The sequence below is a fragment of the Paralichthys olivaceus genome, chromosome 15 (genome assembly GCF_024713975.1).
Source record: "Paralichthys olivaceus isolate ysfri-2021 chromosome 15, ASM2471397v2, whole genome shotgun sequence".
Lineage (NCBI taxonomy): Eukaryota > Metazoa > Chordata > Actinopteri > Pleuronectiformes > Paralichthyidae > Paralichthys > Paralichthys olivaceus.
In genome coordinates this window covers 20692114-20751296 of record NC_091107.1, presented here as the reverse complement: position 1 = coordinate 20751296, position 59183 = coordinate 20692114, and the positions used below count along the sequence as shown (strand labels likewise).

At 40.9% G+C, this 59183-nt stretch overlaps 2 protein-coding genes across 5 annotated transcripts; one reads left to right on the top strand and one right to left on the bottom strand.

Annotated features, from left to right (window-relative positions):
- The first annotated feature begins 14868 nt into the window (after positions 1-14868).
- Positions 14869-44022, top strand: mark4a (MAP/microtubule affinity-regulating kinase 4a). Of its 4 annotated transcripts, none has more exons than XM_069510439.1 (18): positions 14869-15630; positions 18831-19028; positions 20190-20243; positions 25578-25626; positions 26010-26075; positions 28400-28470; positions 28564-28620; positions 29121-29357; positions 32789-32908; positions 33004-33103; positions 33210-33319; positions 34218-34404; positions 34596-34807; positions 35339-35442; positions 36762-37046; positions 39323-39405; positions 40051-40095; positions 40171-44022. In XM_069510439.1, the coding sequence occupies exons 1-18, from the start codon at positions 15577-15579 to the stop codon at positions 40548-40550; spliced, it is 2412 nt and encodes an 803-aa protein (XP_069366540.1). In that variant the 5' UTR covers positions 14869-15576; the 3' UTR covers positions 40551-44022. The 4 variants fall into 4 exon arrangements, with proteins under 4 accessions (XP_069366540.1, XP_069366539.1, XP_069366537.1 ...); XM_069510438.1 differs by having other exon boundaries at positions 14872-15630; positions 40214-40412; XM_069510436.1 differs by lacking the exon at positions 39323-39405 and having other exon boundaries at positions 14872-15630; positions 40214-44022.
- A 225-nt stretch (positions 44023-44247) lies between these two features.
- On the bottom strand, positions 44248-47678 carry ckma (creatine kinase, muscle a). Its single transcript, XM_020085701.2, has 8 exons — positions 47521-47678; positions 46478-46685; positions 46102-46256; positions 45828-45960; positions 45484-45655; positions 45275-45398; positions 44993-45182; positions 44248-44871 (listed from the first exon to the last, which is right to left on the bottom strand). The coding sequence occupies exons 2-8, from the start codon at positions 46668-46670 to the stop codon at positions 44693-44695; spliced, it is 1146 nt and encodes a 381-aa protein (XP_019941260.1). The 5' UTR covers positions 46671-46685; positions 47521-47678; the 3' UTR covers positions 44248-44692.
- Between the last annotated feature and the right edge of the window lie 11505 nt (positions 47679-59183).

Genomic DNA, 59183 nt, shown 5'->3' with positions numbered 1-59183 from the left:
ATGCCTTTGTTTATCTTAAGGATACGGCAGCTTTGTTCAGTAAAGTTGAGATCCTGAAATATCGGGCTCCACCATGGCTACTACATGGCGCGCTGCTTCCAAACCAGAGGGGTCACACACCCCGAGGCCAACAACGGGATGTTTTTCGATAAACAAAGATTTCCTGTTGTCCACTGAGGTGCCAACGGATGCTTTTATTGGAGCCAAGTTTACGTTATGCACTAGGAGGGAACTTCCCCTCTGATGCTCAGAGGGAAGGTGCAGCAGCCACGGAGCTTTTTCAAGTCCGAGCTGCTGGTGGGGTTCTCATAACAAACTCCGGCAGCCTCAGGTGGGGCCACTGTGCACACTGAGTCTGTGGGTCTATATCTGAAACTGAATGACCAGCTGGTCGCTTTGAAATGTCAAAATAACTCAAGAGGTTCGTTGTCACCTACTGGGAATATACCGGTGGTGGTTGGACTTGCTGACAGATAGGCGAGGCCTTCATCAAGAGACAGCAGGGAGAGCAGTCACGCAGAAGGGTATCAGAGATAGAGAGCCCCACCCCACGGGTGTTAGTGGTTCCTCAGGTCTGTCGCACATGGAATCCTGGATGTCTGATCTGCTTTTTTGTTTGAGACCGGCACTGGTTCACTGCAGTTCTAAGTTGGAAAAACTCAGCCATGGAGTTAAGTGATTATTTCACTCGTGATAACTCACCATATGGACATGGTAACAGAATGTCTTTAGAATTATAGTTTCTTCCTCTCCTTCATTTAAAAATCCAGAATCTATAAATGGTTAATGATCTGTATTCATATAGTGGTTTTCTAGTCTGGATGACCGCTCAAAGTGCTTTACAGTACAGGTTTGTTTTTGCCTATCACGCACACATTCATACAAGGCATCTACTTGCAGCACTTTCTCTATCACACACACACACTGCCAGCAAAACCATCAGGGGCAATTTGGGGTTCCGTATTCTGCCTAAGGACACTTCATTATTTTAATGAGCGATTCCTATTATCTCCTGGGCAAATATTGATTATTTTCCAGAGTCTACTGAACACAAAAGTCTGTGCTTGGTGAAACTGGAGGTTTTATATTTTGCACAAGTTTCCATCTGGATCAATGAAGGTGACCAAACAGGGGGTGGATTCAAAAATCCACAGTAAAGTCATAGACATTTAAGGTGAACCCAGAGAGACTTTCTGTCTCTGACAGATGAATGTAACTAAACTTGTGTTTAATTGTGCACATATATACCTGTACATCGCTCCGCACAATCAAAACAACCACACAAAGTCACAGTAATACAGTTTTGAGGGGAGGGGAACAACTAAAGTATTTTTATACCTCTCATATTTACACTTTCATTTTCAATTTGTTTTCCATTGATGAATATATATATATATATATATATATTTATATTTGTATATATATACACAATTTGGACATCATCCATCCTTTTATCCATCCTATTAATCCCTCCATCCATGCACCACTGTGCTTCCACATGCATTATAATGAAAATAGAATAGACTATTGGACAATATTAAGGATCTGAACATTTTTATGATATAATATTCTATTCTATTCTATCAAAATCTTAGTTATATGACCACAGTAACTACTTTAACTGTGGTTTTATCTTCTTGACAAAGGGAAAAACTTTAGTAGATACTGCACATACTGATACATTTTTACATTCATTTTACTGAGTAAATTGTGTATATAAGAGATTTGATTGCAGATGTGTATATGTGGCCTATTTGTTTCTCTTATTTTCTCCAGGAAATTTGAAAGTCATGATGGTCAGTCAGTCAGAGATTAGTTGTGCATTAGTGTTTACCATTGCTTTGCTGCACTCATAAGTCAAACATTTCTGAAACATGTTCTGTCCTGCACAGCTTTCCTGTTTTTTACGTGACTGATTTATGGCTTAAAAACATCAGCATGCATTCTTGACATGACAAGGGAAGGAAACATGTATGTATAAAAAAGAAGAGAACATTTCTTCACTTTTTCTTCATCTGTTTACCTGGTACCAACAATAGCCCTGATATCTTTGACCTGGGAGTGCACCACGCTCTTGTTTTTATTTTTAATAATTTCCACGAATTTGTGGGACAGAACAGGAAGACCAATAAGTGTAGTTGGCATTGAGTAAATGTTAAGTTTGGAAGTGTGGCTTCTGAGTCATATGTACATGGAGAGGATTATCAAACATCCTCTCATATAGCAGGCTGGAGGCGGCTGCTGGATGGCTGTTTTCCAGGTATTCCCAGGCGGGGATTACCATCTCTGACCGAGGAGTGCAAGTAGGAACCACGGCCAAACTCCTGGAGGTTTCCCTCGATCAAGCTCCTGAAGGTGGAACGTCCACAGTATCACAATGCAATCCCTGGGAAGCACTCCCCTGCTTCCTCTCATTAACACAGCTCTGCAATGGAAAATCCAGCTGGTTGTATTCGCTGTTTGTTTTCGGAAGCAAGCCGAGCCCTGTCTTTGTTCACGCTGTCATGCACTTTTCACGGTTGTTCTCTCCTTGGTGTGTTTGCTCGTCATACAGAATGTCGTATATTTCAAATTACACAATTAGGACATTGTGTGGTAGGTAAGAGGGGCATTTCTTACACACCAGGTTTAAGCAATTGGCCTAGTTTAGTCTCTGCAAATCTGCTCCACCGGCTTTAAAGCAAAGGTGTTATGTAAGTCACTAATGACTTACATAAAAATCAATAAAATCTGGGTGAGCATGGTTTGCACAGCTATCCCTGTGCACGTTCCAAATACCTCTTTTATTGCTGCCAAAAATGTGTATTGTAAAATACTCTCTAGATAAGAGACTGGTATCTTTACTTTTGCTTGTCTGCTGTGTTTGACTGTCTTAACACCTCTAACCTCTCTGGAATTCATTATTTTTTCATTAGAAAAAATTCTTGGATGTCGCAGCATCCTCGAATGCACCATCAGGTGAGTTTTCAAAATGGCACCTACCCACCACCCTCATTAGCTCCATGGCAGTAATCTGGACACAACTTCCACCCGAATGTTTAGCAGTGGAGCTTTGTTGCAAGTGGCTTCAAATAAATGGAAATGCATGAGAACTTGCAGCTATTTGCTGTCTTGCAGGTAAGATCATATGAGAGCATTGATCATTTCTTTACCTGTGAAGTTACCTCAAGCTGCAGACATTTTAAATTCATCTTACCATGAAGACTGGTAAACTGGACGGAACATCCTGACTCTGGTCAAAGGTGAGAACTATTCCTACTAGAACTTATTACATCCTAACTATTTAATGTGTAAACAAAAAGTCATGTAACAATGAAAACCTGTAGTTTAAGAGGGAGGTATGTGCTGAAAATATTTATTGGTCTAGCCCAGTGACTTCCTGAAGAATTTTGCCTTCACTGTGTGTTTGTCAGGAAGTGGCTATGGGAAAAAAAACTGTTTTTCCTACACAGGTGACTCCCACGTCAAGCCTCAAGTAAAAAAAATAAAAATTCAAGTCACAGTTTTGAGAGTGGCATCAATCCTCTCATACAAGTCTAATCAAGAAGCGTTTTCCAATCTGTCAAAATACACTTTTAGAGGATTATACCTTTTTACAGTCATTCTCCTTCACACAGTTACAACGAACTCTCATCCCTTACTTTATTCAGGAGGTAATGAGCATTTGTACATATATAAAAACAGACTCTTGAGGAAAAAAAGACTTTCATCTTCTTCTATCACATTTATTTAATCTTCATTTAATCAGGCATTCTCACAATTTTATAAGAGATTGTAGTCCTGAATATATCTCTGATGTGTGCTTCAACAAAGCTCTGTAGTCCAGATACTTCATTTCAAAATACACAAGCATAGTAAGTACAGTAAGGGTGTCAAGGTCTGTAGTGTACAACTAAATTACCTGAAAGGACAAGCAGCATATTGTATAGCGAGCACTCAACCCATCAGAAGCCAGCATTGACTGCAGTCCTAACTGGTCCCAATTAAGCCATAAGATGAAATGTAACTATGGAGCTGCTTATCCATAGAACATCAGACATGCCAAACAATACATTTAAAACTCTTTACAAATGGCTCTAACAAAGGGAATGTAAGACTGCACTGTTTAAAAGGTGCATCCCGTTCTGCCAACATTAGTGTGAGTTTAGGGGACATCTAAGGTGATATAGCTCATGTACAGTGTCATGGTGGAAAATGTCCTTCACATGTTAAGTACTGAGAAGTAGCCTAACCTTAATCCAGTGGAAAACTGGAAACTGTGTATCGGTCAGAGAGGTCTCTCTCACTCTGTCTGGTTTTAGTTGAGGTGTGGTCCTGACAATCAACACATTGCGTAACCACACATAAACGGAATTGTTCTGACATGACCGATCGGGGCAAGAGTGAACAGGCAGAACCTCCTGTCCTCTCCCATGTCCAGTGTACGCTGTCTGTCAGGATGGCTGCCCACTTGAACCAAAACAATGGCGCTCTTCGTCACTCCTGATGGGATATCCTGATTTATGTTATCCCAGCATATCCATCGAGTGCATCTTTATTTAGCGATGAGGAGGAGCACGGCCCTGCCTGCCTGCTGGTGCCCGCTCACACTCCGGGTCAGATGGAGCAGACACGCCACCCTGTTTGTTATCAGCCGTGACATTAAATCAGTGTTCTCAGACCTTGGCCACAGACGGAGCAGAGGAAGTTCACCTTTGTCTAAAACAGGGGACTGCAATCTAAAATAAACTTGGACAATATCTTGAATCATTTCTGTGTCTTAAAATGGGCCAACAAAACATGTGCACAAGTCAGGTTATATTCCTTTAAATGCTGATGTATTTGATTAGTGATAACAGTTGTGGGTGGATGCAGTGATATAAATATTTTGCTCAGGTCTGTGCTGGCCTGATGCCACTTACACTGTAAACATCCCAACCTGTGGAGTTATTTGTTTTCCTTTGTCTAAACTATTTTGACATCTATATAATAGTGAGAAAAACACAGGGGTTGACTTTGTTGCTCCTGAATGTCTGTATTTACGTGTGGACATCCCCTGGCCTCTCAGACCTGGCCTCATTACAGCATCAGTGACAATCAAACAGTGATACAGCAGTAGACAAGATGGAAAACTTCCAGACCAAGTGAATTATGGTCTTAGAAAACCATCAGTTCGCCTCATTAGCCATGCAAACGTCATGTTGAGGGCTGTGGTGGTCTGTCTGTTTGTCAAATTATGGTATGTGCACAGTCATGGTCTGTTTAGATGAAGGCTGCAGACTCTGGTGATCCTCTGACATGGAGCCTGACAGAACTGACACTGTTAAGAATCAACAGCAAGTCGACACTTGGGACTTTTATGTGAAATATATTGAAAACTATGATGATAAGATTACAGTACATGTCATTTAGCTGATGCTTTTATCCAAAGCAACTTTTCCAATTTCTGCATTCAACATCTTCACAGGGTTGTTCTCAGGCAGTTACATCTACAGATCTTGGTGATCCCCTGACTTGTCTATAATGCAGAAGTGGGGAACCTTTTTGTAATCAAGGATCATATAGATCTTTATAACATCCCACAACAATTATATCGCATGAACCTCCCTAACCTGATGAATCGAAAATATCATTTTTGTTGTTCCAAATTTGGTGACTCAGTCTCAAGCGACTCTTTGCAGAAGTTAGTCCTGTAGCCTCCAGCTCACAGAAGCTGGGTGTCCAAAACAGACACAAACTTCAATGCATGTTTCCTCCGAAAGAGAAGATCCTCAGGAAATCCACACAGTTTACAGAGCTGGAGCAGAAGCCTCGTTCACAAAGCGTTGCATTCAATAAGAAAAGTACGGATGAATGATCACAAAATATAATTTAAGTACCAAAAGTAAAAGTACTCATTATGTATGTTCAGATAATATGTAATAGATTAATGTACATTATTGCCTGACAACAATAATTATTGCTGTACTGATTAACATTTGAATCTGGTATTATTTCATTTGCTTGTGGTAGGTTTAATCTAAAACAATACATGTTAAATGACTAAAGGTTTCAAATAAATCTAGTGGGGTAAAAAGATATGTAAAGTAAATTGAATAACTAAAGTAAAATAACTCAATATTGTACATAAATACAGTAGTTGAATAGATGTATGTTATTTCTTTGCACCACTAGTTAACCTGATAAAACTGTACCTGCTCAGGCATCAGAATCTTAACACTGTCATGTTGATTTTATCTCAAAGCTGTTTGCACGGCTGCAGACTCTTCTACGATTATTCATCATAATGATAAACAGCCACTTTTAAATTATTTTTCTCAATTTCGTCTTATTCAATTATAGTATTTTAGTTCGAGCAGTTTCAAACACTGTAGATGAGCCTCAGTGGAGTATCGTGTATTCTTATAGAGTCACTGCAGCTCCCACAATAACCTGACAAAAACAAATGGCTAAATATAGATGAGAGGCAACAGAAAGAAGAGAGAGTGGGCATGACAGTGAGTGACTGTGCTGTCAGATCTTTTCATGGAAAAACAGGGTGGACAAACGGACATCCTCAGAGGCTGAGTGTTTGTGAGGGAAGTCCATGGCCTGTCCTAGAGGCCTCACCTTTACTCACTGGGAGGGATTTCTGTTCTGTTCTAACCCCAAACACAAACATGCCCAGAGCAGCTCCAGAGGAGGACGAGGCAGGAGCTGTTGTTTTGATACATACCTGAGTATGGTCATGCTATCAGGTGTCAAACACTAAAACTTTAAATCATCCGTCTTGTGCATTTTGCACAAATCTATCAGGACGTTTTTAGGAATAAATTCATGAATCAGTCAATCACTACAGCAATCAGCAACTTGTTTTGGGTTGAAATACTACTCTCTGTAGAATGTTAGATTTTTTTAAACCAACGTATATCACAATAAAAATACCTTCAGTTGACATCAAGACACTAATTTTTATACTATTAGATTCAGGATTTTCTTAAATGTGTAAATTAAGCATTATTTGCTATAAATGCATTTATATACATACAGAACAAGCTGGACATTGTATGAAGCTTTTTTTTTGGAAGTACTAGAGTCAAATTCTTTTATAGATTTTGGATACTGTCCAAAATACTGTCAACAGCATTAAAGGAAATTATATTTTGCCATGTTTTTAATGACGATATATAAAAAAAACAGTTTAATAGCCTCCAGAATGTTGATTTAAATAAAACTGGTGCATGTGAAAGACACCGAGGTGTAGATTTCTGTCTCGGACTAAGAGAAAATGTCTCTTATGATCGTAGACACAAAAAAAGTGATGTGAAATCAAAGATCTAAATGTGTATTTGGTTAAATCACGTGCCGTGTCTCGTCCTGCACTGGAACATTTTCCTTGGTGTCAACATATTATTCTATGTTGTTGCCACCGAACGAAAGTGATGCACTGTCTGACCAAAAGCATTTCCGGTGTTCATGACCCCTCTTTCATTTAGTCATGAGCTCTCCTACCTGCCAGTAAGCTGTCTGTTCCCTACTGTGAACAACAAATTTACTGGCTCAGGCCATTTGCGAGAGCGGAAACTACTTTGCATGGCAAGGAATAAGTCTGCAGCTGAACAATGGTTCCTCTTGTGAAATATGGCTACAGGGTCTCACCTTTGGCTCCTAGTGCCTTCTCCCCTCGGCTTATTTACGTAAGCAGGTTGTGTTCTGTACCCCATCAGGAAGAGGTGTTGCAGGAAACTCAAAGCTGGTGTAGGATTTAGAGTAAACTCACAACTAGACCCCAAAAGAGCGCTTATCTGATCTCTGAAGGAGGTGAGAGAAAGGTTAAACACATGTGACCCTTGCACCAGAATCCACATGGAGCCAGAGATTCACTTCATTGGATCTGATTGCCGGTCGTGTTGTTTCCACATTGTTTGGAGGTTATGCTGACCTGCAGGACAACCTGTCTATTGTGTTAAAATCCTCAAATATCAATTATCATTATCATCATGAATGGATATTAAACTGCACACAAATACAATCACCTCCTTGCTTTATGAACTCTGTGTTTAAAAGATCAGGACATTTTCGATTCAAATGAAAAAAATAAGATAATATAAGAAACTTTATTGATCCCCTGCCAGGGAAATTCACTTGTTACAGCAGCAGATAGAATAAATTGAAGAAAAAAATTAAAATAAATACAAATACAGAGAATATGTCAATAATATACACCTTTCACTTCAGATGGAAATATTTGTAGAAAAACATACTAACTTACAGTGGCACAGGATGATCGCATATATATATATATATATATATATAATAATGAAATACATTTGTTTTTTCAATGATTATTTTTCACTTTTGGCATTGGACTGAAATTCTTAGAGGGGGATGGAAAGGAGCTCTGATCCTCACTGACTTCTTGTGTTCCATTAAATCAGATTGTAGAGAGGATGTGAGGATAGAGATAATTATAAGTTAAATGTGGAATTAAAACACGGACATCAAAGGTTTTTCATCATTCTCTCAGACGTAGCTGATTGTGTTGGTGTGAGAAAAACTAGGATTTGCTAGGAGACAAGAAAATAAGGCTATTTCTGATGCAACATTTTTTTCAGTCCATTCCTCAATATTCATAAACATTTTCAGTATTTTTATATCACTTTTCTAGTCTTGATGACCACTGAAAGTGCTTTACAGTACAGTTTTGCCATTCACCCATTCATACACACATTCATGCAGCATATGTATGTGCAGCACTTTCTCTATCACACATCAATCACACACTGGCCGCACAGCCGTCAGGGGCAATTTGAGGTTCAGGATCTTGCCTAAGGACACATTGGCATGCTGGATGGGGGAGACTGGGATCAGAGCCATGTCTTTTTTTCCACCCTCATATGACCAGAAAGGAAGAAAGGGGTTTTATCTATCTGACTGTTACAATATTAATATTTTCCTGCAGCCTAAATGAGTTTAAATGATATAAAAGTGGCCGTCAACCAAAATGTGTTGTGAACATGACCTCAGGCCTCAGCAGACTCTGTCACCCTTCAGTGAACCCCCTTCCAGAATCCAAGTTTGACTCCACATCCTCTCTGGCCTCCTGCTGACTGTGCTCTGCAAAGCTGCCCTCTCACACCGTTCCACCTTTGACACGTGAACCCACTCATCTTTTTCACATTCTTCAGTGCATCAGCATGAGCGCCATGTGCTTTCTCCTGTCTGTTTTACACAACAGCTCATTAACGCTGACTGATCTCCATCACAAATATCAGCTGAGGGCATCCTGGCACCTGAATGACTGAAACACACCCTGAAAGCTCAGCGGTGAAACCTAGAGGCCTGCAGAGCTATAGCATAACAGGGCAGCAAGACTCCACTGTCTGTTTATATGTATCTTCATCATCGTGTCTATTAGATCGTGTTCCAACCAGAAGTTTTAAGGTGGTTTTACCATTTAATTATGGTTATATTAAATTAGATTAATATATCTCAACTAAAAGCTAGACTATATATGTACCACAGACTTGCAGTAATTAAACATGTGCTTAAAAAGCTTACCCAGATGTTTGAGCTACTTTAGGCCCCTATCAAATCCTTGAAAAAGCTGTTGCTACCTAGTTATTTGATTATTTGCACTATTTAGGACTTTAAGTCATGATTTATAATCCATCACAGCGCAGAAACAACACTGGTGAACATGCCTTGAGATAATGTAAGTTGTGGTTATACAAATAAAAATGAACTGAAGATATTTGCATGTATATTGTGGCCAATCAACATTTATATATATATATATAACTTTATATATAAACATATGCAACATATGCGGAAGTATTTGATGCAGTCTTTGATGCATCCAACCAAGCTATATGGATTTTAATGTTTTAATTGCTTTATTGCCCCACCCCCCCTTTTTTACTCTCAGCCATTCAGACAATTCATTGTCATTGACATTAGTTGCAGAGTGCTTCCCTCTAGTGGTTTTGGTGAAGTATTACGTGTCCACACTTGTTACTCAAACTCAAGTGAATACTGGACAACTTTAAAATGTACACAGTATTATTCAAACATAATGGTCCTTTAAAGAAGGCCAAGGAATGTGTATGCAGTGAAACTTAAAAAAGAAAAATAATACTTAAAATAGAATCAATTTTTGTTAAAAATGTGACTAAATTAATAAAATGTGAAATACATATATAGTTCAGTTGTAATAACATGTAAATTCTACCCCAGTTATTTGTGTTCATCATTCATAAACCTGAGGGCTTCCTCCTTGTACACACTTAGATGTTGTGCATTTCTACAGCAAAATAGTTTGTTTGATGAATCTTCCAGCCACATATCCGCACTGCACTGACAGGAAGTCATCTGTCATGATTGCACACTTCCAAAGTGCTCGGACTTAATGTGAAGTTTTAGAGATTTTTTTCAATGGTGCCATCTCCAGCTGTAATTTTTGTCAATACTTTTTAGTCCTTATCTCAAATTCTCTTATAATAACCACAGAGGCAAACAGGGAGACAAACATAGTGTTTAGGGAGGCAAATGTTAAATCAATAATTAAAAGAAATATATTCCTTGATGGCTCTTCTAGTGGTCAGCTGATGAAATATTATTGCCCTTATGATGGATGAATTGATAGCTCTGAATTGCCACATCAGAGGTCTGGACATGTCTTTCCACATGGCTGTTATTTGAGTCGGGCAAAGGACTGTGTGTGGTTCAACAGTAGAAGTGGAGGCTGTACCAGGACTTTGTATGGAAATGAGCGAGAATACTTGATGGAAATACTGGATTGTAGTTTTGCATCACTGTGATGAAGAACGGATGGACACTTGTTTTGATCCCCCAGAGAATGAACCCTGCTGACTTTGGTGATCCCTGGCTTGTCCACCAGTGCAACTGAAATATATCACTTTGGTACACAGACCGTATGGATTGCAAAAACTTTGGTCATCAGTGTTAAATAATAAATAAAAAGCAGCTCAGTTTTGTTGATGGTCTTGGTTCTATTTGTACTGTTTCCACCAACAATTATTTCGCCTCAGCTGGATGTACGATGACTGATAACTAATTTGACACTTTTCATTTTCTTATCTATTTTACAGTCGTAACTCTTTACAAAACACAGTAAAAGTCCAAATGAGTCATCCCATTGCAACCAATTGGTATTAATTGTTCTAATATTTCGGTCTGAATCAAAATGGTGGTCAGAGCGACTGTTATTGGGAAAGGTTATATCATATTATCGAGCATATTGAGCTCACAAGATCTCATCATCTGTCAGTCTTCTGTTCTATTACATTCCAAGGTTCTACTGGATTCACATCTGGTGACTGAGGATGTCACTGTAGGTCACTGTCATGTTCATGTAACCACTTTGCTTTGTGACATGAAGCATTAACTTGCCTGAAGAAGCCATTAGAAGATGATACACTGTGGGATGCACATAGTCAGCAACAATATGTGTATAAGCCATGACCGAGTGATATGACGTCCATGGATTGATGTTGCTGACTCCTGAAATCCAGATACAGACCAGGCTGTTTTTCAGTCTTCAACTGTCCTGTGTCGGTGAGTCTGTGTCAGTGCAGCTACGTATTTCTCTTCTTGGCTGACAGGAGAGGAACCTGACGCGGTCTTTGCTGTAGTAAATCTTCCATTTCAATGATTTTCACCTCACCATTGTTGTGAGAGTGGTTTTCTGAGTTACAGAAGCTTTTCTGTGATCTCCAACCAGTCTGACGATTCTCCTCTGACCTCTCTCATCAACACAGAGCTGCTGTTCACTGGACGCTTTTGGTTCTTCTCTTCATTCTGAGTAGAAGCTGTAGAGGCTGCGTGTGTGAAGATCCCAGCAAATCAGCAGGAAAAACTCAAACCAGCACGTCTGACACCAGCAAAGTGTCTGCGTTATTTTATGGATAATTTTAAGAAATATGCAGATCCTACTTTCCTTCAGTCAAACCTACAACACTGTAGATCCTTTTACTTTTCTCGTCCTCGAACACCATCACCAGAAAAAATTGTAAATTTTTCCAATGCTGCAAAACTAATGGCATTCTCTCCAGCCTCAGCTTGCAATTGTTAACACGCAAAACTAACCTGGTGAACACCGTAAACATTATACCAGCTTAACATCAGCATGCTAGCATTGCCAGTGTCAGGCTATCATTTGCTCACTCCTGCTCATGTGTACTGTTGAGATGACAGAGAACCCCAGTTGGAGCTGGACGACACCATCTAATCAGACAAGGTGGTGTTACTGTCTCTTAAACTAAAGGAAGTCTGGAGGAGGGGGTGAAGGGATCTGCCAAGGAGACTGAGCAGAAGATCACAGTACTTATTAGAGGAGCAGTGGAAATGAGAGAGTAGGGATTCTTGGGAATGTGAGGGGAGTGAACATGGAGAACACATAAAAGAAGACCAAGCAGTATCTAAAGTCTATGAGCATCAACAGAAGGCCTCTGTGTGAATGACTAGTTATTCAAGTCAATTATATTTGTATAGCGCCAACTCACAGCATACATTATCTCAAGGCATTTTACAAGGTGGGGACCTTACAACCCAACAACGAACGAACACTTTGATAACTGTGGAAAAACAAACTCCTTTTTGACTGTCAGATGGAGGCCAAAGGAGTATTTGGCTGACAGAAACTTAGACAGAGAGGCAGTTGTTGGGGTATTATCAGGTGTAGACCTCTAGCCTCTGATCATCACATAAGAACACCCCAAGATGGAGTTTATACCCACAATAGAAGGGCGTTTAGAGAGTCCATACCTCTGATAAGGCTAATTTCCCAATTTCATCATGCAAGAAATTGAAAACAATTGCTGGGTCAGCCTGTTTAACTGGAGATTCAACCCAATGGGTTCTTCTTTGGGTCATGTAGCACCCCTCCACAAAACAAAGAAATTGCAATGAAAAATTCTACCTCTTCCTTAGTGGAGGTAAAACGATTATGCAAATTCAGAACGACCACCTATATAATCCATCCCAGCAGCACCCTGAGGTGATGATATGTCCACCTCTCTTCTGTTGGCCATATCCCAGAGATATGGCCAGTCTTGACCCTCTGGAAGTCAAGATTGGCCGTTGTGAGTCCACACTAGGCAGAACTACATGGACGGAGTGGAAACAAATGTGTCAATGGAAATATCATAATGTCAGAGGTTGAAAAAGAGGGGATTTGAAATGGTGCTGCTCCTGTTCATCCGAGGGTTGCCTACATGCAGTTTTCAGTGTGTTGAGAAGAGGATGGGTTAGCATATGAAGCGCATAGAGGATGAATGCTGGGTGAGCAACTCTAAACTGAGTTCCACTAATATCTTCTATCTAATACTAATTGGACATTTTCTCACGGTTTAAGTCCTGTTTCAGCAGATTGAATTACAGAGATACTCTGATTTGGACTGACACCTCTGTCTTTTTAAATGATTTGCTTCACCTTGGCAGCCACAGTGCAGACTACACTCTGTGCAGGGCAGTGCCTCACCATCCACCGTGAGCACCGGATCATACGAGGGCAGAGAGAACACCGGGATGAATCAGAGACGTGGATGGTGAAGCTCTGTACTTCGGCCATCTTTGGACAGTTTCTGATCATTTACGCACAGACGCGGCTAAAGCCGGCAGTGGGCTGTGTTGTGTTGGACATGTCAGCACATCTCTGATGTGGCGCATCTCGACTGCGTCAAGTGACATGGGGTTAGACGGATGAGACAGGAAGTTTGAAGATTTGGTTTCCACAATAAAACAGTAATATTGGGAAACTGGGGCATTGATCCACTGTGATGCACTCATCTGTCCTGACCATAGACTGTATATAAAAAGGTCTGGACACTGATGCTTCACCCCCACAGCCAAGTGCTTTCTTCACCTTATGTAAAAAAAAATTTTTATCCTGTGATTGTTAGCACTTTTCTATTTTGCAATATATATATCTATTTTACCTATATTAAGGCTACAAAGTGCTTCACAAAATACATAATGACGAATGAAAAGGTGAAGGTTCAATTCAGTTCAATTTTCAGTGCAAAATCCTAACATATTAAGCTCGAGAGCTGAGAATTTATAAGGAAACCCAACAATGAACCAGCACTTTGTTTGGGGCGTGATATGAGACCAAAATCCGAGCAGCAGCATTTTGAACAAGCTGCAAATGAGTTATAAGGTTTGACTGAGTCATGTATAAGGGACATTGCAGTAGTTCAGACTGGAAATATTAAGGCATGTAAGCTTTTCTAGGTCAGGGAGAGATAAAACTGATTTCATTTTGAATATATTTTGTAGTTGGAAGTAAAAATTTGCTCTTGTCTTCTTTACTCTTTTATTGTAAGAAGTCAAGAGGTCTTTCATATAGACATGCAATTTAATCTTTTTCTACTTCCTTTTTGATTTTCTCCACAGTCTTTTAAGACCAAGCAACCTGTCATCGACCCATGGAGAGGTGTTAACTCACACCTCGTTTTGATAGGAGCTGTGATATCCACTGTCATTTGACAGAGATTATTAAAGCCACTAAGTTAATCATTAGAACTGGATGATTTATATGGGACATGATCAATACGACCTATGGAAAAGTTTGATGAGAATTTTGATGCTCTATGTTCATTCAAGACATGTGAGCTTGTACTTCTGAGGTGTTTTCTGGCAGTGGGGGAACAGAAAGTCAAACTTAACACAAAGATGATCAGAGGTAAAAACATCTTCCAAGGTTAAAAGAATTGATTTTCTGACCGAGAGTAAAAACTAAAGCTAAGTAGACAACGATTTATTACATTCAATCATTATTAAATGATGATAATAATAATAATACTAAGATATGTTAATAAACAGAACTGAAACAGATGAACTGAGAAGTAAAAATATGAGTGACATGTATGACTGTTGTTTCCATAGCCAATGTTTCATACAGGTGAATGACGCGGTCGCCACCAGGGCTTTTACTTCCGAAGCACTGACCGGAAGTGCTGTGTCGGTGTCTTCTCTGTGGATGACGCTGGTGCGCATCTCACCGACCGGGACACAGATCCGTGGACACCTCGGCCTTTTCCCCGCCGCACCGACAGCCGCGTTTCCCCGGGAGCTGCAGCAGAGCGGAGCGGCTGGCCCTCGCTGCCGTCGCGGGTCGGAGGAGGACGCCGGTCGGTCGCTCAGTGTTAATGACAGCCGGAGATGACGGTCATCATCCTCATCCAGGAGCAGCCCTGCTTGTTTTGTATGGCGAAATGAGGCAGGGGGTGGAGAGACGCCACAGAGACGCTGGGCTCCGGCCAAACATCGCCGCATTTTAGCGCTTCTTCGATGCTCGGGACTTGCATTGCATTGCATCTGCTGCACCGCTGATCGTGTTTTCTGCAAAGTGCACGGTGGAAATGCAGCTCGTCTGAGGACACCCCCCCACCCCCTCCAGATGTCCGTTGCTGCTGCCATGACAGGCAGAGGTCTCCTCTCGACCGCGGCTCAGCCGGTAGGAGAAGAGGCGGATTGATTCGGGACGGTGGGTCTCATCTGCGGATGTTATTATTGTGTGCGTGGAGCCTGCTGTAAATATCATCCGCGCACACGCGCCGTGATTGCCACTCAGGGAACGGGGAGAAAGAAAGCAACATGTCTTCTCGATCTGCATTACCGTCTGGAAACGACAGGAGCACCGGAGACCATGTAAGTGCAATTACAGCCTATAGCCTGCATGTGTGTGCGTGTGCGCGCAGGGGATAAACCGTGCACGTCCCTCCTCATGTATGTGGCCTCTGGCGCTCTCTGGCTTTATTCGCGGTGCACACCGGGGTCACAGATGCTGCCGTTTCTCCTCATGAGGTGCGGGGACTCTGGAGGTTGTGTCGGATGCAGGTTTGAGCAGCACCACGTCATTCAGGATGTGCTAACCTTGAGTGTGTGCGCAGGGGGAGAGCCGATGGCAGGCGAGCAGCCCGGGATGAGACCACCCGCATGAGATAACACTCAGCGGGGATGCGCAGCGAAAACCAGCCGTCACCTCTTATTATAAGGCTGTGGAGAGAGAGAGTGATGTCACATTAGAGCTTCTCCCCACTGCTGCTGTGTTGTGTGCGTGCGTGCGTGTGCGTGCGTGCACCCCCCCTCTAGAAATTGGATGGGTGGGACAGGAGCACAGAAGGCCAAAATAAATGTATAGAGAATATCTGGGTTGTTCGCATGAGGCGAGGGGATTACTGCGTAAAATGATGTGCAGTCCGTTGCTGCGCAGCCTACAAAGCGCCCAACCCCAGAGCCAGTGGGTGTCAGACAGAGCCGTACATTGAGTACAGTGGAAAACAGAAGCGGCCTGCAGGAGAGACAGAAGCCAGGAGGATTTATTCATGTGAGGCAGTCAGAATAACAGAGTCCACACATGCACTCTGTCTGTCTAATCTGTCTATCTATCTATCTGCCTGTCAGTCTATCTATCTATCTATCTCTTCATTAATGTGCATCAAAATGGTGACATGACTGATTGGCGTTGCATTATGTCATTTCTCTGCTTTAAACACTTCTGGCAAGATTCCCCCCATCTGTCTGTTAGCAGAGCTTTCAGCACAGAGGGGTGGTTAAGCCAGTAGATTTGTGTGTGTGTGTGTGTGTGTGTGTGTGTGTATGTGTGTGTGTGTGTGTGTGTGTGTGTGTGTGTAGGTGGGGGGGTCTACATATATTACTCATGTAGTCACATTATGGGTTCCACATAATAATTGTTGCAGGGTAAGGTTAGGTCCAGGGTTAGTGATAAGTAACTAGTTATTTTTCAAACTTAGTCTGTAGGAAATTAATGCAAATCAGTGCAATGTCCACAAAAGTCATGAAGACTGTGTATGTGTGTGTGATGTTCATTTGTGTGTGAGTGTCCAAGAGGTGCATGATTGATTGTGAATGCAGATCCATTCCTTCCATGAGAATGCATCTGGATCTGCTGTCACCACTCCACAGTCGAGCGATGATGACAGATGAGTGAATTGACCGGCTGAACCATTGTGTTGCCGTGTTGGCACAGGTGAGGCCTGGCTCCATCGGCGTACAGTCGGTGGACTCATGTACTCAGCTGCACGCTGCGAAAGCCTCTAAAGCTCTTGGTTGGGACTCTCCGATGTGTCGAGTGGACTGTAGAGAGTCCAAATTGGCTCAGAGGTGGGGCGTGAGAACAGGAGTGGGAGTTAGGGAAGGAGGGAGTGTCTGAAGGAGGGGCCTAGGGCTGCATGGTTGTGTTTGCATTTCCGAGTGTGTGTGTGTGTGTGTGTGTGTGTGTGTGTGTGTGTGTGTGTGTGTGTGTGTGTGTGTGTGTGTGTGTGTGTGTGTGTGTGTGTGTGTGTGTGAAGCTGAGAGCAAAATGACATGCTGGGGGGATGGAAGTGCAATGCCTCAGGGCTTGGGACTGGCCAGGGACCACTGTGCCAGCATCTGCTCCCTTTTTCTGCTTTCCTCCTACATCCCTCTCTCCACTATTTGTTTTTCTCTCATTCTTTTCTTCCCCCTTTGCATCAGAGATCCTGGTATCTCCATCTCCTGTTATTTTCCTCCCCCCACCATCTATCCTCTGTCTCTTCTCCTCTTCCATCGTTTTGTCACATGACAAGATTCTGCTTCATACTGTAATACATCAAGCTTTGTTTGTGTAAATGCATATTGTTGTCCTCTCCTTCTCTTCTGCTCTGCTTCCTGGCTGAAAATGATCTGTGACTCAAGCTCTGGACTCTGTCGTCGCTGCATAACAATACTCTGAAGCACCGGGCTCCAGAATCAAGCAGCGTCGAGCAGCTGACTGTTTACAGGGCAGTGGAAGCCTCAGGGCTCCCTCATGTTGCAGTGAAAGCATCACCTTTATAGTCTGTCATACTGCATGAAGACATCCTCCAGCAGTCAAGTGGTCGAGCTCTGAAGATGATGATGCGGAACCCAAAATGGAAACATTATGTTCTAGTGTTCACGAGCTGGACAACAGCTGTTAACTAAGAAATGAAGGGCATGGGTTCACTCAGTTCAGCATCCCTCCTGTTTGTAAGAGAGTCATATGATACTTCTCAGTCTATCAGTAGATAATATTGTATATAACACCAGGCTGCTTTCTGTAACTGTGTTTACCTGTGTGGTTTATGTCAGAGCGCGCGCACACCTGTGGACCAGTCACTGCTCAGTGACTTCCACAAATGCAGCAGATACTGTAGCTGCTTTCAGACATGCACTGAACTCCGGTTAATGCCTGGACATTTTCCGGAGTGAGAACCCCCAGACATTCTTAGGAGTTTCTGCGGCCAGCCCCCTATAAAACTCAATTTCCAAATGATCTCACACGGCAAGAGATCCTCCAGAGGATTCACCGCCAGTGACGTGTTTCTGACACGGGACAGATGTGAAACAGGTTGAAAGGATGAAAAAGTGGTGACATAAACGTAGAGGACTTTGAATAAGATGTCTAAAGAGCTTTTGGTGATAACGGTCGATGCTGGTGTCGATGTGCTGTAAACAAACACACGTGATCTCAGCAATGGAGTTATAGGTTGTGCCTCAGGTGTCTGAGCTAAGAATCTCCTGCTGCCTTGCTCATGTGTGAAAGGCAACCTCCAGAGAAAGTCCAGACCCAGTTTTGCGGACATTCTCCGGAGGTCATGTGTGAAAAGAGCTTCTGTGAGCAGGGACACAAAGTTCCCTGTCCAAACACTGTTTAGCTTCAGCACATTCTTCAGTGTGCAGTGTGTATAATCAGCCAGCAGAGACAGAAGGGCCTCGCCCACATGATTTTACCTCTGTGGACCATCAGTGCTCCAAGTGTACAGTCAATCCTCCTGGAGGTCCTCTGCTAGCCCACTACTGCTGCTGCTCTCTTTAACCTCCCCTCTCTCCCTTTTTTCTTCCAGCATGTGTCGCTGGGGGCCAGTCGCTCAGACAAGGCCACCAGCCAGTCCAGCCGCTCGCTGGGTGCCCGGTGCAGGAACTCCATCGCCTCCTGCTCCGACGAGCAGCCGCACATCGGCAACTACCGTCTGCTCAAGACCATCGGCAAGGGAAACTTCGCCAAGGTCAAGCTGGCCCGCCACATTCTGACGGGCAAGGAGGTGAGCGCTGGGGGTCCAGGGTGGGAGGATGGAAAGCAGGGGTTGGATTAGGAGATGTTGAACGAGAAACCGATGTTTGTTGGGTGAAAGAAAGGCAAGAATCAACTGATGTCACTGGTGCCCTTAAGAAGTAATTATTATCCTGCCCCCTAATTGAACCTCCTCTAATATTTCTCTGTTCAAATGGTTACTTTCAATAGAAGAGATGTTGGTCCGTTGTGTAGTTACTTACAGACTGACAACTTTTAAAAGCTGAATACAAAATGATAACACAAATACATATCACTTTTTAATAAGTGGACTTAATGAAAGGTTTATAGATTGTAACTAATTGTTTTTTGAATGATTAATAAGCAATTGAATGAAGCTTTATAGATCAGTTATAAGCAATTAAGAACTACTTTTGGAAAGCCACGCTGTAAAAGATTTCTTTGACTGTTGGCACCATATGACCACTTACCTTCCTAATGGATTAGAACATTTGTATGGCCAGATAGAAAGTATCTGCACTGGCCAAAGGATGTTACAACTTCCCTGGAAATCCTGTATTTGCTGTTATATAGAGCTTATATCTGATCTATAAGGCAATAATTATCTTTAGTTTGTGGTCTATGAAGTTATAAATTGCAGAATAAACCCTTTTTATAAAAGGTGGCTTCACTGAAAGTGGTACACAAAAATGTATATTATATGTGTTATTTTGAGCTGGTTCTGGCACTATTGTCTAAAATACATTCAATATATGTAGTTTTTACTTTAAGTTTTTTTTAGTCCATGTCTACATGATGCCCAAAACACTTTGAAACCAGTTTTTCTTTTCTTGTTTCCTGAAATTGGCAGTGAACCATCATTAGCCTGGGATAGTCGTGCCAATGCAAGTCAGTGGGGATTAAAACCCACTCAAAATGGCTTTACTACAGCTTGTTGGAGTAACTGTATACACTGCCCTCAGCCCACATTCACCTGCTCTGGTAAACAATAGAATAATCTCCTCTGAACTATATTTATCTACATTTTGGGATGTTAAGAAAGGATTGTTGGACGTGGATCAGTGACATCAGCGGGACAGGCTTCCTGGCATCGTGCAGGGAGGTGATTCTAAGCAAAGGCAAATAATGATGTTGATTTGTTTTTCTGAAACTTGGTCGATGTCTCTTCCAGGTTGCAATAAAAATCATTGACAAAACTCAGTTGAACCCAACCAGCCTACAAAAGGTGAGTTCTTCCTCTTTACACTGACTGATTGTTTATGGAGGAATATGTGCAGAATGTCTTGTGGTTCAAAATGAAACACACTCACACTTTTTTTACACCACTGCCTTCACCAAGAGCAGCAATGCATCAAAAACACTTTGATTTTTTTACACTGATGTAATTCACCAAAGTACTTATTTGCCATAAGGGATTTGTAGAGGTTCAGGCTTATCCTCAGCTGCTTCCCCTCAGAGGGGGCAGGAAGGAGCGAGCGGCTGATGGAGAGGGGGCTCATGGGATGTGATGCTGTTTGGCAGGTGCTAGGGCCTGGATGGGAGCAAGAGGAGACCCCTGCTCCGGAGATCATCTCTCGTCTCTCAGGGGTAATCGCTGCCCCGAGAGGGGGTTGACTCATGTCGGAAGCTGCGGTCTCCCAACCTATTCTGTTTTTTGTGTGTTCTTCGGAACCACACATTACTTTGGATAACAACGATGCTGCGGTAATTTCTTTTTGTTCGATGTTTGTTTAAGAGGTGTCTTTGGAAAAGCTTGCGTACAGTGAGTCACAAGGAGAGCTTTTGATGGGCTGGCTTCTTTTTTCCTGCTGGTCAGCAGGTTGAGTGTTGAGCCCGAATAGTGAGGTTGGTTGTGCATGAAGGTCAGGGACAAGCAGAACAGTGGACTCTTTGGCTTCATCGAGGGGAAACCTCAGAGTGGTCCACACACACACACACTAGACTCAGATGCAGAAGCGGGAGTTTTGAGCTGTGTCTGAATTCAGGGGCTGCGTCTTTTGGAGGACGTGGTCTACCCATTCCAATAAGACCGCCTCCTTCTCGGCCACTTAGACTGAATGAGATGGTTTGTTCTGGAGAGGCTTTCCATGAACAGTATCACATCGTGCTGAACCTTTTTGCCTTGCCTTGTTGCCTAGCACTAGAGCTGGAGTTGGATGTTTTTCAATGCCCCTTGGTTTTTAACATGTGTACTATTAGCTAGTCATCGAATTGAAGCCTGATACTCGCTCCCGTGCACCATTACATCCTTGAAAAAACAGTTTGTCACTGAAATAGAATGAATCCTGGGATAGGTAAGACTGGGATGGATCCAGCAGCCTGAGTTTCTCAGGGATTGAAGGACGCCTTTGAAATGGAACAACCTAATCATACTGCTGTGACACAATCGGTCTTCAAATGCAGCCTCCGATAGATTCAGCTGCGAAATTGAGAGCTGGAGAATAGATTGGTAGATATCCAGACACAACATGGCTGCATTGACATCTGATAACATGCTCACTTGTCTCCATCTTAGCTCCCAACCATAGGAATCAAAAACTTTCCTGCCCTGTCATGTGCCTAGTGCAGCTGGATAACACAAGTCAAAGCTGTGGTGAAGGAATACATGTGAACACAAGCTTAGAGACACGAAGGGTGTGGACATTTCAATCAACCCATATTTTCTTGTAATGCTGCTTATATGTACACATTCGGGCCAACGATTCCGCCCCTCCCTCTGTCTTATCTCTTTCTACCTCGCTCGGCCTGCCGGAGCTCCTCTGCCTGCGGGCGGGAAGTGAACAGACCAGAAGAATCAAATCAGGGATGAAATAATTGTGCTTTATATGTGCGTAGTGTGCGTGTGATTCTGTTTGACTGGAAGACGTCTGTATGTCCGGCTACATATGGTAAAAACATCAGTGAAAGTAGCAGATGATTTCTGGACCCCTTGAAAGAATATTGCTAAGATCCCTTACCTCATGTCAATCATCCCACTGGAAATCTTGTGTGTTCCCATAATCATTACTATTTTTCCATTTTGCCTTACTGGAAGAGAGATTTCAAAAATTGAAAAAAAACCTTCTCCTTAAATAAACAGTGATTAAAGAAAATAATCTTTCTGATTTTATTTGAGTTCCTTTTTTGTATCTAATCTTTTGCTAAATCTCTGTATTGACAGTGCAGCGGTAGCAGTGACCTTCAGTAGTTATGCTATTATCAAGGCTTTAGTCAATAAATGCAGGTTCCAATTGTTTAATTTTCCCACAGCCGTCCGTTGCCATTTTGATCACTGACTTCCCAATACTTTGACTCATCATATTGCCTCTGCTAATACCATGACAGAGAATTGATTTTCTTTACCTCACCTGGCCTGAATGTTAGATACTCCTGCAGGAACTGTAAACTCATTTCATGCCATGTTCCTGTCTGATGCTTTTCCTGGACCCTGACTAGATGCTGTGAAAGACAATGGTGAAACATTTTAGGAGAGAGGCGAAGGATTGGCCACTGATTGGAGAGAATACTCTACAATTGGCTGGTGATGATAGCAGGCTTCTTTACATACCCGTGGGCTAGAGAAAATCCTTAGTACTGAAGACATGAAAGAGCCTATATTAGCATAATCTAGGGGGTGATGTATGTAGAGGGGGGGGGAGGAAAGAGGGAGGTGTATTGTAAAGCGGTGGATAAAAGAGGGAGAGGAAGGAAGGAAAAGAGGGAAATGAAATCACAGCTGGGAAAAATCAAACCTCAAGGAGAATGATTTTTGTGAGAGGACAGATCACAGAGAGGCAGATTACAGGAGACTGAAAACAAAATATGTGTCAGAAGTTAGATTTTTAATTGTACATTTTGTTCTCATAACACGTCCAAGTTGAATTTTACATTTTAATAAAACATTTTCCATCTGCTAGATGTTTTAATACAGCCAGGAACCTTTTTTGCCACAGTGCACGTGTGTGTCTGCTTTATTGTAGGTTTGCTTTTTACCTGTGGGTGTTAACAATGACCGGGTCGAACATGTTGCTGAGGGATCGTGTGTTGTTTTGACGGATCTGATCACTCTGCTGTACCGGGAGGATCAGGGAATTATTGGAACGCCAGAATGCTGAGACGTTTGAGCACTACATTACCCAAGATTCCCTCTAGCACAGCTGGAGAAGCAGGGAAAGAGCCTGGTCTTAATACCTGGGTCGCTATGGCAACAGTGACGTTGGGGGCTGCTGCTAGAGGAGAAGACTGCCGGAGCAGTTGAATGAATGAGGAGGGGAATAGGGGGAGACACGTCGGAAAATAGGAGAGGGGGAGGATTGAGGAAAGAGGATAGAAAAGCTTATCGCACCATCATTTTATTTTCAGATGGAGTTGATGACATGGAGGAGAGTCGCTGGTTTTCAGCGATGGCCCTTTACTGATGGACTGTGCTGTTATTTACATGAAACCAGGGGAGCTGGCTCACATTTGATCCCCTGCTCTGCTTGGACAAATTGTACAAATGTGTCCCCCCGGAGGAAACATATCACACGCAGTGAGACACGTTCAGACAGACTGGAAGTTGGTCTGCTTTTCACTGCGGATTCACACGTTTGCGTGTGGGCCTTTTTTTGCTTGTGAGGTTGTCGTTGGTTGTTGTCACCCTCGCAGATTTTCATTTGGATGAATATCAGACACAGAAAGTGATATTGTACTCATTTGGACAGAAGTATGAATTCTGCCTATACTGCTCAGCCTCCAGTGTCTTATGTCTGTCTAAAAGCATAGACTCCCCTCACTAATTTATCTAATCTAAAGTGTATCTTTTCTGTATTTGTACTCCTATTACATTGTTAAATATACAGTATCAATATCAATAATTTATTCTCGCCAAAACCTGGAGCTTACTTTACCCACAGTGCAACTCTGACTCCAACAATTTGGTCAGAAATTCAGACATGTTAGGTTCAAGCAACACCAGTGGAGCAATTTATAAGATTTTTGAAATACAAAATTGTGCACTCTGACTTGTAAAACTGGTGGAGTTTTCATAAAATGAGCTAGATTCGATTAGAGTATGTTTATTTAATGATATCTTTCTATTTAACTGTTTTAAATTCCTCAGGACTAGTGCCACTGCTATAGTGAAGTTGGTTTAGGGAAATACAGGAGTCATTTGTGGAATCCACCTCATGTTTAACACCACATGGATGTCACATTCAACTCTGCAATTGAATTTTTTTCCCAGTGAAATTGATACATTTTGCAACTATAAAATAAGTCACTGTTTCTGACAGTTTGGTCAGAATCATGCACACCAGTAGACTGCTGGGGGTCATTTTGTAGGGCTCTGGCAGTGCTCCTCTTGTTCCACCTCGCGCAAAGGAGCAGGTCCTGCTGCTGGGTTGATACCCTTCTACAGCCCTGTCCAACCTTCTTACGACCGCACATATGGATGCTCCATGCTGGAGGAGCTGGACTACCTGAGCAACCTGATTGGGCTGCAGGTACCTCATGCTACCAGTAGCGACAAGGACACTAGCAGAAGACAAAACTAAAGAAGAATCAGTCAGGAAGGATAAAGAGAGAGCAGCTGTCTCTAGCCAGCACAAGCAAAACCATTCCCTTTTTGGGGGTTTCTTGCTTTTGCCTCCATTGCACCTGTTTTCATTTTCATTTGCACAAAGCAGTGAAATTTATTCACAATAGCTTCCTAAATGGACAGATTGATATCCATGAAATTTAACTCACTTGGTGTTATACTAAGTGTTCCCTTTTTTGAGCAGTGTATGTATATATATATATACATACAACAAAAACCCACAAACAACCATGAGCAAAACAAGAGGACAAAACATATTCTTGTTTACATTTTTTTTACAGTTTGCTAATACCTGTATTGTGGAGGTACAGCTACAACACACAGTGACATCACAAACTACCAGCCACCGAAACAAAAAATCTATTTTAAAGTGCGCCTAGGTAATGCATCGATTTTTTAAGACCCCACATTGTTGCGCCTCTGTCTTTATTCCAGCAGGACGTCTTAAAATGTTATAAATTTATCTGATTTAAATGAATAAGCCAGATTGGTCTTTTGAGTGATTTTGGTGATGATCCACTTCTGAAAGTTCCACCATCAATGACCTTTTCTTTTCCTAAACGGAACAGTTACAAATGATGGAAACTAAGACTTACATTAAAACTGCATCGAATTTGTCCCAAAGGGACTATTGCAGCTTTTTTGACCGTTAAGAATAATTTCAGCTGTTGAAAATAAAAAAAGTGTGTCATACTCCTTTTTACATGACAGCCTGACAGCTCTGGGGTCATGAGAATTCTGGGACTTAAAGACGGGGTATTGTGATACTCCTCCTCCTCCTCCTCATCATCATCATCATCAAAGAACATACATGATTCTATGTTGTAAATGTGTTGTGATGAACAGGATAACAAGTGAGTCTTCATCTGTACAATCTACAACACAGATTTACTGCAGTGTGGAGAAACAGTGTTCAATACTCTAAGGCAGTGATTGGATTTTATTTCACTTTATTTATGACCAGTATATTCATGACATTAAAATGACATTTCTCCTTTGCAGCTCTTTCGGGAGGTACGAATAATGAAAGGCTTAAATCACCCTAACATAGGTAAGGCACCTTCATACATCTCTATGGACTTCATGTTTGTGTGCCAGCTTGTGCATGTGGTCTGCGTATGTGTTTGTGTGTGAGAGAGAGAGATAGAGAGAGATTTGTTTCCATATGTGACCAGACGGATGTCTAATGCTTTGAATAAGCTAGAGAAAATTCATTGACTGAACTCTAGCAGCCGACGTCTCAGGCCTTACACAGAGGTCACGATGTGGGATTTTCTAAAGCTGAAATGTCATATGGATCAAAACCCCCACAGCATTAACAGCGGGTTCCTCCGTATTAACACAGACAGGCAGCCGGCTGTGCTATTATTTATAACATGAGCAGGATTTACTTATATATATTTGATTTTAATCTGATTCTGTTTTGGGCTACAGTGCAGCTGTTCGAGGTGATTGAGACGGATAAGACCCTTTACCTAATCATGGAGTACGCCAGTGGAGGTGGGTACATTGGCCGTCATTGTCTAGGCAATGCTATGAGTTACCTGTTTGTTATATAATTTTTATATATATACTTAAATGTTTCTACATAATGTAAACTGCATACCTCCCAAGACCCAACAGTCTCCTTATGAAAGCACATATACGTTCCCTATATGCAGATTTTTATTGGGATCTGCACCAAGTTGCACAAACTCTATATATTGGTCCTCTAAATATGCCTGATTTTTTTCATTAAGATCTGTGAGTTTGTGTCTTAGAAATTAATGGAAATGTTGCAAAATGCCAAGCAACGTTAAAGAAAGTGAAAGAAATGTCCTTGATCTGCCTCCTGATCCGGATCCCACTTGAGTTTAATGGGTTCGTCCTTGGGTCAAGGCCCTCTCTTTCACAAAATCGAATGAAAATCACTCTAATCGTAATCCTGCTTCCTAATAAACAAATAAACAGATGAAAACATAACCTCCTTCGTGCAGGTAATATCAGTTATTTAGATAAAGTAGTGTCTCAGTATGCTTACTATGCTGTGAAAAACCATTGAACAAATCCTTTTAAATTGATTATTGCAATACAATTCTCACTAATTTTGAAATATCAGATATTCAAAAATTCCAGATCAAAAACCATTCTGTATATACATACAGACTGAATATCCCAATATAGATTACATGTCTTCTCACTTAAACAAATTATATTTGATGTTTATATTTGTGTAGTCATACAGAAATACCTCAAACCTGTCACTTCTTTATACATCACTTTGTTTCAACAGCAGTCTTGGGATAAACCATGACATTGTCTTGGAATAATTTTTATTTTCCTGAAATCACTTATTCTAGTGAATTTAAACAAGTGAAATTGACATTATAATGTTTTCTATCCAAACCCATGATGTTTAGTAATCCTGAGATGTTGAGGCCATGTACAGTTAAAAGGAAGTGTACAGTCCTGTTAATCTGATATGAAGGATAGTATCGTTAAATTAAAGATGACTGCAGACTATGTTCGAACTTAATAGAGTTTAGAACCACAATATAAATAACTGAGCAGTCCCTGTGCTGTAATGGTGTTGCCGTTTAAACAGACTCTTAACACAGTTTCAGGAGCCAAGCTAGCACGGTGCATCTTAAGTCTCCTTTTCTTTTTTCCTCTCTTTTATGTTTCTATTTGTGTTGCTTTCTTGTCACCAATACCTTTTTTCTATGTTCTGACCCAGACCATATAATTTGCTCACCGTGACCTTGGAGAATGTCAGAGACACAGTTTGAAATGTGGCTTTCTCTCTGCTCCATATTACTTCCAAGTCACAGATAAAAAGACTATAGATTCAAGATTCAAGGGTTTATAGAGACATATCAGGGAGTTGTTGTGGTGCCTGAATGCCTGTGAAGAACAAAAGTGCTATGTAAAGTATCCTTTATCATATCAACAACAGTTTGCTCCCTTCATCCAACGAGCACGTTTCTCATGTATTCAAGGTTTCATTTTGTCGATTGAAACTGTTTTATGTGGATTTTTACAAAGGGTTTTGGTGTTTGTTTCAGAGTATGTCATTCTGTTTTTTTAATTTTGACACAATTTGACATTTAAGAAAGATATTATGTTATGTTTTTTGTTTCTTATCTGGTTTTGTATCAATTAAGGTTACATCATATGACTGATAATAATTATAATGATCATTAATAAAGCAGTAAGAGGCATAGCATCAGTATGTCAAATACTTAGCAACTTTGCAAACAGTAGCCACCATAACCTTGTGGTCACATAATAAAACTGTTCCAGCAAAACCACTCAAAGTGTACTAAACTGAGTAATGATGCATTTTATTTTTTGTGAATTAAAAAAGAAAAAGGTGTAATCTCTTCCGTCCAAATTAACATTGCTCACTTCATGGTTTACCAAGGTTCCACATAGTGAGTTTAAGAGTTGCACATATAAGCGTATTTTCAATATCAATCTTCCTTTAAAGGTTTAGGTTGTAAGATTCAGGTGAAAGGGATCTATTGGCAGAAATGTTGTATAAAATAATCCTGGTGATGTTTTCACCTATGTGTAATCATCTAAATTGTACAAATTGTTATTGTTATTTACCCTAGAATGGGCCCTTTATATTGAAATTCTTTATATTTACATCAGGAGCGGGTCCTCTCTACGCAATGTTGAAGTTGAAATTGACACCAGAACTTGTACCTTATAAATATGAATAACTTTATTGATGTAAAATGAATTGTGTATTTCAGTAATATATAACTGAATAATGGCATTTACTGTCATGGCTTTATCATCTGATCTGACTGACTGGTTTCTGCTGTGCTCACTCCCAGGTGAAGTGTTTGACTACCTCGTGTCTCATGGGAGAATGAAGGAGGTCGAAGCCAGAGCCAAATTTCGACAGGTACGAATTGGCCACCTCTCGATGCCCACATCGCACCAATCCTCACATTAAACTGTCCGTTTTTCAAGTTTGTCCATGTCCTCCTGTTCACAGATCGTTTCCGCTGTCCACTACTGCCACACAAAGAAAATTGTCCACAGAGATTTGAAGGTGAGAAAAGCTCAGAAGATGTTTTGGGCTGCATTCAAAGACAGGGGATTAAGGCTAGTCCAAGACTGGGACATTTATTTTGCTGACAGATTACACTTAACGGAAAGTTATAATCTTGGACTGGTCCTAATCTTTCCCTTCAATAAGGCCCTTTAGCATGTGAAGCACTTGTGAGTGGAGAAGCCCTTTCTCTTACCAAGATGGGAATGGTGAGGCAGTCACAGTCTGGCTCTTGTGATAGATGTATATACGCAGTGACATATATAAAGTATGAGTCATGTCCAGTATCTATGTTGTTGGACAACACGCTAACACCCCTCCTCCCCATCTGTCTCATTCCTGCTCTTTTTTTTTTTCTTCATCACAATTCCCGTTCTTGTGTCCACCCACTTTCTCCTCCCCCATCCAAATATTCCCTCCACTGCTCTTCCCTTCCTTCCCTCCCTCTGGCCGGCCATCCCTGCCTCCTTGTCCTCTGCATCAATGTATTTATATCTCAGGCGGAGAACCTTCTGCTGGATGCCGACGCCAACATCAAGATCGCAGATTTCGGCTTCAGCAACGAGTTCACACTAGGCAACAAGCTGGACACGTTCTGTGGCTCGCCGCCATACGCTGCCCCAGAGCTTTTCCAGGGCAAGAAGTATGACGGGCCTGAGGTGGACGTCTGGAGTTTGGGAGTCATCCTCTACACACTGGTCAGCGGCTCATTGCCCTTTGACGGGCAGAACCTGAAGGCAAGTTGGATGGGAGGCAGGTCTGTGTCTGTCTGGGTATCCTCAGCTGGTGGGTCCCACAGGGGGTGTGGTAACATCCGTTTATTGAAGTGCATAGTTTCCAACATCCATCTGAATAAGTCATTTATGACAACTGTGGCAAGTTGCTTGGACACAGAGGGTTGTTTGTTTTTACTGTCTTGAATGTGAGTGTATCGCCCATAGAAAGCTTGTGGGTGGCTGTTGCTCAAGGTCTCAGGCTGATGCCGAAGTGTCTTTGGGTGAAATACTGAACCCTAAAATTGCCCCTTCTCAAAGTGCTGCAAATCGATGTACTGTATGAATGGGTGAAGGGCGGTAAACTACTGTAAAGCGCTGTGAGTGGTCATCAAGACTAAAAAACACTCTATATAAATACAGACCACTTACCATTTGTAATTTTGTCTAGACTCGTCTAGTTTAGTTATCTTGTTGATGGTTAAGGACAGAGGATGTCACACCTTGTTAAGCCCTTTGAGGAAAATTGTGAATATGGCCTATAGAAATAGAATTTGACTGATTGATTGATGATTGATGATTGATTGATTGAATGTGCCTTGTCAGTAGTCACACTTGTCTTGAACTTGTCTTGTGTACTGATAAACAAAATGTATTTGCCAGAATTGTGTGAGACGTCCTTGTAATGTTGACATGCTATTTATTTAAGTGACCCCTAAGTGCAGATACACCTTTGCATAAAGTCTGGATCAAGTTCAGGGATAAAGGAGCATCTAGTTTCATGTCATGTTTCTATCACTGCTGATTGGAGCTGGAGCCGATTAAAATCTGTGTCTAGTGCAGAGTCATTTGACCTGGGAGTGCATTCCCTTTGTAGACAGAAGCCAGATGTTAGCGGCTGTTATTGGTTTTTAGGACAAGGGAAAAGGGGGCTTCAGCGTGCAATGTGTAGCTGTGGCTTATTGGTCCTGATTGTGATGCAGGACACTTGTCTCTGTTTATGATCTTTTCTGATTGGATGGTCACAATTTTTCATGTCCATTAAAAAGCTATTTTTTTTTTATAGAATTGTATTTCTATTAATATTTGCTGGATATTGTGGTTGGAAATTGAGATTTGTGAAGAAGAAACAACCCAACCAATACTGACATTCTAAAGCTGCTACGGATATTTGATACAAATCTGATAATGGTATCGCCGATATCAATTACATTTTTTAAATTACCACAAAACATTAGCAAAAGTATATTACAAACGCTGAAGCTGTAAACACCAACATCTTATCGCCAGAAAAATTGACATAGTGAACATGATTGCATCACACACAAATCAACCAGACACACAGAACCATTAACATTCATTTAGGGTAATTTTTCTGGCCGTCTGACTAATGTGAGGTTTAGCTTTGTTTGTTTTTTAAATAGTTAACTGTCAATCAGAATGCAGTTGACTGTTTTAACTGGTTTAAAGGTTCAGTGTGGAAGATTTAAGTCAAAGGAATTGACGGGCAGAAATTTAATATAGAATAATCCTAGTGATTTTTTCACTCGTGTGTAATCATCTAAATTGTACAAATTGTTTTAACTGTACCCTAGAATGAAGCCTTTATATTTAAATACTTCATATTTACATTGGGAGCGCCATGCTTTTTACTTTAGTCTAAACTGGACAAACTAAGAACCTTTTGAGTTTTTATGACAACTGAAGCTACCACAGGTTGTCTATCATGTTTGGAAAGGCAGGGTGAGATGAGGGGTGTTCATTAGATGTTTCTAAAATCTACACACTGAACCTTTAAAATCTTAAGCTGCTTGATTTCTTTCCTTTTAGTCTTTGTGCTGAAGTTAAAATCCATCATCATCAGAAAAACTGGACCCTGTGCATACATGTGTGAAACACGTTACATATGTACAGTATGTCCAGCATGTGTGTCCTGATGCAAGTCATGAGTCCTGACATGGGACAAGAGGACACTGTGACTGTGGCTTCACACTTTTTCATGCAGTTTTGTGTCAGTGTCTGTAGTTGGACCATGGTCACCTCAAAAGATGTTCACCTTTGAGCATGCAGAAGAGTTATTGTGGCAGTTTGATGATTATATTTAAAGCCTGCCCACTAGAAGAGAGCATTTTATTTCACTGACATTTAATTTAGTGTTTAAAAGCTGGAAAATCTACAGCTGGATGCAGGATACACTGCCTTTTAAAATGTTCAGCTGTACAGTATCACACTTACTTCATCGTCCCTGATTTCTATTCCAAATGTTGTCCCCATGAATAATCGACCTGTTCAATTCAATTCAATTCAATTTTATTTATATAGCGCCAATTCATAATTTACATTATCTCAAGGCACTTTACATTTAAAGGTCAAGACCTTAAAACAATATAAACATAGAGAAACCCAACAGTTCCCACAATGAGCAAGCACAGGCGACTGTGGAGAGGAAAAACTCCCTCATTAACAGGGAGAAACCTCTGGCAGAACCAGGCTCAATGTGGGCAGTCATCGGAGTGATATGATCTCTCCTTCTAGTTCCTGTCAGCACTCGTGCTGCAGCATTTTGGACCAACTGGAGACTTTTAACAGTCTTCATGGAGCATCCTGCTAATAGAGAGTTGCAGTAATCTAATCTAGAGGTTACAAACGCGTGAACTAGTTTTTCAGCATCCTGCTTAGACAGGATGTTTCTAATTTTGTTAATATTGCGCAGATGGAAGAAAGCCGTCCTAGACACTAGTTTAGTATGGGGGTCAAATGACATGTCTTGGTCGAACAACACTCCAAGGTTCCTCACAGTGGAGCTGGAAGCCAGACTGACACCATCCAAAGTGATGGTCAGACAGTGTTTCTCTGAGATGTTTAGGGCCAATTACATTGTTAAAATTGTTACAATTGTTAAAAATTATGCTGTTCAATCTTTGTTTGTATTCAGCAATGTTACTGCACGGTGGAGTAAAACCTGCTGCTAGACAGAAAAGTAAAAGTAGTATTTTTTATCTATAATCCAGCAGATGGCAATGAATGCCCCCCTAGAGCTTGACCAGAGGGTGGAGACAAATGTGTATTTGACCCCTCTCATATGTGACTGTATCCTGGCACACTGCCGGCAGTGAGGGACCTGGGGGTTCACTTTTTATGCACTTCATCATGATATTGTACTGATTGGTCTTAAAAAAGAAGTTCAGATATCATGAAACACATTCATATACTATTAGATATGTTTTCAATAAGACTTCCATATAAATGAACAGAAAGTCAGAATTTCTTCCATGGAGTTAAAATCTACTGTGTCTGTTTCCGGATGATAAAGGCTGTTTTTCGACGTTAACTCCAAAGCAAATCAACTAACCAGCTCTTCCTTTATAATCTGTATGTTGTTTTTTCAAGTTTGTGTTTGGCTTGTTGCATTTGAAATGCGCTTCACGCGTAACATACTTCTGATGTGACCATAGGAGCTGAGGGAGCGTGTGCTGCGGGGAAAGTACCGTGTGCCATTCTACATGTCCACAGACTGCGAGGGGATCCTTCGTAGATTCCTGGTGCTCAACCCTGCCAAACGCTGCACCCTTGAGGTGAGGAGTGCCAAACAGCACATTGATCAAAAAGGTAACCTCAAATCTGAACGCAGCTGAAGCTTTTTTTTTTTTGTGCCTTTGTGCTTCTACAGCAAGTCATGAAGGACAAGTGGATAAATTCAGGGTATGATGGGGAGGATCTGAAGCCCCACATAGAACCTGTTGAGGACTACAGTGATCCAGCTCGTATAGGTGACATGGCTGCCATGCCAATACAAACTTATCATTGTTGTCAAGACACACTCAAAACGTTTTATTGTATCACCTTCTTATTCTTTCCTTTGGTTGTGTTCTTCAGAGGTGATGGTGGGGATGGGCTTTACTCCAGAGGAAATCAAGGACTCTCTGCTCAATCAGAAATACAATGAGGTCACCGCCACCTACTTACTGCTGGGCCGCAAAGGCGACGTGAGTTACATGCATCTGCCTAATGCAGTTTAATACAGTATTCATTCAGCCATAGGAGAATCCAGGCTCGCTAGAGTTCCACTGGATCCAAAATGTTTATTAGCTACCAATCTCAAGTCTGTGTGATTCTTTCTTTGAATTAGACTCAGTCTCTTGCGCAATCTTTTCAAAGTCCTGAGAATGTGGAGCTGATGTGAAAGAAGAAAAAAGTAGTATTTCATTATTTCTCATTCAAACAAGATGGTACACATTCCTCATTTTAAGATAGGCAACAGACTGATCTTCTGATATCCCACTGTCAAATGACACATAGCCTAAAATTCTGACTTTATTCTCGAAATATTATGACTTACAGTCATAAAATGATGCTTTTATTTTTGTAAAAAAATTTTTTTTTTATAAAACTCTCAAATTCTCAGAATTGTTTTTAATTTAAATAATGGTAATGCTCTACATTGACAAGCTTCTTTTACCTAACAAAACAAATCAAGGTTTTTGAACAAAATCATCTATTGCACTTCTGTCTGTCCCTCACATGTGTCTCTCTCTGATGTTTCTACGTGTTTTCCCCGTTAATAGGTTTTTTTTGGTTGTTTTTTCTCACTCTTGTTGAGGGTCAGAGGATATTGCACCTTGTTAAAGCCCTATGAGTCAAATTGTGAATATGAGCTATACAAATAGATTTTTGATTAATTGATTGAAAAAACAGGCTGTCTAAATAAAATGCAAACCTATTTTTGTAAAATAATGTTTTATATTAGAGCATTTCTATGCTCTGTATCTCCACTCTTCCTTTCTATACGTTATAAACTTGACCTCAGTAAAAGATATGTCTTATACGTTATATTGGCTCAGACTTTCTGACGCTTCTATATCCAATGTGACTGCAACATTACAGGAGGGCAGTGAGGCTCGCTCTGCCAGTAGCCTGTCCCTGGCAAGGGTACGACCCAGCCCCATCACCAACGGGACCAACAAGCACTCCTCAGCCACTGGCTCCTCTTCCTCCTCCACCTCCTCCTCACACAGCAAGACCCAGCGCAGTGCCTCCACTTACCACAGGCAGCGACGGCACAGTGACTTCTGTGAGTCTCTTCTCTAACCTCCTAATTCATGAGGTGTTACAGTTCCAAATATAAGAAATAAAACTCGATCAGAATTCACGCAGATTTCATCTTGAATAGAAAATGCTTGTTATGCTGTTTGCAGACTCACTGCAGAATACTCCTTATATGAGTCTCTGTGTGTCTGTGCTCTGCTGTCCTCCACAACAAAGGTGGGCCTTCCATGCCCGTCATGCACCCCAAACGGAGCCCGACCAGCACCGGTGACCGGGAGCTACGGGAGGGACGAATGCCTTCTCGTAAGGCCAGCTGCAGTGTGATGGGAAGCCACAGCCTCCCTCCCTCCAGCCCAATGGTCAGCAGTGCCAACAACCCCAACAAGTCTGAGATCCCAGACCGCCGCAAAGACATGACTGCCACCACAGTAAGTGCTTCTTAAGTGAGGAGAGTTTCTCTAGTTGCATTAAACAAAAAGGTCCAGGCTTTTAAATAATGTGTCCCAGTGAGCTGTAATGGCTTTTTTATCGCAGTTTTCTATTTTGCCACTGTTAAAATATCCAGTTCTATTTCCTCCAACCATTTCCTCCTAGATCAATAACAGTCATGATTTGATTAATGTAGATGTATGTTAAAAAACATAAGATTGACTTTTGTATATTTTTGTGCATGTATTTGTATAAAACCCATAATTAGTCGTAGAATGTGAATAAACACAGAAAATGGAGCAATGAAAACCAAGATCACTTAATTTATGGACCCATATGAAAATAGTTTTGTAAAATACACAGATATAGACGCAGATGCAGCTTTGTTGTGTAACAGTTGGAGTAGTTACTAATAGTGACATTGTTTCTATATTTTTTTTATATTTTGAGACTTAGCTCTTGATGAATGTGATGCTCTTATCATTTATCACTAATCCAATCTGCATCATACTTTATTCCTCTCCGTGCAGAATAACATCCCTGGAAGCGCCATGACACGCCGGAATACATACGTGTGCACAGACCGCTCGGGCGCTGACAGACACTCTCTCCTGCAGAATGGCAAAGACAACAGGTACCACATATTACTAAAGGTTTTAATGTTTTAACACACAATGGTTGACGTTTTCATACAGTAGCTACCATGTGATACTTTTAAGTGAGTCCACCAACTATTTGATGGAGCTGCAGCGGTACCAGTCATTAACACACACCAAGACTAAAATAATGTCAGATGGGTGCATGTTTGATGTCATGTAGAGTAATAATATTTACTTGGCAGTCATCACCTTCAGTCGTTCCAAACCAAAATATACACAGAGCCACAGGCTGAATATTGTGCTGAATAAGGAGCCTAGCTGTTCTGTATGCTGGTGTGTTGTAGTCGGACGTTGTGGTGACAGTTGAGGTTCAACTGTGAGCAGAAGTCCTGCACTAAATACATTTGGAAAAGATAGGGTTATGTACATTTAAATGTATCTATAATAACAGACATTTTACTGTGATGATTAATATAATACAATATTAACACAGTTCTGCTTTAAATGGTCAATATTTATATAGAGCTTTTCTAGTCCTGAGCTTAGTACAGGCTATTGCCATTCACCCACACATTCATACAATGCATCTATGTTCAGCAACTTGGGGTTCAGTATTTTGCCCTTCGGCAAGATTTAGCATCACTCTCATATGTAATATGAGACTAACAATTGACAAAAGGGTTCAAATTTGATGCCACAGAACCAGAAAATATTGTCTTTTTTACAAAACATATTCCTCTTCCTTGTCAAAATTAAGTGCCTATAAAATTCCCACAATGCAACAGTTTGTTTGCGGTTGACACACCCACAACACGGGCAGGACAATTTCATTCATCAGCACTATACCTGATTCTATTTATCTATTGACTATTCTATTGATTGAGGAATTTTGACAGATTTGTTGCACAAAAAAAAGAAAAAATCTGAGAGGGAGGAGAAGAGCTGAATCTGTCCAACAAAAGATGAGTTTGAGCAAGTGAAGCAAATTTATGCACAAGCAGGGGCTATTTGGGTGTGAGCACAGGGTTTTGATTAAAAGCATTACATTATTTAAAAAAATATGAAATTTTTCTGCTCTCAAACTGAATGATCATGCTCTTGAATAAAGATAGGGAAAAAAACATACAGTTTGTTCTGAGTGTGCCATGCTAGCAGACAATATAGCAGGCAAAAAGTAGCAGGCTACTGAGGTGTTCACTCTCATATTTTCTACTTTAAAACTTGTAGTCTTCTGACCCAACCAGCGCAGAAGGATTTTCTTGAATTAATTTATTGATAGTACTGATTCTCCCAGGTTTGCCCTCAAGACATAATTTATGAAATCATTTTTCCTGTTCCTCTTTCTTACTTGCAGCTCTTTGGGCCACCGCATACCTGCAGCGTCTCCCTCCACGCTCAGCATCTCTGGGGCCGGTGCAGCCTCCTCCTCCTCCTCTTCAGACCGATGCCGCCTGACCAGAGGCTCCACAATTCGCAGCACGTTTCACGGGGGACAGCTGAGGGACCGCGGGCCTCCGGTTTATTCCGCCCCACCCACTTCACCTACCCTGTCTCACCATGACGCTAGCCCCCTGCCCCACGCCCGCACCAGGGCGACCTCCAACCTCTTCAGCAAGCTGACCTCGAAACTCACTCGCAGGTACATCTACAGGAGCATCAGGTCATGTTTGTGAACGCCAAACTGTCCTAGGTCTCCAAACACAAGAAGCACACCAGTTTTTGATGCAGTTTACTCTTTATTAGGTGTAAAAGACCTAATCAGACTCCACAGTCACTGTTAATATATCAATGAAAAATAATATAACGTTGGAAAGTTAATTTCAAACTTGGGAGAATATGCTTATTGAGAAGATATAATTGTCCAATCATATGAGGCTGGAGTGACGGCAGGACTTAGATTATCATAGAAACTGAAGGCATGGTGGAAAACTTAATAAATAAAAGTTGACAATATACTGACCACACACCTTTAAATCCCATCAGTTACATGTAGTATACATATTTTAATCCATAAAGAAACCAATGTATTTTTGCTGAACTATTTCTATACAAGCTTAGTCAGCAATAGTAAGTCTAATGAGATTTAATATGTTTAATGTGTAAAAAGTGAGTTTTTATACACTTTTTTACTCCAATTTTTTTTTTCACAGCACAACTATATAGTCTGTCTTATTCAATGGAAAGATCAATACCACTCTCCTGTCTGTGCCAGACAAGCTGTTTCTCTCCGCTTAAAACCATTGAGCTAAACTAAGCTAAGCTAACATTGTCTTGGCTGTAGCTCTTGGCTGTAGCTTTAATTCCAAATCAGTCGACTTGCAGCGTTTTGGTTCTGTTTCTTTTTACGCAAGAAAATTCCCTACAGACGTATAAAGTGTAGTTTTTGGTCAGATGTGTCAGGGACAGGAGCATGTAAATACTAGAAGTACCGGAAGGTCCAGTCCTCTCCCTGGTAATACTTCTGTGAAAGAAACATTGCTACTTCTACTACACAGACTGCTGCATCCCAGAATGCAAAGCACACTTGGCAACAGGAGCTGATTAGCTCATGCTCAAAGAGTAAACCTGGTCGGATCACATCCTCACCACAAACTAACCACTCCGAGTTGGTTTGGGACCAAACAGAGACCACCTCCTCTTGAAGGTTTAGGTGTGGTTAGTTTGGTCCACACCCAAATGTGATGACTGTCACACCTGCACAAATGAATTACACCAATGTGGGAAATTGTGTTCATGTGATGTCTGAATAATTGGACGATTCAGATTGGTAAAATTGACATGAACGCCATCTCAAGGAAAACTAAGAAAGTTGTGGGAAAGTTTTGCCAAATTACTAATGTCATCAATTATATACGAATCAAAACATTTAGTAGATTGTAATGTGAACTTGTAAAATGTTACACTTTGTCACTTGCAGACTGCTGGTCTATTCCTCACAAGCACCTAACAACACTTTTTAGCCATCGCAGTTTAACATGCATATTATTTAAATTACTAATCTGCCTGTTTCACCTGATCCTTTTTCTCTGTGCTTTGTCATTATGTATAATATGGAAAGAGGTGACACGTAAATGCAACACGTTGTGTTTACAGTCTATGTTTTTTTCCCACTACAAAGTCAAAGCACATGAACACACCAGAGTCCAATAAACAACTTGTCTAATTGTAAAACCTTCTGAGGAACATGTGAATGCTTCGGAAGTCTGACTGCGATGTAACTGCACCAAAAAGAGCATGTGTGAAAATACCCTTGCTTTTCTTATCTAACTCTCAGTAAGACAGTGAATGAGCACATTTTCCAAAATATTTTAACTATTCCCTTAACTACAGATATGTGTTTTTAAATGTTTTTTATTTATTCTGTAGGTACTTCAGTCAGATTAAGGATATTTTTGCATTTTTTATTATATATCACAATTTGTTTAGTTCCCCTCTCAATGTTCTTTGATTTAGACAAGATAAAGCTGTGGTTGCATTATAAGTTGCTACAAACTGCCCTAACTCCCTAGATTGGGTGTTTTTTTTATTTTAGACCTCATCCCCACGATTTAATGTACATGAAATGAAATCATGAAGCATTGTTGCTGTCAACTTCTATCTTTTAGCTTGGGGGAACCCTGAGTATGGATCCATGCTTATCAGAGCATTTTATTCACCCAGGCTTTTTGGCAAGCCCTTGTGTAGCCCTGGATTATCCTCCACTCCCCTCTCCCTCCCAGTCGTCATAATCACACATGTCTAATCTTATCAAACCTCAGCTTTATCCTTGCCAATCAGCTGCTGCGCTGCGCTCTTTTTCACCACTTGCTCTCCTGTGATTCATTTATCTTCTCTCTTACCCCTCCCCAACCCCCTGCTCTCACCCTGTGCACCCTCTTTCTCTCTTGTTCTGTTTTCCCCCTGTCATGGCATCAGGGTCAACCTTGACCCGTCCAAGCGCCAGGGCTCAAACAAATCAGTCTCGGGTTGTACTCTTCCACAAGGATCAAAAACAGTTAGTAAGTTCCCATGTCTCTCGCTTCTTTCTTGTCTACCTGTGCCGCCCCATCTGTCTGCCTCATCATGCGGGACGTTGCTCCAGTCCACGAATGCCTGCCTGACTCTCTCATGCCTCTATCTGTGAATTATTGCTCGTCTGCATGCAGTTGTTCATCATCTTCATGCTGTCAAGGTCTAACACATTTGGTTTCAAGCATGGTTGCAATAAAGGAAAATCCATTTGACTTTTGTTTTGAACTTTAAGTTTCAGGATCAGTGTGTCATTGTCAGAAGACATTGGCTTTTACTCCATGATCATCCTAGATAAACCCTTAGAAAAGTTGTTTTATGTTTTCATCAAGTGTTTGTTGTTGATGGGATGAAACCCACTGAATGTTTATTCCATATGTTGTTGGGAACAATGGATGGGAATGTGCAGTACCATACACAACAATGATTCTGCATGCTGTGAGTGAGAGAAGAGGAGATCCCTGTGAGTGGAGGAGAAGGGAGAAACTGTTCTACACATCTCATGCTTCTTGTCGATGCTTGCTTGGTCCGACTGTATAATATCCACTGCTGAATACCATCTCATCTGAGAGTTGTGGACTTGTGGTCACTGTACTGTAGTGGATAACCTCTTACTGAGCCTGTTTGTCTTACAGGGTCACAAATGAATCTGAGGGAATCAGGAGATTTGCGGTCACAAGGTCAGTACATGTTCCTGCTGCAGTGACTGCAACTAGATGATAGTTAATTTATGGAGAATAATGCAGTAGTTGCAGCCATGATTAATTACGTAAATTTGTTTTTCCCTGCCTCCTCTAGTTGCCATTTACCTGGGTATCAAAAAGCGTCCGAGCCCCGGGCCGTCGGACGTGGCTGGGATCTGAGAGGCGGGGGGCGGCGGGACCCTGCGGAGGTGGTACTGGCTCTGCGGGAGGCAGCGCTCGGATGTGGCTGCCAGGTCCACCACGCCGGCCCCTTTCTGCTCTCCTGTACCCACGGCGTGGCAGGGGGCCGCGTGGCTTTCGAGGCCGAGGTGTGCCATCTTTCCACGGGCAACTCCGAGACTTCTAACGGGGTGCGCTACACGCGACTCTGGGGGGCACCGCTAGCTTTTCGGGACATTGCCACCCAAATCTCGAAGGACCTTGAACTCTGAACAGAGGGTGTGTTTGCGTAGGCTTGTGCTTTTTTGTGTGTGTTGATGCGTGTGTGCGTGCGTGTGCAAATTCAAAGGGGTGGAAATAGTTGAAGAAAAAAAAAAACAGAAGGGGTGAGGGGCTGGACCCGAGAGAAAAGACTTCTCCTTCTGTTTCTTTCATTACAACCCCCCTTGCACACACACACACACTCACACACATCCAAACACACATAGACACACACACACACACACACACACACACACACACACACACACACACACACACACACACACACACACTGACCCTTGAAGTCACATAGACTGAGGCACCCACACTCCACCCTATCACCCCACCCAGCTCAGCCGACTTCTTCACTGAGCGGCTGCACCCACTGGACCTGGATCAGATGGAATCTAGTTGAATATTTTTTATTGCTACTCTAGCCATAATGACTCTTAATTTTGTTATTTATTGCTCTGATAATTGTTTTTAACCACTGTCACTTTCACCACTACAGGAAAAACACCATTGTGTAGTGGACGTCATTGACAAGCCAGTCCTTTTTTTTAAACTGTTCTTTTATATGTTTATGTACACTGTTCATTTTTTTTCTCCTCACAATGATTACCTGCTGACGTTTCATCACCTGGGGATAACATGCACAAATGTGGAGATGGTCAGATTCGGTGAGAAGATGAGCAGCAGCAGAGGGTTGCATCGCATTGATTGGTTGCACAAACAGCAGTGACGACTGCACTGGATTAAGGTCAGTGGAAGCAGGGTTGACAGGCCTTTGGAACAGCCAATCAGACACTAATGAACCAGTGACACGTTGAGCTTGATTATCCAGTAGAGTTCTCATCAAGCAGAAAATAAAAATGTAGATAAAGTTTACTGTGAAAAACAACCTCATGATCTGGAACAATCATGTTAAATTCTAGATTTTTGTTGCATTGATATCAAAATTGATTTAGTTAACTTTTATCTATACTGGCGCTCTGAAAGACATGCACAATACATACGGCTCCCTGATTGGCTAGATTCATTGCCTGTCAGTGCTGGTCAATGACCGTAACCTCTCACCTCGTTCTTGCCCCTTTCTTCAAAAGCATCGCTCTGAAGACACAACAGCAGTGACACAAACCTGAGAAAATATTTCAAACCCGCAACCCTCGACTTTTAAAAACTGTGCGAGGTGCTTCAAGTCAACATGATCTACTAACGTCATGCAGACCTGTCTCTGTGAAGCTGTCAGTCATCTAAAAATAAGACATAATGTAATTCTGATGTATTTTCAGTGCAATGCAATTCTATGGTTCTGTTTTGTGCCATGTGACCTCGCCTCAGTCATCATGACAGTATGTCGACAGGAAAGCCCCAAAAGTGGATCAGCCAAGCAAACACACTCACAGAGAAACACACACACACACACACGTCCAAGTATCCAACCTCCTGTTTTTGTGGCACAGTGTATGAACTGGTCTGTCCATTGTTGATGGCTGTGGGTATCAGGGAGGGGGTGTTTTCTGAATTTGGAAATGGTGGAGGCAGTGTGGACGGTACTTTCTTCTATTCAGTCCGTTGCCTTTAAAGTGAACAACCCCCAGCGCCTTCATACAGTGCATATTAAATGTAAAAAAAAAAAAGAAACAAAAAAAAAACTGAGAGCTTTCTATTCTCCCTCCCTGTTTTTTTAGTGAATAACATACTGTGATATTTCTGTAGGCTACGGATCATGTTGTTTGGCTACTGATTTACTGTTGCTACACTCTCTCAGTTGTGGCTTTGCTCACGGTGACCCAAGACAGACCCCTGCCCCACCCTCATTTCATTCCCCACTGATGTTAAACTCTTTAAATTTAACAGGCTCAGCTGTCCACAGGCATATGTACCACCTACTTCTTTCTGTCGTCACAATGAGCATATGGCTTACCTCTGCTCTTTGTTGGAGGTTTTTCTCACAGGGGAGCACTCTCATCATCCACACTCTCACATTGTAAGACCCATGTATGGCATCTTCTCAGTCCTGTTTGGTGCGTGCTGTTTCCTGATGCCCGACGAGGGGGGAGGGTGGTTTTGACCCGTCCTCCTCCTCATGGTGAGAAGCAGAAACCATTATGGGCGCTAGGAGTCTGTTGTTGTCCTCTCCCTGGACGTTTCTCATTGTGGTGTATATTAGCATTAGGTAATATAGACCTCAATGCACTTTGCTTTGACTTGAATCAGCTCCTTCCAGTGTACCTGTATAGGTAATACCCAGAACTAGCCACTGGAGGGCGCCAATGTCTTAAATGTGAAACACTTCAATTTGTGGATATTTGCACAGGTACTTTATTTATTTTTTAGAATAATATCATTAAAAAACAGGTTTATATCAGTCAGTTGATGGCTGTATATAAAATATATGAATATAGTATATATCTTAGAGCTCAAGGTTTATTTATAGCTAGAGCAAGGGAAGTAATTCTAGTTTAAAGCAGTTTCTGTCAGTGACAATGGGGAACAAAATCAACCTGCAATCCTGCATGACTTCAGAGTTTGGGTTTTAGGGTAAAAAATGAAACATGATGCACACCTAGAATCAGAAGCTTTGTGAGATGCAGACACAGTCAGTTTTCAAGACATGGATTGATACAAAGAAAATGGTGCTAGACGTAGCACCAGGTCATTGCCCCCTTTCACAAAAACAAACAGAACGGTGTGGGTGAGGTACATTGACTTCACCGTGTTGGATAAAGGATAGGTTCAGTACATTCAAGAGGGCTTCTGAGGTCTTAGAAGTATTTAGATATGCCATGAAATGTACCACAACATACAGTGTGTAATTCAAATAAATCGCAATAGGGACATAGGGAATAAATTGTGCAATTTTGATTGCCAGTTGCTTCTTAACTTGAAATTACAGAGATCCCAGTTAAGTCCCTTACATGTTGACAGCCCTGGGTTGCATTCAAGCCATAGAAATGTTCTGTCGCTGTCTCCTGATTGCAAATATAAATCAGGTTGTTTGCAAAGCAATTCAGTGGAAATTGTTGACATGAAACAGGCTAAAAAGCAAATGACTTTGTGTAAAACAACTCAGTCTTAGCATAAGACAGATGAACATTGTCTTAAGGTGAAATCTACTGTGAAAATTCTTAAAGAGTTTTTTTTTGTTGACCTGAGTGTTGAGTAAATGCTTGTGTACCTGCTAGAGACCATGTGTAACTGGTCTGGATCAGATGGTGGATGGTACAGTATTAAGACCCCTGGGGGCTCAGTATTTAACCTGCACTGTTATTTCAAAACTGATTATGGAAACTGTTGATGTTATATGCAAAAAAGACAGAATAACAGTTTTACCTGTATGAGTAATTTTACACTGCTCTACTGTTTAATTCCTCCCCTCAGAAAGAAACTGTAATGTGAGATTGCGTCATTCTGGTATTTAAAGGAGAACATGGAGCTGAAGATTAATAAAATTCACTGATGTTGGCATTTTTTCCTTCATTTTGGTGTCTTGTTTCCAGTTATGACATGATTTTAACTTGTTGAACGTTTCTGAGCATTTTACATGATTAGTATCAATATGTGGTACTCAAAAATATTTGAGAACAAGAATAATTTCTCAACGTAGCAACAAAAAATACCATTTCATTCGTTTGTATAACGGGGCACCTTTTATTGAGCAATATGAAGTCCTTTAATAACCTCCTTAAAAAACACTCATATACGTTTTTGTTTCATTTTTTTTGTCTTTATTGAATTTTATTGAGAGCGGGGCGGGGGGGGGGGGGGTTGATGAAAATTGCAGAGATGGCCACGGGTATCAGATCAGAATTGAACCCGGGCCGCTGCAGGTTGAGGCAGTGCCTCGTTGGGGCGGCAGCTCAACCAGGTGAGCTATACGCCACCTGAAACCATTATGCTCTCATGGAAAAAAAGAGGGTGATGCCACATCTGCTAGGCGAGCCCAGCTTAGTGGAGGCTGATCCCAGGATGTTACCAACCCACCCAGGACAATGTGAAAAAAAAAATTATGACAGAGAAAAGAAAAAAAAATCTGGAAGGAGAAAAGAGGTGAGCAGAGTCACGAGTCTCTTGGTGAGCAGCTGTTTCCTCTGCAAAGCCATAAGATGGCTCCATTGAAAATTAATGAATGGTCAGAGATTGTCCCTCTCTACTTCTGGGCAGGGATCATGCTGTCGATGGCCTCTCCCTTCTCCAGCTTCTTCTCCATCTCAACCATCAGTTTGACACCATCAACCACCAGCTGGACCTGCTCCACCTCTGAGGAGCCCAGACGGTCGGCGTTGGAGATGTCAAACACACCACCCACGGAGGCAGTGTCCACACCACCTAAAGAGGACAAGGACAGGGGATCAGGTACAGATTACACATAAGAGCTCAAGAGTGCTCAGACACCCAGCAGAGATCTTCATGAACCAATCATGTGGATCCACAGGTGTACGTTGCATACCTGTGCCACGCTTCTGCAGACGCAGCCTGGTGAGGATCTCATCAAACTTGGCGTGTGTGCTGAGCTTGGGAAGCTTGACATGGACACCACCACGCAGTCCAGTGCCCAGGTTGGAGGGGCAGGTCAGGATGAACCCGAGATGCTCGTTCCACATGAAGCCGTGGTTGTGCTTCTTGAAGGTTTCCTCAATCTGGCAAATGAGAAAGATGAAAAGTCAGAGGAATATCAGCTGCAATCTACACTGCTTTCTCCAATTCAAATCCCAGCTTTTATGACTTTTACCGTCTTCAGGCCAACGCAGAAACGTTTGAAGACCTCCCTCATGTTGCCACCCTGCTGCATGGAGATGACACGCAGGTGATCCTCCTCATTGACCCAGACCAGGAAGGTCTTGTTCTCATTGTGCCTGGATGACAACAGATGAAAACCGTTAACATAAAGCCCACGAATACTAAATGAAAGTGTAAATCTATACTAAAGTCTGAACTCACCAGATGCCCCTGGCATCAGGCCAGTCACGGGCCATTCCAGCACAGGTCAGCAGGGGGGAGACGGGCTTGTCAAACAGGAAGTGATCAGCGATCAGCTGCTCCTGCTCGGCATCAGTCATAGACTTCAGGGGGTAGTACTTTCCCTTGAACTCACCATCCAGGATGGTCAGAGCTGCAGAAAGAGATGCACTGTTAGGAGTCTGCTTTTGGTACCATTTAAACTGATTCAACATAAAATAAGCAGAGGGTAATAATGTAGCGTTTTTGTGAAAAGCCTATAGTTTGTGAATAGCTTACTGTACATCCTTTGGTATACTAATGTACTGAATCTATTCATAGCTTACCCTCAACGGACAGCTTCTCAATAGCTCTGCGCTCGCCACGGCTGTTGTGGGGGGGCAGGGTGAATCCCTTGATGCTACGGCCAGTACGGACACGGCTGGACAGAACGTAGTTGGGGTCCAGGTCATCACCACCCTAAAGACAAAAATGATCACGTTTGATTACAAAGTGAAATTCTTAAACAGTGGATATGCTTTCTCCAGTAATTTTGAAGTTTCTAAGAGTCTTAACCCTATGAGCCATAGTGCTTTCTGCTCTTTGCTAAAAGTACTGTACCTTCAGGTTCTCGAAGTTCAAGTCGGTCTTGTGCTTGTCAGTGGGCTTGTATCCACCATGACGGTCAGAGATGACGGGGTCCAGCAGTTCTTTGAAGACCTCATAGGACTCCTCATCACCAGCGACGCAGCCAACGGTCATGATGAAGGGGTGACCTAAACATCAGGAGGGAATAGGAAAGCAGGAATTAAAAGATGGGACGGAAGATAATAGCTTCTCCACAGTGTGATTATTAAATTAGGTGCTTTTATCCACAGGCAAAATTAAGAAATGTTCACCATAACTGCATATGTGTAGACCTAAATAGGTGTGAATGATTTTATGAATCATAAAAAGATTAGATAAGTCTAAATTGTAGTGTGTCTCTGGGCCTCACCGGGGTTGTCAACGCCAGTCTGGATGACATCGTCCACGGTGTAGCCACTGGGGGTTTGTCTGTCCCTAATCTTGCCATACATCTCCTTGGTCAGAACCTTGGCCATATGGTTGTTGTGCTGGCTCAGGTCGGGGAACTCATCCTCAACTTTGTAGTTGAGCTTGAAGTTGTTGTGGGTGTTTCCGAAAGGCATGATTGCTTTCTTACACTGCAAAGAGAAGGAAACATTGGATGAGAAAATGTTAGCTGTTACTCACGATTATTTTAAACCAATTCTCTAAATTTGAGGCTGTCTCTGAGGGTTGTCTGAATATGTGCAAAATATTCAGCATTGGCAGATGTGAGATATTCTACTGGACAGCTGCAGTGTTCAAATGGTGTCGGTGTTGGAATCCTGGTAACAAGTGTTGCTCAATTCTCAAAAGCTCAAATGTCCGGTTGAAATAGAGTCGGGGGAGGACTACATGTTGCCTGGGTATTTTTAGCACCAGCACATGTGACTCTTAACCCTGTCCTTAAAATGTCCCCAGCATTTAAACGTAGCATTTTAACTCTCATGACACACAGCTCCACAGTTCACATGTTAACACGTTACACATACAAATCACCTCCATTGTATAACAGCGCTCACTCTGTAGGATCAAACACTTAAAGTTCTCACTATGCTGAACTTCTGACTGACAAGTTGCGGATGCTTCCCTCCTTCTAGCAAGGTCAATATACTTTACTATCAATAGTTACACAATGTTACTTTTTAACTTTCAGGCTTGCTTCCCTACAACATGCTCATCCCAGATTTCACTTAACTAACAATAATCTGGCAAAATTCAATGACATCTGATTCACAGTAGGGGTCTTTTTTTCAGAAAAGGCATCATATGCATTCAGATATCCCAGAATTGTTGTGTAATTATCTTTGGATATCATGGACTGCAAATCTCTTCATTGCAGAAAAGTTTCTGTTTCAATGGTTCTCCAAATCCACAAGTCTGCTCCTCCTCTTTTAACTCCACAAAATAATCATCGCTGTGATAAGTCTTTACCTGCACACCAGACAAGAGCAAAGGTAACAGTCCTAGGGATCAGATCCTGTTCACCACAGCCAAGATAGGGGAACCCGAATCTGGGGGTCTCTGCTCCCTGTTTATATAGCTGGCAAACGCTTCGCTATTGGTCAGGCCATTTTAGTGCCTGCTGAGCCCTCATTGGCCAGAGCCTCTGCAATGATACTCTGACCAGTTTATGAAAGGGTCATATTTACATCTCAGTCATCCAAGACGGGTACTGCAGCTGTAGCCTCACCACCCCTCACCCTCCCTTGGCCCATACAAAGCACCAGTTGGTTAGTGGGAGTATCCAAGTGGGTGGGGGGGGGGAGGCGTAAAAGTGGGTGACAGGCATGTTAGGAGGGAGTTGAAGCAGCTGAAAAAAGCTGAACTTCCCCCTGATATCCATGCTATGGAGATCAGAACATGAAGATTGGAAATGTTGACCAAAGATGCATTTTACCCATCAAGTGGTTGATTTTTTTTTGACAGCTTTCTGGATCAAGGAAATGCTTTAAACATTAAATGATATTAAACATTTTGGAAATCTACACTTTTGCCGTTGTGTCTTGATAAGGGAAGTAATGGGTTGTCATGTAAGAAAGCATTTCATTAATCAATGAATAATTGTACAGTAGAGATAAATATGAATAAATCTTTGCTAATCCATTTGAATCAATAATTAAATTGTTAATGGACAATAAAATTAAAATAAAAAGAACTTCTGAATGAAATATCAGTCTTTGAATTTTACATATTAAATAGGGGTCAATTAGAAGATCATTTAAAAAGAAAGACTGGATTCACAAACTTAACTAATTATAATGGATTTAAATCAGGTATTTCAAAGGGCAACTTCCTTTTCCATGTGCATTTCCATTTCCTTGCTTTTCCTGTGAGTGATTTGATTTAATATGTCATTTAACTTTTCAAATTACAGAGTTAAATAGTCTATTCATTTAGAGATTAATACATGTATTAATCGTATAATGTGTTTAAACTATTACAATTTTGTGACTCTCCATAATAAACTGTAATGTGTCAAAATTGAGCTATTTCCAAGTTTAAGAGAGATTTCATTAAAAAAAAATCCCCTATTCAAATAGACTGTATTTAAATTATATGAAATTAGTAAAATATTCTGGCAGGTCAATTATTCACAATCTAAAAATAAAACCATGTATCGTTTGATTAAACCATGAAGACTTGGAGAATATCATCAAAAGGCACGACAAGAAAACAAGCTGCATCAGAGCTGCTGCTAAACTTCACTGTAAAAAGCTCAAATTGTCTGAAAAATATTTAAAAAATAAAGACATAATGTAATGTTCCACAACTATTTTAAGTTTACGCTTAACCACTAACACTACCTTTCCTTTCGGGGGTGCAATAAATTCACTGGAGCCCTGTCTAGGTATTCCAGTGGTTATGATTATGCTAGCTAGCAAAAAATGTCACAGTTCTGAGTTCAAATAGGATCAAATGATCTAACTGGTTATTCTAGCTTTGTATCAGTCTACATGTGGTTTTAGTTTCCTTATCATTAACAATATATCAATATGATATGTGTTAGAACACAACATTACATGGTAGAAAAGGCGGATAATATAATATGCTCACCTTAGTAGCGGGTATGGACAAATGAAAAGTAAGTGCCACTCAAATCGTGGCAGCGGTAGCTCGTAGATTCACTTTCAGTGTCAACAGAAACTGCCACTGATATGTAAAGAAATGATCGAGGCAGCTGCCTTTGTTGCCACACTGTTTAGGGGCAGCTGCCTTTGTTGCCACACTGTTTAGGGGCAGCTGCCTTTGATGCCACACTGTTTAGAGGCAGCTGCCTTTGATGCCACACTGTTTAGAGACAGCTGCCTGGCAACAAAGGCACACTGGCAACTGAACTAATTATAATTGATTTAAATCAATTATTTAAAAGGACAACTTCCTTTTGCATGTTCATTTGCATTTCCTTGCTTTTCCTATAAGCGATTAAATTTACTATGTCATTGAATTTGTCTTTGGGCCCTGTGCTCGTAAAATGAGGTCAAAATAATGCAAATTAGAGAGTTAAATAGTCTATTCAGTTAGAGAGGAATAATGTTTTGATACATATTTTATCGCATAATGTGTTTAAACTATTGCAATTTCATGACTCTTGTGGCCCTTCATAATAAACTGTTGCATGTCAAAATTGAACTAATTCCAAGTTTAGGAGATTTCATTAAAAAAAAATCCCCTAGCACTGAAAAAGGCTGTATTTGCCTCAAATAAACCTGTGCTATTGCATATAGGCTGTGTTTAAATCATCTGACATAAGTACAATAATCTGGCAGGTCAATAACTCATAATCCAAAAATAAAACCATGTATCGTTTGAATAAAACATGAAGACTTGGAAAATATCATCAAAAGGCACAACAAGAAAAAAAGCTGCATCAGAGCTGCAGCTAAACTTCACTGTAAAAAGCTCAAATTGTCTGAAAAATAAAGACATAATTAATGTTCCATAACAATTTTAGGTAATCCAGTGGTTATGATTATGCTAGCTAGCAAAAAATGTCACAATACTGAGTTCAAATAGGATCAAATTATCTGGTTATGAACTGGTTATTCTAGCTTTGTATCACTCTACATGTGGTTTTAGTTTCCTTATCATAAACAATATATCAATATGATATGTGTTAGAACACTACAATACATGGTAGAAAAGGCAGATAATATAATATGCTCACCTTAGTAGCAGGTATTGACAAATGAAAAGTAAGTGCCACTCAAATCGTGGCAGCGGTAGCTCGTAGATGCACTTTCAGTGTCAACAGAAACTGCCACTGATATATGAAGAAATGATCGAGGCAGCTGCCTTTGTTGTCACACTCTTTAGCGGCAGCTGCCTTTGATGCCACACTGTTTAGAGGCAGCTGGCTCTTTTGCCACACTGTTTGGAGGCAGCTTGGTTGCCTTTATTACCAGTGTGGCTGCCTAAGTTGCCACACTGTTTAGGAGCATCTGCCAAATGTTTTTCTTATGACAGGATCTCATAGGCATTCTCCTAGGACTCTTAGTTAAATACACTAACATCTATAAGAATATTTAAAATAGACTTATTGTTAAACTTCTATGGTGTAAAAGCATCAATACATATACTAGGCAAATGACAAACGAAGCTGTACACAACAAACAGCTACTGACCTACTACTTTTTAACCAAGTATTATTTTCAGTACTGTCTTCAGTATTCATAGGAATTCACTTAACTGACAATAACTCCATGTACAGCAATACTGATAGAGGCTGGCTTATCCTGATAAAATAAAGTCAAATTTACAGATATTCAAGCAAACTGTTATTTATTCTTTCCTGACTAACCAGTAGTTTCAAGTATATATCCACCAAAGTTACCATGTACAACTTGAAAAATACATATTGTTTTGCTTTGATGACAGATTAAATGTTTAAATAATTGCTTTTTATTTTCTTATGTTTGAGTAATTTGTGCAAATGCAGATCATAATAACTAAATTAAAACATTCAGTTATAGAATTGTTTATTGTTTCAGTGATGCTAAATGTTAATGGAATCTCAAAAAGGGGCTACAGAGCTGCAATAACAGACACAAACAGCAGGTTTCAAAGATAGCAAAGGTGTTGTAGTAAGGACTAGGTTAAAGTAACTTTAATATTAAAAAATCTTTGAAGTTAACAAGGCACAAATATTAATTGGCTAATGATACATTACATACATTACAGCGTCTCACTATCATCATTTCAGACAGAGTAAAGTCACAGCAAATTTGAGTTTTCTCATGCAACTCATTGAAAAGAAAGCAGTGTTTCAGTCATTAAGCATCATGTTCCATTGACATCACTGCCAAGTACTACTACATTCATGTGTACCAGATTGTTTTACATCATTTTAACAGCTCAATTCTCAACATCTAAAAATGATGCCTGGATAAAGGTCATTACAAAGAACTACACACCATTCCCACTGGCATTAGAAACTGGTTACATCACCTTGGCAGTCTTGACATGATTTGCCCCGAGAATGTTCTATGGATCGGAAAGTATAGCGTACTTAGTATGTGAAATATAAAACACTATAGGCTGATACACCTTCAAATCATCTCTACCACGTGACCTTTAGCTGCTAGACTATAGAAAAGTGAAGGAAAGACATTTTCTTCTCATTTTGCAGATGAATGGAAACAAACAATACATTCAAAAAACTATTTGATTTGATGCAGAAAAAGACCATCATATTAAAATATTGTACATGTGAGCACAGAAGGCAGAAAAGAATAAAACAGATGACACCATAAATGTACACAGCGTCTCAACCATCCATGGAACAATAGTAAGTAAGTAAACGTTCACAAACTAGTCCAAATCTCCCTGAATAAGGCACAAACAGCAGTAGTTGCTCTCAGTATGGCAGCAAAGGCAGCTGCCTCCAAACAGTGTGGCAACAGGCAGCAGTGTGATTTCAAGCTTCAATTCATGACACAAAACATTAACAGCATTTAAGCAGAATCGGTACAAATATGACAAACAAATCAGCCATATAAACAAGCATGTTTCACAATACAAGTGGAGAAATACAGATACATTATTATTGATGCTCAGAACGGTAACACACTGATAAACATTCATAAACTACGTATAAATCTCCGAGAATAAGTCACAAACAGCAGTAGTAACCCTCAAACAGTTGTGGCAACTTAAAGATGCCTCAAATCGCGGCAACTGCCTTTACAAATCAGTAGCAGTTTCTGTTGCCACTACGAGCTGTGGCTGCCACGATATGAGCTCAATGCTGTGTTGGTGCTGATGTTGACCCCCAATGACCTGCAGAGGAAAGTATGTCCAACCAGCCATGACTTTGTTCAGCTCTGATTAATGTGCCGCTTATAAGAAATTGAATCTTCGACGGGAATACTGACAGTCAGATGGAACGTTGAGGATGAAAGATGATGCCATGTTTGACATTAGCTTCATTAGCACCCATCTTTGAAACGGTACACTCTTAAATGTTTTACACTATATCACCAGTGCTTATACCATGCAGCTGCTTTGTACATTATATGAATTCAGTTTTGCCTGGAAGAATTAAAATGGTTTCCAGTCAAGATGAGCCTGATTATTTTCAAGTCTCAATATGTTAAACAAGTAATGTTATTACATGAATCCCCCTCCACCAAAACTCAAGACAAAAAAGGACAAAAAGTACTGTGCATCTATTTTATTAAACAGTGATGTTTAATAATATAGAAAGATATGTATTTTCAATCAAAAGACAAAAGCCCAAAAATATTTATTTCAATCATTCTGACTACATTTGCTATTATATAACTGAATTCAATATAAATGTGTATGGTAAAAAATAAAAAATAAAATCTATGTTTCTGTCGTTAAATGAAGTCAAAAGAGCCTGCTCTCGCTGTCAGATGAAGTGAGAAGGCTGTTCTCCCCAATGTGTTGGATCCATATCTGCTGTATCTTCTAGACAAGCTAAATCCCCCCCACCCCACACATTTCAAGTATGTTAAGTCGAAATAGTAAAGGTGCATCAACCATTCAACAGCGACGTTATCACAGGCACTGTTCCAAGAGGGGTTGGGGTTGGAGGGGCCATCCTCGTCTGTGGGATGTCCCAGCCAAGTCTGACTGGCTGTCACCTGCTCCTTCCAGTCCTCTGTATCATTACAACCCACTGTCTGTACAGCCCGCAAGTAGAACCCCCCTCATCCCACACTCCCTGTCACACACGTCTGTACACGAGAGACCTTCTGCTTATTTTCTATAGCTCTACTTGTGTTGTACTTTGCCATGCGCTCTCCTTCTCTGCTTTTGCCGCCGAAAGCCAGTGTCCAGAGACGTAGAGGAGAGTCGGCCGGTCACTGTGCCCTTGCCCTGAATTGAAACCCCTTCTCCTGTTACACAGCTGTCTGCTGCCATGTCCTGCGAGGGGGAGGTTTCCAAATTAGTCTCTGTGCGTGTTTTCAGGTCTTTCTTTCTTTCTTTTTCTCCCTGACAAACTTTATTTAGCTGAAGGAAAATGTACAAAAACAATGAAAGAGAGAACTCAACAGTTAGCAGTAGAGGTACCCTTATACTTAGAATCACAAAGAGAAGATTTTGATCGGTGCAAGTTTCCAACTCTGCATATATCAGTCTTCCCCTTTAACCCATGCAGCATTTTATATCACAAGTGTACAACTGAACTGATTACTGCAAATACCTAGAATTTGCATGGGAAGAGACAATTTTTCTTATATTTCTGGTATATAAGCTTCTGTTTGTAATTAACAATAGGTCTCGCTAACCTTAAGTCTCTATAAGGAAGTTGTATCACCAGATACTGGGGCCATTCACCCAGAGCAAATAAATGATGCCAGTCTGGAACAGTTATGCAACAGGGCAGTAATATGATGCATGCACTTTTTGCCAATGTCGCTCACATAGTTCCTCAACCTTTGCACAACGCTAAAACATTCAGGCCACAGAAATATTAACCTGGCACAGCTTTGACATTTATTGAATTAGGATAGTTCTGATGTATTTTTGTCGTAGGATGGAAGGTGTTTGTGAAATGAAGTGAGCCTTTGGTTGGGGCTTAGCAGGACAATTTCTTCCCCAACCCACCTTTGCGTGTGTTGCATATGATTGGCAGTAGTGTATTTCTTCTGCTTCATATCCTACCCTGTTTTTCAAAATTACATAAATGATGTTTTATCATGACCCTGATGAAAACGATGAAGTGAATTTTTCCATCTCGGAACTATCTTGAAACATATACAACTTGACCCGTGGAAAGGAATCCATGCCAACTGCACTGACCTGTGTCAGAATAGCACAGTGTCAAGCTGCAGCTGTGTGCCATGGGACCCTGAGTATTGGGTCAGAGCAAATTATGAGTCAGGAAAAGTGGAAATGTGCAATTACACTACTGCTTCCTGGAGTAGTGAGACTTATCAACTGTTCCATCAATTTGGAACCATTTCAGTGATTGGAAAAGTAATATTTTGTGCTTAGCAACCAAATACAATGATGTAGTGAGCCTCTATAAATAACACCTTTATGGCAGACTATTTAAAGATTCTCTCCCACATTAAATTCAACACCTGTCCATAGAGAAGTTGCTGTGAGATGCAGAACATGCACACGACATAAAGTTGAAGGAACCATATTGTTTCCTAAAAGTTAGATTTTTATGTTATCTATAGCATGTGTTTGGGTACAATTTAAATACCAGATTTTATCTACTGACTGAAAACCTTTCAAACCCTAAATGGACGCTCAAAAGAAAAGACTTGAATGACGATTCTGTTAAATTGGCTAAATTTGTTTTTTAATTCTAACTATATTTTGCAGTCCTGGGTTGGTGTTCTTTTTGCAGTGTGTGTTAAAGTAGTGGTGGTTGTTTTTTCTCCATTGAAACTCAAGCCACTAGTGTCACATGTACATAGTGTGGTCACGGGGGAGGCTATAATTATAGCAGGCTTGCTGGTCCATCTGCACCCTGTCAAACAGGAGCCCCCGCCCACCCTGAACCCTGATTCAATTTCATCGAGTCAGTTCTCCATCAATCTCAGACTTGAACACATATCTTCGAGCTTTGGCAAAACCTGCAACAAAATGTGATCTGACTACTTGACCTTGCAAAATTACCGTATTAAACAAATGTAGCTGTGGTGGTGTTGTGCCAGTCAACATTAAGCTAGACAACCTACACATTTTTCCAGCAGTTCCAAATTTTAGGTGATCAATCAGCGGTGAAATTATTGATCACCAATTATCACGACATGCATTGTAAAGCTTTGCATCAGACAAAAGCTAATTTTACCATAAAACTGTGGGTTAAAGGTCCAGTGTGTAAGATTTAGGTGAAAGGGAACTATTGGCAGAAATTTAATGTAGAATAATTATCATGATGTTTTCACTAGTTTGATTCATCTAAATTGTATGAATTGTAGTTTTCTTTACCTCACAAAAGACCCTTTATATTAAAACACTTTATATTTACATAGAGGGGGTCCTCTCTACGGAGGCCGCCATGTTTTTTACATTAGTCCAGACTGGACAAACTAAACACCTTTTGAGTTTTTATGACAACTGAAGCTACCACAGGTTATTTTTCATGTTTGGAAGGAGAGCATGAGGTGAGGGGTGTTCAGCGGCAACATGCAATTTCAACACTCAATGTCACTAAATTCTACACACTGTACCTTTAAGTGATGTGAGGGATTTGGCATTTGTCCTTCACTTCATCCCTTCACCACACTATTAAAAAGAGAGTCATCCAGGTGCTGTTGCTGAGCAAATACTCTCAATAGGATTAACTGGACTGAAACACATGAACACTATGTGCTCTAGTTGGAAAATATTTATTTAAGCGTACCAAATATGTATCAGTGCATCTGAATGAATAAAGGGCAGAGGCAAGAGTACAGTATGTATCATGGATCGTTGCACATGTGATGTGACTGCTGCACTTTGCAATGTAACGTGAATCTACACCTGGCTCACAGCCATATATATGTATATATAGTGGTAGTATAGTTTTAAGTTCAAGTGTCACATTTAAAGGTTTGTAATCAGTTTCTATTACACATGGCTGCTCTCACGTGTATCTGTTCTTTCTTTGTCCTCATGAGTGATTATGCATTTTGATTTACTTTTGCATTTCTATTCGGGGACTTTTGCATTTTCTTTTTCTAAGTTTGGGGATTTAAAAAAGATTTTATTGAAAAACCAAACCCAAAGACAAAGCAGTAGAGGCCAAGATAAACTGGCTTTGAGTTGCCTGTATGAGACATGCTTCAAAAACACAGAAACTTTGTTGCACCAACCCTCTGTCAGATTCAATATATGTGAAATAAGCTTATGCTTTAACTCTGCTTCCAGCTGCGTGCCACCATCGTTATTGGAGGGGATTCTTCCTCATCCACTAACTGCAGAGCTAATGTGTGTATCATCCCTCCTGTGAGGCCAGAGCTGTTTGTTCAACTGCTTTTCCACTTGACTGGATTAACTCATGAATTATCAGGCAGCCAGAGTTCACCTCTAACACACGCTGGTCAGCAAACCCACAATGCACAGGGGCACAGGGGTGGTTGACAGGTGTCATATGACTATACGGACATCACCAGGTGCTCTCAGCCTACGTGTCTGTATGTGCATTGTTTTCGAACAGTTAATGCTGCTTTTTAAACAACCACTCTCCATGCTGACTTGTTACATGACTTGGTTATTTGAATTTTTACATTTGAATGAATTCAAGCTTGGATTTTCTCTATCAAGTTTATAGATAGTCAATAATTGACTGCTTCCTACACAGAGGCCAACAGAGTGTAGTTTGACTGGGTTTAAAAACTCAAAACATTATGTTTTTTTAATGTCTGTCCATACAGTAACACGTGTCCGATGATTAGCAGCAGTGCTCATGTCACTGAATGTCTGTTACATAATCTCACCGTGTGTTGACCCACTTATCCGCCACAGCCTGTGGCCTCACTCGAAGGACAAACACTTCATGTACAAAGCTTTGGCATTGCAGTTACATACATTTCATACACCACTGCTTTGTATTCAGGGATACGTGCACAGAACATTGGGTGCAGCAGCCCTTCAGACACTCTGTCTGCCTCCCCCTGTTGCTTCACTGGCTCATCGCCATCCATGAACCCTGCTGCCTCTAGCTCCTTATTTCTTCGACAGCTGAACTATAAATTAACCCCTGTGGCATAAGTTCAATACAGAACATCTGCTGCTTATGTCCAGCCTGCACCTGCCTTCCCTCTGTTTAAAGAACACCGTGTCCTGGATAATGGACACACAATCATACAAGCTTATATGCTTTATTATACCTTAAGTGAGGCATAGAAATATTATATTTTCTTGAACCTTCTGGAGGTGGGAGTGCAAGATATGAGCCAAGGAAGAGCTCAATACATTTTGGAGAGGTTTCGATTAAAGTGCCGTATCAAGGATTTTTTTCTCTATTGTGAGCACGGTGGCATTTGTCAACATTTTAAAGAAAACAGAAATCTTTTATTTTGAATTTTCATGTGACATTTATTGAGTTGCATGTTCACTAGGCTCAAGAAACACATTTTCTTAATGTTATTTCAGTGCTAAATCACCAACAAAAACTGAAACAGAGATCATGCTGCATATTTAGCTTTTGCAATCTGTACATAACACAAAATAAATGGTTTATTAGTTTTTTAAGTTTATCAATACTGCAGTCGCTCTGTGGTTCAGACTTTAAATCTGCCTATGTACAGTATGCCAATATGCATGCTACTTCATGTGAAGTTGCGTTTACTTCTGAGTGCATCTTTCCATCCACAAGATGGAGACATTTGTAAAGTATTTGCTGTGCATGTAGACACTGCCCCTCATCCCATTTCCTGCCACTCACCAACAAGCTATCTACACTGTCACAGTCAGTCAGGGCAATAAAATAATCTGCAACAACACCAGTGATACTTCTCCATACATCTACATGTTTCCAATTCTTAAAGGAACACATTACTCACTGAAATCTGACTTTCCACAACCACAGGACAAAATAAATAGAGTCAAATACTGTGTACCCAATCAGTTAAAAATATATTACTACTGTACTTTTATTTTGTAATGATGTAATTTTACAATGAACAAAACTAACAATGAGTTTATGTAGGTTTACAGATTCAATAGTAATAAACTTTTCTTTTGGGAATATTGGTGTAAATTGCATGTTTCCTCATTTCTCAATGTGATTTATTTTATAGTTCCAACAAAAGGTCACTTGATGTGCAAAACATTTAATCTGTAGAAGCACCAGATCTGCAGCTCGGTTTGACCTTTGACCTTTCTGAATGAGAGAAAAGAGAATAGTCTAAAGAGTCAGTGCCATCAGGAATCAGTAAAAGGTGAAGCCTGTGATACCCTGCTGAGCCGATGTCATCATCACTGCTCCACAGGATACAGAGGACCAGATCTTCTCAAGGTAACACAGAAAGACCAGCTCTGTAGTTGCCAAATATTTCTCCTGGGACATAAATCTCTTACTGTGCTTAGTAAACGTCTAGACATGTAATCAGTCCAGAGGTCAGGTCATTCGTGTCTCTATTGTATATCTGTGTGTAAACCTATTTACGGTTAGATCAACAATTGAACCCCATAAGATTCTGGATTCTTCTAAATTATCAAAATAGTTCACTTGCAGTTTTAAAATGTCACCACTGGGCCTTCTGGAAAATGAAGATGATTGTGATGGGACCCTGAAATTGGTTTGATTCATGAAGCTTGACTCATTATATCTGGAGCCGAAGTTCAAACTTATATGAATATCAATAAATAAATGAAGTTATTTTCAGGTTCTCTTCCAAATGCACCAAAGTACTGTATCAGAAGTATGTTAAGATAGAAGTAAACCGTCTGATGTCTGACAGCTTTTAGAACTTATTCAGCCTTGGTTGTTGTATTCAGTCATGACATGCTTTTAGCTTGTTAGTATGATTTTTGACATTTATTTTCTTATTTTAAGAGAGGAAAAAAGCAATTTGTTGAATTGAGTACTATGCATCTGCGCAATGCATATGCAATTTATGCAAACCACTGCCAGTTCTTTCCAAAGAAATGCACATGTCCTTAAAATGCAGAAACTGCTGCAC

What these genes read in the sequence shown, in the direction of transcription:
- ckma (XM_020085701.2), bottom strand. Translation starts at nt 46,670, where the DNA reads ATGCCTTTCGGAAACACCCACAACAACTTCAAGCTCAACTACAAAGTT. An exon ending in CCTGATGCCAGGGGCATCTG is followed by an intron (nt 45,399 to 45,483) that starts GTGAGTTCAGAC and finishes GTTGTCATCCAG; the next exon opens with GCACAATGAGAACAAGACCT. An exon ending in TCTGCAGAAGCGTGGCACAG is followed by an intron (nt 44,872 to 44,992) that starts GTATGCAACGTA and finishes TGTCCTCTTTAG; the next exon opens with GTGGTGTGGACACTGCCTCC.
- mark4a (XM_069510439.1), top strand. Translation starts at nt 15,577, where the DNA reads ATGTCTTCTCGATCTGCATTACCGTCTGGAAACGACAGGAGCACCGGA. An exon ending in CATGGAGTACGCCAGTGGAG is followed by an intron (nt 26,076 to 28,399) that starts GTGGGTACATTG and finishes GCTCACTCCCAG; the next exon opens with GTGAAGTGTTTGACTACCTC. An exon ending in CAGAATGGCAAAGACAACAG is followed by an intron (nt 35,443 to 36,761) that starts GTACCACATATT and finishes TCTTACTTGCAG; the next exon opens with CTCTTTGGGCCACCGCATAC.